Consider the following 72,089-nt stretch of genomic DNA (forward strand, 5'->3'; position numbering starts at 1 on the left):
TTACAAATCCTCAGAGAACACTTTAAGCAAAATAGCAGTTTATTAGGATGCTCATACATTACTTGCCGCACACTTGCACTATATCAGCGTTACAACAGCAATTAATGATATATTATGCGGCCCTGCTAGGAATTCCCGGTTGGCTTACTACATGGTTGAATGTTTTTCACCTTCTTTTATTAAGTGAGCATCACTTTTAGCAGAACTCCTTGCTTTTGTGGAGTTCAGTTCAGTATAAGTATTCACTCTGTGCGCTCACACCTTTTGCTCTGGCGTAGTGACAATGAACCGCTCACCCCCTCACACACATAGCATATAACTTACCCTTAACAAGGCTAAACTGGACAGTTGAAATTGAAAACACATTTCATGGACTTTTTCCGGTCTTCAGCTGTCCAGTTTGTGCCTACTGTAGCCTCAGATTCTTGTTCTTAGCTGACAGGAGTGGAATCCGATGTGGTCTTCTGCTGTTGTAGCCCATCCACCTCAAGGCTCAACGTTTTGTGCATTCCGAGATGCTTTTCTGCTCGCTGTGGATGTAAAGAGTGATTTTTTTTGAGCTCCTGTTGTCTTCTTGTCAGCTCGAATCAATTGAGCGCTTCTCCTCTGACCTCTCTCATTGGCAAGGTGTTTCCATGAGCAGAATTGCCTCTCGCTGGAGGTTTTTTGTTTTTCACGTCACTCTGTATAAATTCTAGAGACTGCTCTGTATGAAAATCCCAGTAGATCAGCAGTTTCTGAAATACTTAAACCACCTTTTCTGGCATCAATAACAATTTCTTCATTCAGTTGTTTAATGTGAATTGAATTAACTGAAGCTCTTGACCTTTTTTGCATTGCACCTCTGCCACATGATTGTTTGACTGGATAATTGCATGAATTGTTCTTCTTTCTTAGAAAGATATTTTTGAGAGTGACCTTTCCAGAAAAATTCTTACACTGTCAGCATTTATCACGTTGTCATTATATGATGAAAGTGTCTTTGCGCCTCTCCTACTGTGCGTTTTATGGCTGTTGTGCATGATAAAGTTTGCGACCATGCTAGGAATGGCAGCAGAGATGGAAATTGCACCTCCTTAACCAATGGTCCCTCTACAAATTTTCTTATTTCTCCTTTTGTCTTGTTTCTGTACAAAATAGTGACAGTCATGTGATGGGCGTTTTCATGAGAAGGCGGGGTTTGGGGATCAGTGCGCTTCAGCGAGGTTCTCTCCGCGTAAAAGATTGCGTAATATGTGTAAACCTCGTCTGAGCGATCATCCACCAAACAAAAACGTTCGCAAACAATTAAAGTTGTGTATTGTTAAAGGGGCTAGGATTCTGAGGTTTTGAAAGTAATGTAGTGTGCACTCGGCATGAGAGGCACATCAGCATCTCGACTGCCCGTCAATCTACAGCCACTGCACTGCACGACAGCAGCCTACGGCCAAATGCACAAGCATGTCAGTGAAACTTGGGGAATGAGGACAACTGAAATTGGGCAGCTCTAACAACACAGCTCTGTTAAAAATGTGCCACAAGAGTGTGGGACACTCAATAAGCAGCTTATTCATCTTTGTCCTGGTTATCAGTGAGTGTCACTATTGTACACACACTTTTCTGTGAAAATGTTGTACATGTTGTACAGTCATGAAATTTTGTAGATATTGTGATATTTAAACAAAGTTATCAGTGTGTAGAAAGTGTCCATTTGACATTGTGTTTGTTATTTTATGGAGGATTGAGCTTCATCTCGGTTTATGTTCTCAGGGTGTCAGTGCTATTCGGCTGTTTCCTGTGTCTGGCCACCTGCTGCTCTCCTGCTCTATGGACTGTAAGATTAAGGTATGTTATGTTCCTTATGATTCTGTAAGTCATGCTCTCAGACGCATTTAGGTGGAAAATGGAGTACATTTCACAATTCCAAGTGCATCCGCTGTATCTCATTGCACGATATACGTATATTGACATGCACAACCCGCTTTCCTATTGCTTAGATATTATATGAGAAATAACCTATAAGTTCAGTTTCAGTAATGTATACCACACATTCAGTATGAATAGATCACAAATTATTTCAAAAGTTATGAAGTCTGGATTCGATAAAACTGAACTAAACTTTGGTCTGTCGATTCCTTCATGCACGTTTCCTGATAGAATTCTACTAATTTTTTAGGAAAATTATATTATATTTTTGAGATGTCAAGATGTCTTAATATTTGAGACACTGTGCTTAGGACCTTTGTGTGCTTTATCTAACAGGGGAAATTGGAAATGGGGCTTATGATAAGAACTACTTCCCTGGACATACTTCACTTCATGCACAATGTTTCTACACGCAATCACAGTCCAAATATTAAGACATCTTGAAATACCTCTTGCTAAACTAAGCAAGCCACTGCTGACCAACTGATTTTATTCTTCATGGCAAATTGAGGAATATAAATTTAATCGTGTAACTTTATTTCGCTCTAGGTTACTGCTTCAGCAATATCACTAATTAAAATGGCTAAATGGCACTTAAGTAGAGTCTCTGGGAATATATACCTTTATATGTATTTTTTAATTATTCCGCTTTGTCACATGTAAAGGCCACACTGGTCTTAAAGCACTCCCCTTTTTCCCCCTTGTAGTTATGGGAGGTGTACAATGACCGGAGATGTTTACGGACATTTATTGGTAAGATCCGTCTTTTACCCATTTCTGTACTTCATTTGCTTGTTATAGTTGTTTTATTTAGTGATTTCAGTGATAAATTGCACTATATCTGAATAAAGTATATCCTAGGACACACCATTTAAAACAAAGAATGATCTTCTGTATGTATTTTCTACCTGCAGAAAAGTGCACTCCACATGAATATAATTGTTCAGTCATTACTTGTATCTTGTTATTCTTCTATTTGTCTCTGTTTAGTGCTGATACACAAAAGAGGTTTAGCACCGCCTAACATTATTAAGATAACTTTACTGATTTGTTGATCATGTTTTGGGTTTTTGTTGCACAGGATGGAAATTTGATGAATAAATATTGCTGTAGGTCAGCTAATTGTTTTTAACAAATTTTTAAACTATTCATGTCAGTTGGCATACTGAAATGAAAAAGCAAACCAAAATAATGTCCATATGATGCCGCAGAAAAGCATTCAGTCTATCGTCAGTTGATAGTAAGTTGTCTGGGTCGTTTCTGTCCCCTGTCAGTCACAGCGACACTAGCCATTCAGGGTGTCTGTGAGTCATGTGTGCAGAAAAGATACAGTTGTCTGGCTTCACGTGTCTCAGAAGAAGCACATGTTAGCTTTCACCTTCCCTGGTTGGTAGCTAGAATTGGCAGGTGACAAAATTGGGAAGAAAAGGGGAGGGGAGTCAAGTAAAACACTGTTTTTTGCTCTAAATAAATGCCTGCTCATCCATAACCTGGTATATTGGAACATTTTTGGAAAATAGAAAAATTGTGCTCACACAAAAGATCCTGTCCAGTAACTACACAGCCATATAATTGGTTTCCATGATTTTTTTCCCCCGGACATCAAAACCTACAGTTCTTGAGACAGACAGTTTTTCAGCCCAACTGATGCAAACACACGCAATTCACAATCTGTTTGTTGTGACACTAACACATTATAGTGGGTTCTAACAACAGTGGATCATATTTAGGTCAATTATACCTGGGACAAACCCAGCAGTTGTTGAAACAACATCTAAAGTTTGTGAAACAAATTAGTTCCTGATCACTTACATTATAGCAGCTACAAACATTTGTTACCTCTTAAGAAAAAAAAATATTTTTCACACCATTTTTCTGTCCTGAAGACTTTTCTGTGATGGAAAATGTAAACATGAAGCTCTACCTCTGTTACAAAACACTGAAACTGGAGACTCTTTCCATAAATGTAAAATTAACATCTCCTTACAAAAACCGCAACCATCATGCATCATTAACAGTGTTAATGGTTTAACGTTATTGTGCTGGTTAGAGTGCTGTGTGATCGGTGGGGAGTTTCGCCTCTTAAGTCATTTGTCATGTTGAAAAACAGAACAAGAGCATGGTGGTCTCTTTTGATATTTCTGGGTGGACTTAATCAATTATACTCATTACTATTTTTTTAAATCATATTTTGTTATGAGTAAAATATAGTAATTGAAATATCCTTTGCTAATGCAGATCATTAATTCCTGTCATTCCTGTCTTCTTTAGGTCACAGTAAAGCGGTGCGTGATATCTGTTTCAACAACACCGGTACTCAGTTTCTCAGTGCTGCATATGATCGCTATCTCAAACTGTGGGACACGGAGACCGGTGAGTAACAAAAAAACACCTGCTCAGACTCTCACAGCAAGAGTTTGTGATAAGCTTTTCACTGAGATCTTAGACATCAAATTTTTCAGTTTTGACAGTTTGACAGTTTTCTCAGTTTGCTCTCACTGCGCTATAGTCTGTGCTGCTCTCTGCTCCGCCAGCAGGAGGAGCCAAACCCACTCAGGGACGTTCCTGGATCAGCATTAGATACTGATCAGATCAGAGTCCCTGCGTGTCCTGCTAAAAAAAAAAAAAAAAAAAAACCCGTAGAAGCCTTAAAGTCAATTTCCTTTTTCAGGTCAATGCATCTCAAGGTTCACTAACAGAAAAGTGCCCTACTGCGTGAAGTTCAACCCAGATGAAGACAAGCAAAACCTGTTCGTAGCCGGCATGTCGGACAAGAAGATTGTGCAGGTTAGTGTGTGTGTAAGAGGCAGAAAAATTGCCTACCGGTGTCCTTAACGTCCAACTTTATATTAGATTTCATGCGCAAACACGCACACAAGCCCATGGTATTAGCTCCCGTCAGTAAATCTAAAGACGAGACCTTATTTCACACTCTGGTTGCCTCCATAAAGAGAGGGGAGTGTATTGAAGTGTAGATAGAGTCACATGGGGCTTGCAGAACCATCCATAAACCATAAGAACAGCAGGAAAAAAAAACAAAAAAAACTTAGTCCTTCATCCATAATTCTGCCAAGAACAAATAATCACGGCTGAGGCATCACTGACCTCTAAGTCTTTTCTCTAGGAGTCTTTCTGTCTCCTAGACCTCCAGCACAACAGTCTATCCATCACTGACGTGGAGAAAAAGTTATTTTTGTGATATAAAAATAAAGTTATTTTTATTTTTGTCAGCTTGTGTTTGTGGGAGAGGCCAACCTCTGTTTGTCTCACCTCTTTCCTTCTCAGTGGGACATTCGCTCAGGGGAGGTGGTTCAGGAATATGATCGTCACCTGGGAGCCGTCAACACGATCACGTTTGTGGACGAGAATCGCCGCTTCGTCAGTACGTCCGATGATAAGAGTCTGCGTGTGTGGGAATGGTAAGTGCAGGAACAGTAGATTAGAGCTTCAGTACCAAATTGCTCACCTTGCAATATTACACAGTGTTTACCAGAGCTGTAGTTAGAGTAGGCAGGTATAGGGTTAAAAAAAAAACTTGTATACTAGGGGTTGTGTAGTGGGGATTAGTCAATTAGTGATTGACTAATCACTGGGGGTGGAAAAAACAAGCAGACGGTAAAGAAAGCACTAAATGTACTGTGTTAGTCTGAAAATATTTCACACTAGATAAAGTCACTTCTACAGTCACTTCAGCTGTATCCTATACTGGGGTAAGCATCTGTTTTGCTTTGATGGAGAGTTAACACTTTGATATCACTTTGCATGAAATGGAAAGGTGTGTGCGAAAGATTTTTCCTTTAAAGGTGTAATTAAAATCCAAATAAGATGGCAATGTAACCAGCGCAGTGTGAAAGGACGCTCTCAGAGCCGCGGGTTGCGAGTCATTATCCAGTCCTTCTCGGCTGGTTTAGAGTGTGATCAGTGGGGCATGCCAGGTCAAAGACGCTAATCCAAACTCGTTTTCCGACGCTAATGAGGCTGGAGTTAAACATGGTGGGAAAAACCTGCAAGATGTTACTGTAGACATTGCATCCTCCATCCATCATTATGCTATAAGCTTCTGCAGTCCGCATTTTAAGAACTGATATGTCTTAAAATGTGTAATATGCTAGCGAATAATTATTTTGCATACTTAATGTACCAATTTATTTACTTAACAGGGTACATTTTCTTTAAAGATGTGTTCTTTGCTGCACAAATAAAACATCCTAAAAATAGGAATGTACAGAAAGTTTTAGTTTTTTTAGATTTATGATTTAATTTATGATGAAAAGATGTCAAGTCAAAAATACCTCCAGAAGCTCCAAAAGATGGCAAAAGTGATGAGTTTGTCATCCAAAGCGATGAATTCACTTACCCTCTCTGTAATCTTTTTGGCTTTTTCACTGTCAAGAGGAAATTTCTCTCTCCTTTTAAAAGTATCCTTCAGTGTGTGTTGCTTCGGTGCGGCTTTTGGCCAAGTTACCCGAGTGAACTTGCTGGATTTCGTTGAGTGTTTAGTTTTTAGCTGCCGTATCAAAGCGGTAGTATTGAACGCAGCTCTGTTGCTGCCGCCTCTCGAAGTGCTCGCATTGCAGGCATTACAAGTGGCTGTCGCACTGCTTTCGTTTTCCAATGTAAAATATTTCCACACTGCAGACATTTTAGCCATGTAGTCCTGCCACAAATTGTGCTCTCCATGACAGCTGACATAATACAAAGGATTGGGCTGAGGTTACTGCTCAATAAAGCCAATACTGATCAGTTTAAAAAAAATCTTTGAGATCGGATTGGGACATCCCTAGAAAATACACCTGCGAGCATATTTCAATTTCATGACCTTGATTTAGAGTCAGAATTTGTGTGTACATTAACTTAATAATGAAAAATCTTTTGTGTGCTTTTATTTAACAATGTTAAATATACTATAGCTAGTATCAGTGGTTAAAAGTATGATGTAATGGTTCATTAATAAATTTAAAAAAAAAAAAAGAATTGTGGTATAAGAACAATAAATAATTTCAGGAGGTGCTGTTATGGGACAATAATTTTTTGAGGTGTTATCATACCACTCTGCTGTTCCTTACGTGATGTAGACAGCTTTATGAGCAGGGCTTGTTCTTGATTTTGAATGCACTGTGGAAAGACACCTGAACTTTTCATGCTTTCTGAACTGCAACCACTTATTGACCTCAATCTGTTGTCTCTACTGGTTTGGCCTTCTGTAGACATCACAGGTCATCTACTGGTGCCTGATTTCCTCATATTACATCCTCGGTTTTCATCCTCTATTCATGCTTCATAGCCGTTTTTAATTTAAATTAGCTCCTGTCCAAAACCTCTGGCTGTCCGTGTGCCAGCAGCTTGTGAACCTAATCATGGTTTCACTTGCAGATGCAACGTGTCAGTTTAGTGATTCGACCTGATCCGAGCTTCCACTCTCCAGCTGAGGCTCAGATTACATTGTTTAGAGTTGTTGGGCTTTTGCTGAGGTCGTTTACTCAGGTTTTTTCTCCCTTGATAAGTAGTAAGAACCAGAAAAACACACACATGGTGATTATTTTAAAAAGAGCTCTGGCGTGTAGCGGGTTTTGGCAGCTCTCTCCGGTGCACAGGGACGTTTAGTGAATCTGGGCGGGTGGGAGCTGACTCACTCACGCGCCAGCACAGAGGTTGGCTCTTTTACTACACACACTGCCTTTATACTTGCTAACACGCACACACATACACACACATTGTGTGTGTGCTGATTGTGTGTGAGAAATTGTGGGTTTTTATCCCTCAGGCCTACTCAGATGGAGGGATTTAAGACATCAGCAGCCAGAGAGCTGATGAAAATATGCAATGAAGGGAACAAAGTGAGGAATCTAAAAGCGGTGAGAGAGGAGAGGGTAGATAATGAAACGAGCAAATTTGAGAAACTTGTTTTGAGGGATTGAAGAAAGTTGTGCTCACTATCTCCTGCTCAAATCTGTTCTGGTTTGTTTTAGATGTTTTGTGTCTAACGTTGCTCAGGTTTCAGGCTTCTTACCCTGAGTCTGTTTATACATTCCAGATGTGGGAGAGGGAGAGAGGCAATGAAGAGAAGTGAAATTGTTTCTGCAGTGAAATATGTTCTTATGTTTCTTTTTTTTCCCCCCACTGAAGATTGTTAACCTTAAATCACTTGTAACTACACATCAGACTTTTCCATTTCCACCTGCATAGATACAGTAGTAATTACTGTTGGAACTAGTACTTGTTAACTATTATTATTATCTATTGCAGTAATTGTTTGTAAAAGCCCAAACTGAGACTATTCATTAGGAATAGACTCACCAAAGACAAGGAGAGTGGTATTTGCTATTTTTAACTTTGAGTGTTTAGAAATCTATTATTTGACATCCAATACTACTATTCATCCACCATCACAATTAGCTAGGCTGTGGTGAACTGAATAGGTGACTTGAAGTAAGCATAGCATCGGTCACTTTCTGCCCAATTCTCACTGTTTCTACCTCAGTTAGAAATGCTAGCAGCAGGAAGAGAGCAGCATGTTTCATTCTTAGCAAGAAAACTTGTAAGAACACTTGCTTACGTTCGACTCAAAATGCCACCGCTGTCCATGTTGAGCGAAATTGGCCAAGCTCTCTGGGTAGGAGGGATGGCATTACTTTCCCAGGACACTAGCCATTTGTGAGCTCATGTATGTAGAAGAGGGCAGATATTTCATTAAGAGGGCAGTGTTAGGATACCCTGTGTTGCATTATGAGCAGCCTTTCAAAAAAAAAAAAAAAAAAAAAAAAAAAAGAGGTGGCTGGATTGACGCGTCTCAGGGGAAGAATGCGCTAGCCTTCAACTGCCTCGGTTGGTGGCTGTCATTTGATAGGGCAGAGCTGGCTAATGGGAACTGGAAAAATTTGTGGAGAAAATGGGAAGGAAGAAGAAGCTAAAAAAGCTTGTACCCAGTGGAACCTAGCAGAAGGGGTTAATCAGAGTTTTTCTGAGGCCTGCACTGTAGCAAAGCCTTGATCCTTTGTATATATAAGCAAAGGAACTTGCACCTACAGATACCCACTCACCTGCGTCTTATGTTTCCTCCTAACTGTTATGGCCTGCCCATGAACTGACCACCTCCATGATACCACTCGTGAAACCACGTGTGGTTGTTTTGCTGTACGTCTACTACACATTGTTGACTTCTTGACAAGATGCACTAATCATGAAAGATATTTTAGTTTCATGACAAAGCATGGGAAAATAGGTATGAAGGAGAACAATAAAGATCAGGAAAATGTGGGGGTGAATTCACTTTGGTTGATTTTTTTTTTTTCTTTCTTTCTTTTTTTTTTTTTTTTAATAAGATGTGTTCTTTTTTCAGGGATATTCCTGTGGATTTCAAATATATTGCAGAGCCCAGTATGCATTCAATGCCTGCAGTGACACTGTCCCCCAACGGTGAGTGTGTTTACCTGAACGTCGCTTCACCAGCACCACGTGCATCTTTTCTTTCAAGGCTGCTTTATCCCAAAATGAGCAGACAAAAATGGCAAACTGAACAAATATCCAAGTCACTGTGTGTCTCTGTCCATTTGCTTTTCTTTCTGTATGTATGTATTTATGCTAAGGCTGGTTTTCCTAATTCAGTTATCATATAGCGTTTTTCTCTTTTGGGTAAAAAAAGACACTTGGGTAATGTCTGTTTTGGGAAACTTTACAGTGTAGAGGAATTTCTGTGGGGACAGTGGTATTGTTTAATTGGGGAAAAACTATGCAAGTGCAAAGAGACACGCTACGGGCGTCTTTTTAATGGGTGACAAATTAATGAAAAGAAGAAGAAACCAGTAGCTCTGGCTGTGCTGATCATTCTGACCATTCTTTGACCATTTAATCTACATATCTACATACCAGCCATCTATCTGCTGCAATAGAAAATTTGTTAGCCCTCCTCTACTCCCTCCATTAATAGAAAAGGACGACTGCAGTGTCACTGACATGGTATCAGGTGCAGCAGTGTTGCTAGGCTGTGTGTCTCACTCTTATTTAAATAGCACAGCTATAAGACAGATGCGTTGGTGTAAATAGCGTCTGTTCTCACTCTGGTTGGTGTCTGACAGCAGCAGTGACAGACATCATGAATGCTAAAATGGGAGCTAGTAGGAAATGAGCTGCAGTTTCTCTTCGCCCCACTTTCTTTCTCGATAAGTACTGTTTTGAGTGCATGTTGAAAGCGTTCTGCCTGGATGCTGAGTGTTTCTCAGAAGGGAAAGAGAAGAGTTCCTTGAGTTCATTTTAAATAGCTATTTGATGTGTGTCAGTGTGTGATTTTGTACAAATAGGTAAATACAAGCACTCAGAGATGAACAGTGCTATTGTGCAATTCAGATGTGCACTTCTCCTATTCAAAAGGAGACTATGCTTTTTTTTTTTTTTTTTTTTCTTTTTCTTCTCTCCTCCCTTCTTCTAGAGAGACCCTAGAGACTATTTTGATGATCCAAAACGATCAGCTTTTCTAGATTTCTTTTTTTTTTTTTTTTGAATCATTTTGGATCAAGATTTGCCCATAATAAAATACCACACACTTTCAGATTATGCTAACAAATCGAAAATCTAGTATTTAATATTGGATAACACAGAACAGTATTATTGTAATATTGAAAAAAGTGATATTGTTAAGTTTTGTCACTCTAACATTTCAAACTCTTGAGCCAGCCTTGTCATTTGCGCTCTTTTTTTTTCGTAGGGAAGTGGCTGGCTTGTCAGTCCATGGATAATCAGATCCTAATCTTTGGAGCTCAGAACCGATTCAGGCTGAACAAGAAGAAGGTCTTCAAGGGTCACATGGTGGCTGGATATGCTTGTCAGGTGGACTTCTCTCCAGATATGAGGTAAAAATTTGTTTCAGATGGAGTAAATTTTAGTAAAGGACAGGGCGAATTTAAAGGGGTGGGGAAAGAACATATATTCCAAAAAGCTTGGTGAAAGCTCAGAAAACTCAGAAAAGCTCTTAGCATGTTTTACTATAGAGTTAATGAATGTGTATATACAGTACATAATCACTAGGAGTGTAAAGAAAAAATCTGTCCAAAGGTCTCAGAAGCAGGCACAAGCTGGGAACATTCAGTTTATGGAGATTTCCTTGGACATCATGACTGACATACAGTCAGGTCTATAAATATTGACACACATACACCTACCTCCTATACAAAGGAGAGTGTTCTTGATCTGGCCAACTGCCAACTATGCAATGGCCAAGTCAATCACCTGACCTGAATCCGATTGAGCATGCATTTCACTTGCTGAAGATAAAACTGAAGGGAAAATGCCCCAAGAACAAGCAGGAACTGAAGACAGTTGCAGTAGAGGCCTGGCAGAGCATCACCAGGGATGAAACCCAGCGTCTGGTGATGTCTATGCGTTCCAGACTTCGGGCTGTAATTGACTGCAAAGGATTTGCAACCAAGTATTAAAAAGTGAAAGTTTGATTTATGATTATTATTCTGTCCCATTACTTTTGGTCCCTTAACAAGTGGGAGGCACATATGCAAACTGTTGTAATTCCTACACCGTTCCCCTGATTTGGATGTAAATACTCTCAAATTAAAGCTGACAGTCTGCAGTTAAAGCACATCTTGTTTGTTTCATTTGAAATCCATTGTGGTGGTGTATAGAGCCAAAAATGTTAGAATTGTGTCAATGTCCCAATATTTATGGACCTGACTGTACACTGGACGTATTCCAACTATTTTTTTTCATCCAGAAGCAGTATATACTCTTCCCTGTTCACTCTTCCCTGTGAGCAGTAAGAAACATAACAGCACAGTAAACAGTACGCATCAGCGCATCTTTCAAGCAGAGCGCTCAAACACCTGCGCAGCTGTAATTCATTCCAGATCCACATGTTGATTCGCTCATCTGCAGTTTTTAGTAGTGGGGGGAAAACTGTTATTTTGGGATGTTTTGCTTTCTGTTATTAAAATACAGAGGTCCTGCACAAAATGTGCTAATGTTGGCAGGTCTGAAACAGTCATGTAAATATTCATTTTTTGGCATTTTCCATCTCTTCTTCACCTCGCAGTAAGAATATCTCTGCCGTGTGCATACAGGTGTGTGCCTTTTTAAATCCTGCCCAATCAGTTGAATTTGCCACAGGTCGACTCCAGGCAGGTTCTAGAGACCAAAGTAATCAAAGCAAACAGGATGGACCCGAGATCAATTTAGTGTGCTGTAGCCAAGGGTCTGATTACTTATCTAAATGAGAGATTCAGTTTTTGATGTTTTAAAATAAATTTGCAAAAAAAAATTGCTTTTGTCATTTTGGGTTATTGTGTGTAGAATGATGGCAAAAAAGTAACTGAATCCATTTCACATTAAATCTATAACACAGTAAAGCATGCAAAAATAAAGGGGTCTGAATACTTTCAGAACTCAAGGTATGTCGGTTTTAACAAAAGCTCAGCAGGAAATCTTGTCCAAAACACTGCTATGTGCAAATCTTTCAACACTGCCATGAAATACACAAGTGAAACAAGTTAGTTCCTGGTACCATTTATGTTATAGCAGCTATAAATAGTCTTTCCCTCACAAGCTTTTCTTTCTTTCCTCTCACATTCTGTCATGTTTCTGTTAAAAGAGAAAGTGCACAGTGTTCTGTCCTGAAGATTGTCCTGTGGTGAAAAACTTACATTTATATTTGAATCATATTGCATTGGGACTGAATTAAATCAGTGAAACTGTGAAACTGATACTGAATCGTATCAGTGTTGAACTGAATTATATTGGATCAGTGATGATTTGAAGTGTTTTGAATCATTGCTTGTTGAACTATAGTGGTTTTGTATTGTATCGTATCAAAACGTGTACCGTATTTTGTCTGAAAGTCCCAAAAGTAAAGATAATGAAAATGTAATACAGATTTCATTGTTCTGCATATCCTCTAGACATTTTACACCGAAAAAGTAAATAAATAAATAAATAACGTCAGTAATTTTACATTTGGAGAAACAGCAAGCCAATACCCAAAAGACTTTTTTTTTTTTCTTTATAAATATTAAAGAGGGGCAAACTGTGTGTCTTTATTTTAAAGTCCAGTAACACAGTTTCTTGTCCCAGTTATTTGATATGGCTTTATGGCTTCTTCTTTTTTTTTCTCAACTAAACTGCGCGTAGCAGATGGCATGTCATATTCTGTAATAATATACTTATTTTCTCTCTCTAGTTATGTGGTGTCTGGTGATGCGGATGGGAAGCTGAATGTCTGGGACTGGAAGACCACCAAACTGTACCACCGAATTAAAGCACATGACAAAGTGTGTATCAGCGCCATCTGGCATCCACACGAGACCTCCAAGGTCATCACCTGCGGCTGGGATGGACAGATCAAACTCTGGGACTAAGATGAAGAAGACAATGGGCGAGATGATGGAAGAAGTAGTCGGAAAACTAAATCTAAATTTTTTGCCATCTTGTCAGTTTTTTGCTCAGCTGATGTGATCTTCATTGCGTCTGTCTCGTGCTAAGGTTTATGGTAATTCCGCATTATGGTATTGGCTTTGCTCTGAGTTTTGTATAAATTTTATGGACTGGTATCCAGCCCTGATTTCTAGTTTGTTTGGTTTTTATCTTTCCCTCCCATTTCAGAGACTCTGGGCACTTGCAATGGCTGGGGAGATTTTTATTTTGTTGTTATTCATTTTAGTGTTACTGCCATGTACTGCTAAAGCCATGATTGGTAACACTTATACATAATGTCAGCTTTTCAATTCAGTCACCCAGTGTCTCTTTCTGAACATAATAAAACATTTTGTACTTTTTTCCATCAGTCACTGGACCAGAGTTTAGACTTGACAAGAGCTTCTTTTTGTAATATTTTCGCTAGATTTAAGGGCTGAGATGTTTGCACTACCAGTTAAATTCCCAGTTGCTCAGCATCTAACCAGGTGAATCAGTTTGGTAAAAGTGCTAACATTTATAAATCATACTGATTTGAAGTACTCATCCACTCCAAAACATGCTCATAAATGGCAACCTATTGGGTAGGTGATTGTTGGGGGGCAAAATTGTTACTAAAGCACAGAATTTATTTTATACTTTCATATTATGCTACATATGAGGTCAGTCTTATGAAATAGGTTTAATAGCTTGAACATACCATTTGGCTGGTATTTTGAAAATGGCTGAGAAAGTATATTTTAGAATAGACATGTCACAAAGCTGCTGTGCTGAAATCAGTATATAGATCTACACCCACTTCTGACACCAGTGTAGTGAGCAGACTCAGGTGTATTCATTGAGCTTTTTATTAAACAGAGAAACATTTATGCCTGTGTTCATAAAGATTGATGAGCTGGCATATCCCAATAAGACCACACACACACACACACACACACACACAGCCCATACAACTGACTGAAAAGCATGAACTGGGTCAACTAAGGAAACTACGAAACACTTAACAATAACTACAGACCTTAAAGCTAACACAGAGCACAAAGTCTTGGAAACACTCAACCCCGGTAACACTCAACAGGACATCAGTTTCAGGTTCCTTAGATATTAACACTGAAATAATGCAGTGACCAAAAAATGGTTAAAGAAATCAAAACTCTTTAATATTTTACATTCTTTACAGCTTTGCATGCATTTATCATCTATTCAAACAGATTCATGAGTAAGATTCACACAGGATGGAAGTTTTTAAGTATTACTTTTTAAAAATACAGAAATTAATTTATACATAGGCATAAACTTTACTATTTACATTTGGAACCAATTTCAGCCATAGGCCTTTATCAGAAAGTCTGTGATGAATGAAAAATATAATTAATATATATATCGTTTCCTTTAATTAAATTATCCTCAGAGTGTGTCTGAACACTTCTGATTCCAGTCATGTGGTTGCTGGTGATTCGTCTGTGTCATTGTTCCAATTTGTCCTCACCAGAGGACCATGGTTTCTTTTTAGTCTGCATCATGCTCAAAAGCATGCTACTAAAATCATCAGTAATGATACAGTATTTCTAAATGTAAAATATATACATTCTTTGTGCTATACATTTTCATTTAATTAATCTTTGTGTCACAATAAAATAATTTGGATCTTCAAATGTTAGATATATTGTGTAAATCAGGGTAAAAGCCCAATTAAATTCATTTCAGTTCCTTGGTACAATACTAGAAAATATGGAAAAGTTCAAAACTACTGTGGAAAACTACAACATACTAATACAGTGCCTTTTGTAAGTTCAATACTGCTTTCTACATAGAAAGGTGAATACACAATGCACTTAAAGTTCACGTAGTAATAGACAGGAGAATACTGAACAGCTTGTAAGTTGGCAGTGGCAAAACCGTAAGGAATATCAGATCCCCTCAGATATTTTGGCAAATTACTGAGACTTAAAAAGCACTACACAGTTTCAAGGCCAGGTGTGGCCTTTTTCCTTATTATTTCATGACACATTAAGGAGATAAAAGTTCTGGAGTTGATTCCAAGTGTTGAATTTACATATGGTAGCTGTTCATGAGAACTCTCAATATGCGGTAGGCCATCATTAGGCTGAAATACAAAACACATCTATTAGAGAGTTAGCAGAAATTTTAGGAGTGGCCGAATCAACAATTTGGTACATTATTAAAAAGAAGGAATGCACTGGCGAGCTCAGCAACACCAAAAGGCCTGGAAGACCACAGAAGACAACTAAAGTGGATGATCGCAAAATTCTTTCCTTGTTGAAGAAAAACCACTTCCCAACATCTAGCCAAGTCAAGAACACTCTGAAGGAAGTAGGCAAAGTCTACAGATTGTCAAAGTCTACAATCAAGAGACACCTTCATGATCGTAAATATAGACGGTTTACCTCAAGATGCAAAACACTGGTAACACTCAAGAACAGAAAAGCCAGATTAGACTTTGCTAAAAACCTCTAAAAAAATAAATAAGCCTGACCAGTTCTGATACAAGATTAACTTGTACCAGAATGATGGGGAGAGAAGAGCATGGAGAAGGAAAGGAAGGGCTCATGTTCCAAAGAATACCACATCATCTGCCAAACATGTGGAGGAGGTGTTATGGCATGGGCATGTATGGCTGCCAGCGGAACTAGGTCACTGTTTATCTATCTATCTATCTATAGTATAGTATATATTATAATGTATAATTTATAAAGGATTTTCTCTTTTTGGGTTATGCATTTGACATGTGACGTATTGCTCCAGGGTACTCAGAATATGAGAGACGTCACAGTCAGTGAAATCACCCAATAAGAAAACTTGTCCGCGATTGATCTCAGCGGCAATATAAAATATACTGATGCTTATGGTAGGTACTTTAAAATTACGCTCTGGGACACATTTGGATGAAGATAAATGGTGTACTGTCCTAAGGGTGGGCAGCTGGTTCAATGGATAAACTCACTAACTCATAGTTTGATAGTGCTTTTTCCCAGTTGCATTTCATATATGCATATCATATCATTCCCCCTCCTCATAAGATTCCCAGTTTGTTGCACATTACAGTCTACCCTATGACTGTCAAACTTATCCAAGGTGACATCACATGAGTTTTCATTTAACCATGTGTCTGTGAAGAAAATTAGATCACTGTTACTAAAGAACCGATCATTTTGAACCAATTGTAAGAGCTCCTCCATTTTTTTTGAAAGTGCAAAAAGTTGGATATTGTTATCTGTGGGAGGCTGAACTACAAACGCTCTACTTTTATATTAGACTGGAGTATTGGTTTTCATGAGGAACACGTTTCATCTGCTTGTCTAGACCAAAAGTACTGTCTTTAGTTAATTTAGTGGAATTCTGTGTGTTATTTCCATTGTCATTCAATTTGCGTTTGCCTGAGGAACCAGGTGTGGTTGCTCCCATGTCATTTGAACATATGAGAATAAACTTCTCTGACTGCTTTTGGGCCTGCTTGTGCTTTATGTACATTGGGCCTATTCCACTTTTAATATATCCCAACACCATCACCGGAAGTCCAGGCACACCTGCCAGTAAAAGCACTGAAATGCCTGCAATGACTGGGCTGGAGATAAAAAAAAACACAGTTGCTCTGCTTTTGAACTGCTTTGCCTCCCTTATCTGCTCCAGTTCAGCTGCCAGGACCTTGAGATCTTCTGCACATCGCTCCTGCTGAGCTATTCCAACTGAATAGCTCATCAGACAGTTCATCACTTCATCAGCCATGGTAGAATAGCAAAAGGGCAGTTACTGAAATTAGAAAATACAGGAATAATTTCAGTTCTAAATGTAAAATCACCTTGCATAATCCTTTTTACATTTACTACTATAAAGTGATGACATTGCTTCAAAGTAGATTGTTAAATGGCTTGACTCATGTTTTTTTCTTAGGTTTTAAATTTTGGGTTAATTATCTTAATCACAAACGAGTTGAGATTTATAATGAGATTCATTCATAATGAGATTTGAGAATACTAGGAATCTGAGACCACTCCTTAATACAGAATCAATACAGATCCTCCATGGTCCTGGTATTCTCCTCCTCAGCTCAACCCACATGTCTGTGGGGTCAGGGGAATATGATGGCCATAGCATGATATTGTGAACACTGAACCATGTTTGTGTGGATTTGGGCGTATGTTGTGGAACACTGACCTGCTAGAAGATCCAAACAGGACCCAGCTGTAGGTTCCTGGCAGAGGCAGCCAGTAATTTAAAATCACCAGCTAGTTCATGGAATCCATGATGCCATGTATCCTAACAGGGTTCCCAGGGCCTTTGAAGGAAAAGCAGCCCTACAACACAATTAACATATCCTCCAACATACTAAACCGTAGGGATGGGTTCTTTTCTGTACAACCATTCTACTTTTACTCCATCTTCAGTGTTTATTGCCAAAAATACTAGTGTAGCAAATCAAAGGTCACACTTCTCAAGAAACCAGCCAACCCAGGATTGTACCATAGCATGGTAATAAAAAAAGAAAAAAGGGGCCCATGGGAATCCAATATAAGAACAAAATTCAATACTGGGCTCTTGGGGGAGTGTATCACACCATTGCCCCTTCAGAAAGGCTGCGACATGTTTAAGAGCCCCTGGTGAGACACCATCCATTGTGCTTTAATACATTGCAATGGCCACCACATACACTTTCAACACAGATGAGAAATTTCTACTGTCTAGCAGTTCCTGTTGGAAGGCTAGTACTTTTAGGACCAAAGAATTTTTTTTTTTCATACAATGTCTGTGTACCAGGGGCTCATGCATTCAGGAGTGTCTCTTTGACTGCTGGGTCGCAGTACTCTTCTTCAGTCCAAGGGGCCAAACCACAGGGAGGAGGCTAATAAAGTATTTCATCCACTGGTGAAAGCAACAGTGGAAACCAAGGCCTCATTGATCACTATGGCCACAAACAAGATTCTGTATTCTGATTGCTGAGTTCTGTGCATTGTGGGCAGAATCAGCAGTAGAGGTGGAAACCTATAGACAGCGGCACAGGCTGTGCACTAGTGCACCCTGACCTAGCAGACTGTTTATCTCTGCCAGTGAGAACTATAGTCGACAGTGAGTCGATTTGCCATCGGTGAAGAGGTCCACATTCTGCCAGATGCTTTCCAGATCTAGGACACCACTTTTATGTACAGACATTATCCTAAGCATATGCTCTGTGTTGTTAGACCCCTGCACCATTGTGCCATTGTGGAAAGTGAGATTTCATGCAAAACAGGAAGCAGTGTCCAACCTCCTTCCATCCTGGCGATTGATGTATCTGACCATCACAATATTGTCCAAGTAGACCAGTATGTGGTGGTGTGTCAGAACAGTAAGACAGTTGATGTTGGTTCCATCTGCCTCCTGTGCATCTGTGGCACCACACTGACCCATGCCAGTGACAAAGGTGTCCATGGTGACTATTGCTCTCTGATGGGGCACTGCTTCCAAGCGGACCCACTTGCCACTTGCCTCCAGCAAGTTATGTCTCAAGCCCCTCTTGGTGAGACAAGGACACATCTCTGTCTATGATATCTGCACGCATAGTACATTGTCCTTAACCATTAGAGGACAAAAGCTTACCTAACAATCTCTCCCTCTCTCTTCATCTCTCTCTCTCTCTCCAGCTCTCTCTCTCACTCTCTGTCGAGCTACACATGCTACTTCTGAGATGCCAGTGATTCTGACCCCTTCTGCTCCCCGGACCTGCCTGACCCATCCTGATGCCCTACTTCTGGTTGGAGTTCTTATCGGTTGAGTTTGCTCGCTGCTGCTGGGGGTGGCCCCATATGGACGGCCTGAAGAACCATTTGGATTGCTGGGGATGGTGCCACCTGGGGGCTGTGGAGATGGCTTGGGGATCACATGTGGGGAGCTGTACTGTAATGGTTTGGGACTTCGATTGCTGTAGTGGCTTTGGGGCTGCAGTTACCACGAGCAGCTTCGTACTCAGGACTCCATCAGTGGACGGTGGATAGATTTTAACCAACCGGACTTTTTGTGAAAACTGTGATGAATTTACTGGTTGCATAATTGCACTATTTGTCCATATAGTACACAATAAAAGAAGGGATTTATTTATAATTGCACTATCCATTGCAACCAAATGAGGATGAGTTCCCTTTTGAGCCTGGTTCCTCTCAAGGTTTCTTCCTCATATTGTCTCAGGGAGTTTTTCCTTGCCATCGTCCCCTCTGGCTTGCTCTTTAGGGATAAATTCACATATTCACCATATATTTTTTTAATCCATTTATTTCTGTAAAGCTGCTTTGTGACAATGTCCATTGTTAAAAGTGCTATACAAATAAAATTGAATTGAATTGAATTGAATATTGGCAGTTTATTTTTCTGACTAATAACCCACTTCTGAATTGTCTTTAATTCAAGCAAGCTCAAGAGGACTACTGTTGCAGCTGTAATTAACATCCTACTATCCGTAGCAGGAGGTGATTTTGCACATAGCAGCCTGCCTGAATTTGATTATCAAGAGTGATAATGGCTGCCACATGTTGGGGTGACTGGTTGCCTAGTATTCTCAGTTAATCTAGCTTCATGCAGAGGGATCATGGGTCCTGCCATAACCTGTGTGAGGAAGTGGTCTTCTCCTTGGTGGGGGCACATATGAGCAAATTCTCCACTTAGCAGTAACCTTGTACTTGTATTCATCTCAAGAACACCAACGGTGCTAGAAATAGGCCAAAAATAGGACTTTGAATTGGAAAAGCTCAAAAGGAATTTGAGTTCCAATGTGGTGGGAACACAAAAATATACATTGAGCAGATCCACTAATGGGAACCAGTCTTGTGGGTGCATGCTGTGAATAATATCTGACAGACTTCTCAAATTTAGAATTGGATGGAACCACTATCCCTCTTCTGAACCAGGAACACTGATCCTATAACTAGTTTTATACAGTCGAGTCTACTCTTCTATTGTGCTGTGGTCCAGAAGGGAACAGAATTCTTGGAACAGACTGCTGAACTTGGGGTCTAGAATTGAAGAAGTCATGAAAAGTCTGGGGGCCAATGCTGGAACTAAATTTTGCACCCCAGCAACATTGACAGGATCCATTTGTCTGATGTATTCACAGCCCAATGAGCAATGTTTTTGGCTGTAAAACTTTACTGGACACTTTAGTGGTGGAAACCTGTGTTCTTCTTTCCAGAGTGTCTTTGGCTGCAAGGATCAGTATCCCGTCCAAGCATAAATGTCATCATTTTGAGAGTGCCTGCCAGGCCAGTTTGGAGCCTGCCAGTAGTGCATGCTTCCTGTTAGATTAGAGTCTAATTCAGTTTTAGATGCAGCTAAAGCCAGAGTTCCAGTTTAGGCTGTGGCACTAATTGCCTAATTCCTTTAAGTAGGGTGGGAGCCTTCGAAAGATTTTCTGAATAATTGATTTTTGTTGTTGTTGAGTTATAATTAACATGAATGGAGATTCCCTATTAATGCCTCTAATTCTGGACCTCCGATTGGTGGGCCTTTTTCGTTTGATGTCTATTAATCTCAGTGTAGTGAAGTAAGCCATAATTATTCATCCATTCAGCCAACTGTAGGTTGGGACTATGTGCTTGAGTTTCATTATAGCTTTGAAACATTCCTATATCCTGGGCAGTGGTAGTTCAGTAATTAAAATATTGGTCTCCTGATCAGATGGTTGTGAGTTCTAATCCCAGCACGACATTTTCGCACGTAGTCACATTTTTCTGCATACTCCTCCTGCTGTTTCTGCCTGCTGGGAGAGACAAAGCTCAAGGCCATTTCAAATCAGAGATAGGCAAAGTGGGAGTCACCCCTGCCAACACCCCTGCCAAGGCTGACACCCCTGCCAACACTTAAAGGGACTGAGCTGATTATGTTATTGCTGCTAAAAGACAATTTATTTTTTGATAACCTGTTGTCTACTGCTTCATTTCACTTTGTTGATGGCAGAAGCTTTGTGAAGGTAATACCTGATAGATAGGCTGGGCAATGATCAACTCTGAGGGGTCACCTCTGTCTTCTGGATCCCTCCAGGTGGCAGTGCTCAGCAAGCAGAATTAATAGCTCTAAAAGAAGCTCTATGAATAGCCCTTTCAAATCCCAATCCATCTAACATATTCATTTACAGTGTTTATTGTTTCCATTTAGTCCATTTATATGGCATGCTCTGGATATCTCATTACTAACAGTAACCTCCAAATTTTGTTAAATGTCAAAAATGTTGTTAAATGTTAAAAATGTTTTACAAATTTTTTTTGTATTCAGGCATACTGTTTTAGACTTTTTTTTATTCATGGACAATTCATTTACTTTTTAATATGTGTAATATTTAGACAGGATAAGTAAGAAAAAGTAAGAAAAAAAGAGAGAGCGAGAGAGAGGAAATATAAAGGAATCTGCATATGCATCTAAATAATTTATGCATGTACCCCCGGATGCTAATGCTAAGTTAGCCATGAAAGAACTTGGTACTGTTATTAGCAAGCTGCAAACAAAGCATCCAGACAGAGCTTTTGTCATTGCTGGTAATTTGAGGATGGCACTCCTCAAATTCTATCAAAACATCTCTTGCCCTACAAGAGGAGACAACATTCTTGATCATGATTACACAAACATTACTGAGGCCTACAAAGCTACTCCCCTCCCCTATGTTGGACAATCAAATGATGTATCCCTATTTCTACTCCCCAAATACACCCCCATCACCAAACGTGTGAAACCCACAGTGTGGACTGTAAAAGTGTGGCTAGAAGGAGCAGACTCTTTACTACAGCAACAGTTCCAGGACACAGACTGGAATGCATTTGCTTCTCAGGCCACACTGGATTCCCACACAGACATTAATATTTACAGCAGTTCTGTTCTGGATCACATCAACAAGTATGTTGACATACTAACCACCCATAAAATAATTAAAACATAACCAGAAGCCTTGGATGAATAAGGATGTCGGACTCCTGTTGAAGCCATGTGACATTGCTTTCAGATCTGGCAATCGGGAAGCCTACAGCTTATCTGAAGAGGGGGATTAAAGCAGCTAAATACAACTATAAACTTCAGATAGAGGACAACTTCAACAACCATGCCCCCGACACATGTGAGCAGGAATCCATGCCCCAATGGAATATAAACCAACCAACAACACTCCCTCAACCACTGATGTCACCCTTCCAGATGATCCTAACACACCTTCTATGCTTGCTTTGAGCATAGAAACTCAGAACCACCAAACAAAGCAGATGACCTGCCACTCACATTATTCACCAGTGATGTGCGCTCCACCCTGTGCAGGGTAAATGCACATAAAGCTGCTGGCCCTAAAGGCATCCCAGGCCAAGTGCTCAGGGCCTGTGCAGAGCAGTTGGCTGAGGTCTTCACCAAAATTTTCAACTTGTCCTTGGCCCAGACAGCTGTCCCCATCTGCTTCAAGACAGCCACCATTGTACCAGTACCAAAACATGCTGCTGCAATGACCCTCAATGCATCATTGCCAAGTGTTTTGAGAGCCTGGTCCTCTCTCACCTGAAAACATACCTGCCACCAACATTGGACCCATATCAGTTCATCTACAGACCCAACAGGTCAACTGAGGATGCCATCACCTCTCCACTCCGCCCTGACTCACCTGGACAATAGCAACACCTATGTCAGGATGTTATTTATTGATTTCAGTTCTGCCTTCAATACTGTCATCCCATCCAAGCTGATCTCCAAGCTCACTGATCTTGGCATCAGCACCTCCAATTGGACCTTGGACTTTCTTTCTAACAGACCACAGTCTGTTAGGCTTGACAACCACAACTCCTCCACACTCATTCTGAACACTGGCGTACCACAGGGCTGTATGCTGAGCCCAATCCCTCTTCACCCATGACTGCATACCTGTGCATGGCTCTAACTCCATAATCAAGTTTGCAGATGACATCACAGTGGTAGGCCTGATCAGTGGCGATGATGAGATGGCCTACAGGGAAGAGGTTAAGCACCTGGCAGCGTGGTGTGCCAACAACATTCTTGCACTCAACACACAGAAGACCAAAGAGCTTATTGTGGACCACCGGAGGACAAGGAGGAGCCATACACACACCCATCCATTGATTGGGTCGAGTTGGAGTGTGTGACCAGCTTCAAGTTCTTGGGTGTCCATATCTCTGAGGATCTCTGGGCACTCAACACCTCCACCCTGATCAAAAAGGCACAACAGCGCCTTAACTTCCTTAGGAAACTAAGGAAAGCTCACTTATCTCCTCAGATCCTACTGAATTTTACCACTGCACTTTTGTAAGCATCTTAACAACCTGCATTACAGTTTGGTAAGGCAAATGCACTGTCTCAGATCAGAAGGCCCTCCAGCGGGTGGGGAAAACTGCCCAATACATCACTGGCGTCCAGCTACCTTCCATCAATGATAATCATCAAAAACGCTGCCTACAGAGGGTGAGAAGTATAATCAAAGACACCTCTCACCCTAACCACAGTCAGTTTACTACAAAATGATTGGGACACACCTAAAGTATCGTTGGAGAGAACAGGGCAAAGTGAGCAGATAATTCTCGCTAGAAATAAAATCTTAAGCCAAAATAGCTTATCTGTTCACTGCACCATCCTCCCCCTCCCTTGTGTTTTCCACAGCCATGTTTTACAGTCTGACTGACACACTGGATTATTGCATCAAAAATAGTTCCTTCAGAAATCAGCCAGATGAAGGAACCTCTGAATGCAGTATTCTATACTTATGTGTGATTATTTATCATTCCTAGCTGACAGAATCAGACCTGTGGTGTTGGTGTTGGGTAATGAAAATGCAAAACAGACTTACATAAGAGACCAGAGGGGCACAGAGGCGATTATCGTTACAAGGAGGAATAACAGATTTAGTTTTGCTTTCATGACTCATTTATAACTTTGTGGGCGCGAGTTATCACGACAGAGTGGTTTTCCTGTGGGTCTCTCCCAGCAAACGTGCCCATATTGGACCTCTCACAATTGGCCGCTCAAAGGGAATGGGCCTGTCTCACCGGTAAATTTGCACATTGGCTTGTATATTTTTCTTAGATAAAAGTTGCTTCTTGCCCATTGTGGACAGCCTACATAGGGTCAATGGTGATTTCCTCATCAGTTTTCCAACCAGCGAAAAACTGTATTGAAAGCATTATTCCATGAAGACTATGTTTGGCTGTCCAATTACCTAACTATGCCTGATATATAGGCAGCTGGCTGACATTCTGCACATAAACTATCAAGAACAACAAGAAGAAAGACACTGCGAGCACACATTTCAAGCTTTCACTTTTCATTTCTCAACAAGATAAAGATAGATATAGAAAATAAAAATATAGAAAATAAACGATATACTGTTCAAAGTTAGACAAAAAGTATTTGGACACTCAATAGTGGCTTCATTAAAGATCGCAGTTACAGTGTTTTAGTATGTAGTTTGCCATCATTTTTGTTCTCAGAACTTCTGAGAGTGGAATCAACCAGTTTCTCTAACAGTTGTGGTGAAAGTTTCCTCCAAGTTACAACCAACAAACCTTCAGTTTATCCACACTAGAGCATCAACAATCTGTTAATTTCTTCTCCTTTGCATCCCATAGATGCTCTGTAGGGTTTAATTCAGGGTGCTGGGAAGTATTCTTTCAAAAGACGGCTTCGGTAAACAAGCTCAACACCACTGTAGGAAAAACAGCTCCAGCCACCTCCATGCTTTATAGTACCCTTAGTGCAGTTTGGTTGGAAAATAAAACAGTTATCCAGAAGCTGTTCTTTTTCTGTGCATGTTCTTTTGCCAGTTTTACCAATCCCTCTGTAATCATGCTCGTTGATCCTGTTTTGAATTGTTTGTGTGCTAAGTTGTATCTGGTAATTCTTACTGATGTCTGAAACAAACCTGGCTGCTTTTTCTTGTCTGTTTTTCTTGATTTTACTCACAGTTGTGCTTGTGTGTTGTCTGCACAAGTTTTAATTGTGCCTGTGTGTTCATGCACAAGTCCTTCATCTTTGAACTTTTTTTTTTCCACACATTTTGCTGACCTGGCAAGTAGAGTAGCCTTCTTTGTGCATATGATGCTAGAATACCAGCTGGTACGAAGGTAATTTATAGTGGATGCATGTAAGTCTTTGTTTATGGAGAGGACTACATGGACTTACTATGGACTGATGTCTCTAGTCCCCAGCAGCCAGCATTTCCTGTAGCTTCTGTTCAGGCGTCTGTCTTCTGCAACTTGCAGTAGAAGCATCAATGAACTCTTATGAATCTGATGAGCTGCTGGTGACTTTGTAGAAGTAGCTGACTGGCTTTAAATAGGACCTGTCTGTCTTGGGATTAGTCTTTGTCCATGTCAAGATTCTGCAACCCCCTACCACAATCTTACCTTTCTTGGGGTTATTCAGGAAACCAGTTTTTATGAAAAAGTCCAGCCATTGTCCTGGTCCCATTGTCCTGCACCATGGCAAGCAGATCTCTTTGTAGGGAAGACACTTCTTCCATTTGCCTCAGGTCAAGCAGCATTTTCTGCTTCAATGAGCTGCCAGTCCCACTTCTGACACCAGTGTAGTGAGCAGACATATATGTACTCATACTGAGCTTTTTATTAAACAAAAAGAAACATTTATGCCAGTCGTCATAAAGATTGATAAGCTGGCACATCCCGATAACACACACACACACACACACACAGTCCATACAACTAACTGAAAAGCATGAACTGGGTCAACTAAGGAAACACTGTGAAACAGTTAATAATAACCACAGACATTAAAGCCAACACAGAACAAGTCTTGGAATCACTCAACCCCCATAACACTCAACAGGACATCAGTTTCAAGTTCCTCAGACATTAACACTACGAGATAATGCAGTGACCAAAAAAATGGTTAAACAAATCAAAACTTTTTAATATTTTAAATTCTTTACAACTTTGCACACACTTGCCATCTTTTCAAACAGATTCATAAGTGAGATTCATCCAGGATGCCTTTTTTAAGTTTTTAAGCACTACTTATTAAAAAAAGAGAAATTAATTTACACATGTGCATTAACTTTACTATTTGCATTTGAAACTAATTTCAACCAAAGAGGTTTTTTTTTTATCCTCAAAGTGTATCTGAACACTTCTGTTTCCAGTTTTGTGGTTGCTGGTGATTCTTCTGTGTCATTGTTCCAATTTGCCCAAACCAGAGGGCCAACATGTCCATCTGTAATGTATTTAAGGTTCGTCCCTCAAGACTAAGCTGCTAGTTTGTCCTCTTTTCCTTGGTGTTGAGCATTTCCTAGCTGAATTAATTTCCTAGCTCTCTCTCTATCTTGCAAGCATGCTATCTATTTACCTATCACTGAGGTCTGAAAGCTAACACCAAGCTTAAAACTAAAAAGTCTTAATTTTAAAAGTGTATTAGTGTTTTGACCCATGGGAAAATACGCAAATTGGGGGGAAAATTATATATAAAAAAGAAAGGTAAAAATACACTGGCAAACTAGCTGTGTTTCTTTTTAACATATCGGTAAAAAAAAAAAAAAAACACAGATCACACCTTTGAATGTTAGACATGTTATGTAAATCAAATGGTAAAAATCACAGTAAAAAAAAAAAAAAAAAAACATTTCAGTTCCAGGTTGTAGTCCTACAAAATGTGGAAAAGTTACACACAGCATGCTAATACAGTGTCTTACATAAAGTTCAGTACTTATGCAAGACTCTGCATTATAATGTCTCGGGCAGGCCCTAACAACACATTGTGTGCTTACAGGTAACCTCTGAATGAAAGAGTGAATTTCCACTTTTAACATAGCAAAGCAAACACACTGCACTTGCTGTTCAAGTCATAATAGACATTAATTAGTAGATGCGCCACATTCTGAGCATCTACTACTAAACTTTAGCTAAAGTTTTAGCTAACTAGCTCGTAAAAGCTTGTAAAAGCATTGGCAGTGACTCAAAACCATGAGGAGTATCAGATTCCCTCAGATGTGTTGGTAAATTTCAGAGACTCCATTAGAAAACACACGAGTGGGAATTTTCTAGTAAAAATGGTGAACATGACTTTATTTGAATGTAGCAGTAATTCAATTTACATGGCATTTAGTAGACACCCTTTTCCAGAGCAACTTACATTTGTCTCATTTATACAACTGAGCAGTTGAGGGTTAAGGGCCTTGCTTAAGGGGCCAGTAGGGGCAGCTTGATGGTGCTGGGGATTGAACTCATGACCTTCCAATCAGTAACCCGACAGCTTAACCACTGAGCTACCGCATAGCTGCTGCTCTTTTTTTCTGAACTCAATTTCTTGCAATTATTGTATCAAGTAATTTGTGTTGCTCAACTCCACTCCAGTTTATTTCCTACTTGCTGCTCGTGTATGTTCTTCTGATAGTACACAAGCTTGCAGTTGGGATATTTGCAGAATTAAAACAAACATCTTACTGCCTGCAAAAAAAAAAAAAAAATCATCTAACTGGAATATTATTTGAGTGGGAAGTGCCTTGGCTCCTCTATATAGACACTTTAAACTATCTCAAAAATGAGGTTTCTATCAGGAGTTCTTGCTGTACTCCATTTCTCACAATTTAAACCGGATGAGTCTCACCATGCGAGTAGCACCTGTTGACCCACCCCAGTATGTAAGTGCTGCTTGCATTGTGTAGGTTCTTTTGAAGGAAGAGTCTTGGCTTTGCTGGGTCTCTGTAGCTGTGGTACAGGCGGAAGTGTGTATTCTCCAGCTCCTTCAGCAGACTGAACCAGTAGCGCACTACGGCGGGCTCGTCGCCGCTCACTTCGAACCCGGCCCAGTGCAGGTGAACCTCGAGGAGCAAGAGACCCACAGAGTGTAAAACATTTTCCAGAATCAGATTCTCTAAGATTTTCCATTCAGCACTCTCCATGTCCACTTTCAGCACGTCTACCTGTGAGAGACAGACAGAGAGAGAGAAAAAAAACAAACATTCATCAATCCAATGGCAAAAAAGAAGAATTGCCATCTGGGTAGTAATTACATTTTGTGTAGTTACATTTGCATTTATTCATCTGGCAACAAATGGTGTGTAATAAACTGTGCAGTGTGTCCTTCACAAATAAATCAACTAATTCAATAGTGATAGAGTTGATGCAAGATATTTCTAGGAAAGCCAGAGATAATCACAGCTACACAGCAGGGTAGGAACACCTGTATACCTGCTCATTTAGGCAGTTATCCAATCAGCCAACATGTGGCTACAGCACAATGCAGAAAATCATACACCTACACAGCAAGAGCTTCACATCAAACATCAGAATGAGGCAAAATGTGATCAGTGACTTTGACCTTGGCTTAGTTGTTGGTGCTAGATGGGCTGGTTTGAGTATTTCAGGAACTGCTGATTTTCACATGCAACACTCTAGAGTTTACACAAAATGGTGCAAAAAACAAAAAAACATCCAGTGAGCAGCAGTTCTTCAGGCAGAAAGGAAGGCAATGTTACCATTTTGTGTAAATTTTTGTGTAAACTCAAATAACCACTCTTTACAACCGTGATGAAAAGCATTTCAGAACATACAACACAGCGAACCTTGAGGTGGATGAGCTACGACAGCAGAACACCACATCAGGTTTCACTCCTATCAGCCAAGAACAGGAATTTGAGGCTACAGTGGTTGGGTGCAGGCTCACCTAAATGGGCAGGTGAAGACTGAATAAAGACTAGGCAACATTTTTACCATTTTAGTTATGTGTTCTGAGATGCTTTTCTGCTTATCACAGTGGTAAAAAGTGATTATTTGAGTTAATGTAGCCCTCTTCACAGTTCAGGATATATAATATATATCAGGATACATATACTATACTATACTATACTATACTATACTATACTATACTATACTATAATATAATATAATATAATATAATATAATATAATATAATTGTGTGGAAAAATAAATACAAACAAATCAGAAACATTCATAAAATTTCTCATAAAACTTGTGATCATCCTTGTGCTTTTCTCTGAATAAACTCTGAGTGACATTTGAGTGATAGATGTTTCTTATGTGTCTCCTATGTCCACAATAATCCATTTTACTAAGACTCTCTGGAAGATTTCATATTTCAGTAGAGCTTTGGCAAAGTGCATGTTCACCTCCTTGTGTTTCAATCTAGTTTTCCTGAAAAAAGAAAAGTCAGAAATCTGGTTCAGCAAGGTTGCTGTCCTTAGAGCTGAATGAAATATTGCTGGCTAGGAATAAGAGGCAATAAGGGGAAAGAATGCAAAGTAGGTCAGTCGCTGAAGGAGAATAAAGAAAGGGTAGAATGTAGAGTGTAGGTGGCATGAACTGGAGAGAAAGCAAAGAAAGTTGACAAAAAAGTTGATCTAATCACTGACACTTGTATTGAGGAGCAGAGGATAAAGAGGGAAGACATAATCTAAATGATGTGAAGATTAAACAGAGGTTGGATAAAATCTGACTGAGGTGGACAGATAATAAGACAGATAATATCAGGCTCTTTTCATTCAATTTTTATTCATCAGATAACATTATTAAAAATGTATCATTTTTTTTTCTGGGAGTTCCCAGAGCTCTAACCTCACCTGTTGAGTCAAACCTCCATATCCGTGATTTTATGCTCAGTACAGAGTTGCCAGATCTCCGCTTTTCACAGAGAATTGGGCTACATTTGAACTGCTGCTTAAACAATTTGAACAGTTGGGTGTTTCAAGTGTTAGACTCATTATTTAAATATTCAGTGTTGTGTCCAATGAGACTAAAATCAACAGCTAAGCATTTTATAACAGAAACTTGACCCATTTTGAGAGCATTAGATGAAACTGATAGGTCTTATGCAACTGTGCATGTGTGCCATCTGACTCTGCCATCAACCAATTGAGTCAGTGCCAGCACACGTTTGTATGATGCTGATGATGAAATATGCATTGGCCACAGTTCTGAAGTTGTGTGGTAACAAACAAACTCTGTCTGTGCAGAAAGTGCTGAAGAAACTGTTGCTGTGAGAGTAAATGTAGCGGGATTTCAATTGACTGACCTTTGGAGTCGACTGAAATCCTGCTACATTTATTTTCACATCAATGCCTAAAGTGTTAACATGTATCACATGTTTTGTGACTCCCCTTCTATCACATTTTTTTGGGGCAAAAAGTGCTTTTCTAGCATTTTTAACAAAACCTGTTCCAAAAAGTTCTATCGTTTTTTCATAATCAAATGTTATAGCTTTCTGAAGCTTTCTCTGCTTCACAGTCAAATGTTATGGCATTCTGCATCCTCTTAGCCAGGCGCCTTATTTTACTTAAGTGGAAACATGCTACTCCTCCATCTTAACATTACTGGCTAGCTGATGTGGTCTGTTTTCTCTATTTGGAGAAAATTAGACACTTGCTCAGTTCTAATACACAAGACTTTTATCAGACTCGGGAACTTTTCCTCACTTGTTTTTCCAAGATCACTGACAGTGACATTCTGAACAATCTCTAAAAAAATTTCTTTCATCCAAAAAAATAATACCATAATTTCTTTTTTTGTTAATCTCAGCACTGTTTCTAGATTAGATATTGTACAAAATTTAACTAACAGTTGGAAAACACTTGAGTAGCTACGTTCCCAGCATTAATCTGCATGCATTAATCTCATACTTCTTCCACCAGCCTAAGAAAGACAAATCAATCATCCCAGCTTACGAGGCATTGACTTGGTAATGCCACACACTGATGCATGGCCTGTAGGCTCTTCTGTTCAAGGCACTGAATTTAATTTGCCGGGATTACACTCCTGCTCATGCAGCGAGAAACAGGAGCAGAGGGAAGAGGCTGAGTGATATATGAAAGCGTCCAAAAAAACTGGCATCTTAAGATACGGTGCATAAATCACTGTAGCAGTTATCATTTTGATAAAAGGGGGCATGAAATCTTTCTTTCTGTCAGAAACGGTTTGTGAAAGATATGGATTGATGACTGTTATATTTCAGGCCTGAGGTCTTAGACATTTGATAACACAAAGTAAAGACGGCACTCACATCATCAAACACTGAAGTATAGTTTGAGCTGTTATATGCTATTCTCTGGTTCGAACATGGTTACAGGGAGATTGCATTGTTATATATAAGAGTACATTTAATATATCGTATTTCATCCATATTTCATATTTAATTTAGAAATGACTCATTTGATGAACACATTACAATACATTAAAAAATTGTTGTTGTCTGTTATCAATCAACTTTGAGTCACATATCTCTATATTACTGTGTAATTCTCTGCCTGACAGTAAGGAATAAAACACCATGGGACATGCTCTTATAAGAAAATAATCAACGATGGGATGGTACAGTTACCATTATTGACTTGAAAATGATTATTTTCTTTTAACAGCAATTCCTGAAGTGTTTTTTGTTTCTCTTATACCACAGCAATTTGCCAAAGATTACTGTTTATTACTGTTTATTTATTAAAGTAGTGACATATTGTACATTTTATTTTATTGTACACCAAATATTGACTTTCGTTGGTTTTAGTTTACTGCTGCAGTTTTTTTTATGTAGGCGAAGACTTTTACACAGTACTGTATATATTTATGTTAATATATAACATTCCATATTTAGGGTCCCTGAAGGACTAGTGGTTAGAAGGACTCTGGCTGGGAATTGAACCCAGGCCGGGGTGGTGAGAGTGCCGTGGCCTGGGTTCAATTCCCGGCCAGAGAACTGACCCCAGTCACTGGCGTCACACAAGACAATGCACTCCCAGTGCCGGTCCCAAGCCCGGATAAAAGAAAATTAGGGAGGGTTGTGTCAGGAATGGCATCCGGCATAAAAACTATGCCAAATCAAATATCCAGACCAATTATCCGCTGTGGTGACCCCAACATCATATAACATATATTTACTTATATAACATATTTATTGTACACTGACTGTAATGTAGCCACTAAATCAAGGTCATGAAATTGTGATGTGTATATGGAATATAAGCTATTTAATCATTGTTTTACTTTGCTATTTAGATTTGCTGAATTAATAAAATAATGACATTAATAAAAGGAGCTGAGGATAAATTGGCCAGGGACTCATCTGCTTTGCTTTCAGCTCACTTTATATAAGTGTAGATCATAATGCTATAAAATTCGGTCAACATTAATAATGACATATCCTCAAACAAAACTGACTTATGCTACAGGTTACTATCTAGAGATTTATTTTTAGAATAACCCCGTTATTCTTATGGTTTTTGGACATACATTTGTTCAACTGTGTTCAGGTGTGTTCCTGTCACCATTAACCGGGTTTGCTAGGTTTTAGCAATTTCCAGTCCAACTACTTCTCAAAAAGCACACAAAAGACCTGAAACTAGCCCAAAAATTATTCAGTCAATGGATCAGACAGATGCCTTTTGCTTCATGTTCTCAGACTTTGCATATGAAACAAGGTCACCGTGGTGCACGTGCATTTCTGTTGTATAGATATTGTCCATTCTGTAATCCTCCTTTCCCTCTCCCAGTCTTTCAATATATATCACAGTAGAAATGATTCTGTACATCATAGACAATCTAGAGATAGTCTGCACATACACATTGCCTTTATTTATGAAAAGTTATTAGATTTCATTCTGACTGTTTGCTATAAAACAAGATTTTGACTAGCCTTGCCACACTGTCGTTAACTGTCCTGTTCGCTGCTCCTGCTACACTGAAAATGTTCGTAGAGAGAGTATGGGGCAGCGTGATTCCTGCCCCAGTAGGCACTTGTTGCAGTTCTCATTTTGTCCACTAGGTGCAGTAATAACTTTATGACGCTAAATGGCGCAGTGAGCATGCTGCCCCATGACTGCACGAAGATGAGCAAATTAATAGAACATCTGTGTATATTTGTCAAATAGCAACATTTTTTTAAATCGTTGGTCACTCAGAAGAAGTCATTAGTATATTAATGGAATTTCAAATGTATACAGTGATGAATGAGGTCTGAAATGAATGGATGAGCCACCACTGACTGGATATCTATCTTAAATGAATTTATCATGATATACTGTCATACCCATGCAATATATATATTGTGCCCCATGTGTTCTGCACATATAACAGCATTCTGCATTACCTGTCTATGTCCATAGTGGTTGAGGACAGTGGAAAGCTTCTTGGTGCTGCTGTGCTGTCTCTGAGTCATGATAGCAGGGTTCGGGTCCCTCCAATCGATGGCGAGCCTGTGAAGCCACATGTGTGCGTCCTGCAGGTGAGCCTCTCTGATGCTGGGGTCAAAACAGTGAACCTCACAACCTGCCTTAGCTAACACTTTCTCTAACTGCTTATCCTCCCCTCCCAACCTGCAAAGAGAGAGGAAGAGAATAATGATGTCTATTAATGTTTTGTTAATGGAAATATCAAAAACGTTTTTACATAGAAATAGAAGTACACAACTATTTTTTTTTCATAATGTTGTTTACAGCTGCAATTTGCACCCTGGTGAGTGGCGCTACAGAAAAGTGTTAGCATTGTCAGGATTCACACTTCCGAATTTCCTCCAATGCCACACCCATTCCAGGACAAGACTCAGAGCAAAGTTGCTCTCTGGGTGGGAGGGATCGCATACTATCTCTCTTATGCCACCCTGTCACACAACATGAACAATGCAAAAAAAGTAGTAGTTTGTAATGTTTACGGGAGATTGTAGATCTGTAATAGTCATAGAATTATGAAGTTATGAAAACTGTCACATGCCATATTGCAATGCAGTGAATGTGGTTCCGGTTATCATTTCAAGCTTCTGTTTACATTTTTTCCTGGCAGGAATTTTTACTCCACACACAGCTGCTCAACTCTAGGCCTTCTTTGGGGTTGGAAAAGACATGGAAGAAACAGGAAGAAAAAATATATGCATATTTTGCATATTTTTTCTGGTTATTCACGTTCTCCCAAAATAGGTTGCACAATCATCTTTGAAGATTATGATTTTAATTAAAACTTACAGTGTATAGAAAGTGTGTTGTTGTGATTTCAGTAGACTTCTGTGGAGTTTACATGCAGCAATAACACATTTTAAAAAGTTCTTGTAACAAAAAAGTAAAACTTTTCTCAGCTGCACTTTAGAGTAGCAAAGAAGACAGATTGATTCACCTTGGAAGATAAGCCAAAGTAAGATAACTGCAAATTAGGCAACAGAGAAACCAAGTTCAGTCTGAAAGTGAGGATACACAGCTGTGCTTTGGCAAAAACAGAATCTAACTCCATCCAATCTGCTCTACCTTCAGGTCAAGGAGCTTGGGAGTCATTTGAAAGCAGAACAGAGCTGTAGGGTAACTCTGTTTGCCTGAGCAGATATTATCTGGATGTGTACTTGTCCTGAGTTGCTTTCAGTATGAATTAAACATTAGCCTTGATGATAAAAATGTTAAAAGACATTAATTTCTTCTTTACTGGTTTATGAGCTGTCTCAATGTGGCTTATATGGAATGTCTTCCATCTTTCCAACCCAGTCTCATGTAAAATGGATGGGAAATGTAGCAAACAGCGTAAAAAAATTGTTGATTTTCTTACAAATAAAGTAATAAAAATGTATAATTGCTATCCCCATCCCTTTGTCTAATGTTTACCTCATGAAGCAGCACTGATCACTTGGTTTCTGCAAATCAGCTCGATCAGCTGGGACCAGATTTAAGCACAACATTTAAAAAAATATTCAACATCATTGCAAGTTAGTGCATGAGAACTGAGCAATAACAGATACTTCCTTTTAATCCCTTCTAATATCTGTGAATAAATGCATGTACTGCAGAATGAGCATCTTTTGAACCTGATGCGAGTTCATTTTGTGTTCTGTGGTGCATAAAGGCAGATTTAATGTGGTGTGTGTGTGTGTGTGTGTGTGTGTCTGTTATCTGTTTTTGTTGTTGTTAATTTTTAAAAAAAAAATCTACAAAACACAGGACCCAAACAAATAATGTGTGAAGAGAAAAAAGAAAGAAAAAGAAATACCAATCAGAAAATACAAGATAGTTAGCAACATGTTCTCTTTAAACATGATAGGAGTAATGAGTATATAATAACACTGGGTTGCAGGTTTTATATAAATCAGTAATTTTATATGGAATAAAACACTTCAGGGCATGCTGTTGTAGGACGATAATAATCAATGAGAGGGTTGTGTGATGTGGCTTGACATGAAGCAGAGTTACTTTTACCACACTGAAATTGAGTCATTTCCCCAAAGTGTTTTATTTCTCTTATACCAACGATTAATGTTTTGTTTTTTTTCATTAAAGAATGGCGTGCATACTTTTGGAAGTTTATACTTACATTTAATGTTGTAGAATATCCATGAAATTAGTTTCTGTTATCTCTGTCAATATAACATCCTTTCTCTTTTTCTCTCTCTCACTCTTTTGAAGCTAATATTGTTGTAAAAAAATCTGAAGACATTCCCTGGGCCGAAAAACTTAAAGGAACTGTGTTATTTCAAAAAGTGCTGAAGTCTTCTTTCATAAACGTTAAATAATCTCCTCACCAGAGCATTATTTAAACATTTTTGTTGTTGTTGTTATAGCAACTAATAACAATCCATTTATTGTTAGTCTTAAATTATGCTCCCCTATCATACAGACCTCTGTGAATTCGCTATCAGTATAATAATGATAATATTAGAACAAGCGCATTAATATAAACCTGTGATTTGTCTTTCAGCTGACACTCTCAGAGCTGCTGCTATTGAAAATTAATCAACACCTTCTGACCAATCAGATTCAAGAATTCAGCAGCACTGTCGTATAAAGAGTATAATGTAATCTTATTCTTATTCTACACATGTTAAAGCAAACTGTTACAACCAAATCAACAGACATTCTCCTCAGAAGCCTCTGTCCTTCTGATGCTCCAGCTCATCTTTCCTCTGTCTTGCTTCTACGGTTAATTTTTAGCTACAAGAGCCTCTCTCTGACATGAGCATTTGCAGCAAGTGTAATACGTTGATATGCCTCTTTTTGTACATCTCCAATGCTTCATTAAACTCAATAGCTTTCAAAACACCCACAGATATTTTGGTCATTTCTTGTACTGTGGTGTCTCTCGCAAGGAGTGTGGTACAGGAGATCAAAGAGAAGAGGATGTGATCAAAACACACCCCTGGGGATCTCTGTAGCACAGTTGCATAGTGTCTAGCAAGTTCAAATACACTAATGGCCAAAAGTATGTGGACACCTGACCATCACATTCATATGTGGTTCTTCCCTAAATTGTTGCCACAAAGTTAGAAGCACACAATTGTATAGAATGTCTTTGTACGCTGTAGCATTACAATCTCTCTTCACTGGAACTAAAGAGCTCGAACCTGCTCCAGCATGACAGTGTCCCTGTGCACAAAGCGAGGGTCGTGAAGACATTGTCTGCCAAGGTTGTTGTTAAAGAACTTGAGTGGCCTGTACAGATCCCTGACCCCACTGAACACCTTTGGGATGAACTGGAATGCAGATCACACACCAGGCCTCCTTACCAGACATCCGTCACTAAAGGTCTTGAGGATGAATGAGCACAAATCCCCACAGCCATGCTCAAAAATCTAGTGGAAATCTTTTTTCAGACGAGTGGTGGTTATTATATCAATAGAGGGGGAATAACTCCTTATCTTTGGAATGGGATGTTTGGAACTCCATATCTTTGGAATGAGATGTTCAACAAGAACATGTGGATGTGATGGTCACGTGTCAATCATATTTTGGCCATATAGTGTATAAAAAATAGACAAACAAGGGACTCTTGAACAATTATCAGTAAACAAAAAAACACAGTTGTGGATCATTCAGGTAACAACACAGTATTAAGAATCAGGGGTATGTAAACTTTTGAACGGGGTCATTTTTATAAATTCAACTATTATTTTCTCTTGTGGACTACATGTAAACATCTTTTATGTGAAATATCTTATTCAGGTCAGCACTAAATAAACAATAACATGCATTTTGTATGATCCTCTTATTTTGGTAAGATAATAAACATTTTGCAGATTCTGAAAGGGGGATGTAAACTTTTGACCTCAACTGTATGGTTATACACAGGTGTAGGCTACATAGGCTACTTCAGTTTGGTCCAACTGTCTAGCTAGCGATCAGTCAGATCTCATATGTGAAGTTCATATGAAGTTACAGTTAGCTCTAATAGTAGCCGTCTATTGAATTTCTACAAATCAAGAATAAAACAACAGCCTGGCAAGATTATAGATCAGTGTCTTAAGAAGGTGAACTTGAAAATCCCAGTGGGAATGTGACAGAGCCAAGGGTGAGCATGAGTCTGTGAACAATTTGCCTCCTGCACATGAAAAAATAGGCGTATAACTTAGAAAGGAAGAAGAGGAACCAGATCCATGTGGAACTTGATGTAAGACTAAAGAGCTCCACTTTGGACCTAGACATTCCTTGGCTGATGTTTCAAAAAGCAGCACCATTTTTCCCATTAAGATACCAGTCACACTTATGGGTGAGTAACCAACATGATATTTGTAAATTGAGGCTTTTTTTTTTTACATGTTTACACTACTTTTAAAACAGTTGTTGGTGGTTTTCCTCTGATTTGAGAAGTTAGGTTGTCTGCAAATTTACTGGTTGAGTGAAGAAGTCTAATTACCACTGCTTTAGAGCAACGCCATTAGAGGAAGCATTTTTTGGTTCCCTAAAAATCTATTTTGGGAATAATTCTTCAGCCATTTTTGTTCTTGCACCAATAAATAGGATGAACTTTTTCCAACACATAATAATAATATGGGTGGCATCACAGCTCCAGGGTCCCTAATTCAATCCTGAGCTCGAGTTTCTGGAGTTTTTGTGAATGTTCCCCTGCATGGATTTTCTCCAGGTCTTCCGGTTTCCTCCCACTTCACAAAAACATGCCAGTAGGTGGATTAGCTAAGATAAAGTGCCCAGGATAGTCTCCAGACCCTGCCCAGGTTACTGAAAGTAAGGAAACTGCACATTGCTGCAATTTTATTATGAGTTAAATTTGGAACCTGTGTAATTTGCTGGCATTTTGAATATCAGTCCTTTTAGTGATTTAAATATACAGTCGGGTCAATACGTATTTGGACAGTGAGACAATTTTCTTAATTATACCTTTGTACACCACCACAGTGGATTTGAAATGAAGCAATCAAGATGTGATTGAAGTGTAGAGTTAAAGCTTTAATTCAAGGGACAAAAATAGTGCATTAACCGTTTAGGAAATATAGCCATTTTTTACAAAGTCCCTCCATTTTCACAGGCTCAAAAGTAATTTGGACAATTGACTGATAAGCAGTTTGATGGCCAGGTGTGACCTGTTTCCTCATTATTTCATGACAAATTAAGGAGATAAAAGAGATAAGTGGTCTGGAGTTGATTCCAAGTGTTTGATACCAGTTTGCATTTGGTAGCTGACAGTAGCTGAGTTCATGGAAACTCTCAATATGCGGCCCAAAGAGATGTTGATGCAAGTGAAGGAGGCCTCCACTAGGCTGAAAAAACAAATCAGACCTATCAGAGAGATAGCAGAAACTTTAGAAGTGGCCAAATCAGCAATTTGGTACACTCTTAAAAAGAATGCATTGGCAACACCGAAAGGCCTGGAAGACAGCTAAAGTGGATGATCTCTGAATTCTTTCCTTTGTGAAGAAAAACCTCTTCCCAACATCTAGCCAAGTCAAGAACACTCTTGAGGAGGTAAGAGTATCATTGTCAAAGTCTACAATCAAGAGGTACCGTCATGAATGTAAATACAGAGGGTTTAGATGCAAACTATTGGTAACACTCAAGAACAGAAAGTCCAGATTAGACTTTGCCAGAAAACATCTAAAAAATCCTGCCCAGTTCTGGAACACGATTGTTTAGACAGATGTAACCAAGATTATCTTGTATCAGAAGATGGGAAGAGAAGAGTGTGCAGAAGCAACGGAGGGCTCATGATTCAAAGCATACCACATCATCTGTCAAGCACATGGAGGCAGTGTTATGGCATGAACATGTATAGCTGCCAATGGAACTGGGTCACTGGTGCTTATTGATGATGTGACTGCTGATAGAAGTACCAGGATGAATTCTGAAGTGTATAGAGCTACTTTCTGCTCAGATTCAGTCAAATGCTGCAAAACTGATACGAAGGCACTTCACAGTACAGATGGACAATGACCCAAAACATACCGCGAAAGCAACCCAAGAGCTTTTTAAGGCAAAGAAATGGACGGTTCTCAAATGGAGTCAGTCACCTGATCTCAACCCAATAGAGCATGCTTTTCACTTACTGAAGAAAAAACTGAAGGCAGAAAGACCCACAAACAAGCAGCAACTGATGGTGGCTGCAGTGAAGGCCTGGCAAAGCATCTCCAGGGAGGAAACTCAGCATTTGATGATGTCCATGGGTTCCAGACTTCAGGCAGTCATTGACTGCAAAGGGTTTGCACCCAAGTGTTAAAAATAATCCTAATATTTATAATTATGTTAGTTTGTCCAATTACCTTTAAACCTGTGAAAATGGAGAGACTATGTAAAAAATGGATGTAATTCCTAAAGAGTTAATGCAATATTTCTGTTAAACTCCTGTAATTAAAGCTGAAAGTCTACACACATCTTGATTGCTTCATTTCAAATCCATTGTGGTGATGTACAGCGGCAAAATTAAGAAAATGGTGTCACTGTCCAAATACTTATGGACCTGACTGTATATGTAAACATAGGTTTGACCTTGAATGCTCTTTATGTTTAAACACATGACTTCATTTCATATTTAGTTTTATAACCTACTTCATTATACATAATATAATTTCTAACCTTCCTCTGAATGTTAAAAACCTTTGAAGAACATATCTATACCGTGATACAAACAGAGACTCATCCATACACGTATGTTACAGTTTGCTTTGATTACAGCAAGAGCCAAATATTTGGGCTTTTAGCATACAGCTGTGCACTTATTTAGCCACAGAGAGAGCAAATTCAAGACAGTCTACACACACATAAAGAAGAGGGCTAATACTTATGCTATATAAAATGTGCTGACTCAGTAGTTAGGGGATTAGATCAAGCCCAGATGACACGATATCTTGCGTATCTGTCAATGATCCAGGTACAACCTTCACCACAGAGACGACCTTGTGATAAAAGTGTGTTGGGGGTGGGGGTCTTGTTTTTATATCTTAGTGTGGACCACATATAGGAATATCTGACGGCTTTAACTTGTAGGAATAGCATTAATTACCTGTATTAAGTAAGCAAGGCAAACTTCAAAATTCCATCAACATTACTTCTTGCTTAAAAAAGCTGTGATGTTTTAATACAAAATAGATGATTTACAATTTGCATTTATTGTTGACTAATGACCAAATGTCCCTGTAATTATCACCTCACTGAGTGTATTTGATTTGTTTGAGTGTGTGTGAAAGAGAAAGAGAATGAAACTCACCCAAGTGAGTAGACTCGACAGTGTTTAGTTTTGATGCTTCGGGCCAAGTTGAATCTGTTATCTAAACATAGTGCCCATGATCCCTGAGCTGGCAGACTGTCTGCAGGATTTCTACAGGACACCTGTACATCACAGCAAGCACACACACACACACACACACACACACAGAATGTACACAATTATACTCTTCACTGATACAGTGTAATGTGGATAATATTTTCAAAATGGTCTCAATATTTCATTCCTTCATCTGCATCTGTATCTGCTTTATCCTGGTCAGAAGGGGGAACAAGGGGGAAATACACCCTAAATGGGATGCATCTCCAGTGCACCATGCACACACACTTTCATACTTAGGTGCCTTTTTTTTTGAGTACTCAGTTCTCCTATCAGCATGTTTGTAGGAGGTTGGAGGAAACCAGAAAACCCAGAGGAAACCCACATGGACACTGGGGAGAACATATGAAAATCCACAGAGACAGTAACCCAAGCTCAGGAACAATCCAGGGCTCCTGGAGCTGTGAGGCAGCAACACTACTCGCTGCAGCACCATTCCATCCAGGAAAAATGATGGTCTTTAAACAATACGTGATTTGCAGCTTCACACTGACTGCCTACTGCAGGAGAATGAGGTACAAGTGTGTTCAGCTCGCATTTGAGAATCATGATCAAGTGTCTGGCTGAGATTAAAACACAAGCAGACAATAATAAAACAGGGCAAATATTTACCGAAAAAATGAAACACTAGGCTCAAAACAAGGATAACTTGATACTCTGGGGAAAAATGAACATGGGAATCATCAAAGTTTGAGGCTAGGAAACTACAGCACAGAAATGTAGCAGGGCAATATAGATATAGATACACAGATTAAGGGGTAACAAAAAATATATGAGAGTAATAAACAGGGATCACTGACCATACGAGTGTAACAGACCGAGTATGCAGAGTAAACAAGGACAAGTTCTCTAAAAATAAGGTTGATGGAAACAATCATTCTTGGGTGGCACGGTGCGATCCTAAAACAGCTGTGCAATTCGACTCCATCACACGACATCCTGCACTGCAAGGTTTGTTTGCAGTTAAAGAATATTTCATTTTGTCACCTTACTTTTTTTAATGCTCATTTTATTGCTTAAAATGTAATCTCACCTTCGCCTGGTGCACTTTTTCTCCAGCTCCTCTCCCTAACCAACATTTTTAACAGCTTCCTTTTCTCACCTTCACATCACACATTCAGAACTTCATCTCAGTCGATGATAACACCAAATGATATTCACTGAACTGGTGGATGAGTCACCAGTCGCTCGCACGTCGCTCCATAATCTCTCTTGTGTTGAGATGTAGTGACTGCGAAGGCCATAGCATATGAACAGGTCCTGAACAGTGCTGCTCGTATAATCATCTCTATCAAACCATTCAGTGAATCCTCATGCTTTGTGGAGTCATTCAGGAAGAGACCACTCCCTTTAGGATAGAAACGTTTCATCAGACTAAAGGTGATCAGTCTGAATAACTTTCTCTGGTTCTGATTTGTGGTGATTTTTCTTTTTAAAGGGACAAGTGGAGCCAAACCAATCCAGCATATTAGATCCACTTCCTTTAATGTGACACCCATCTGTGTATTCAGTATAAAGCTGGTTCTGTCAGCAAATTTCTTTTCCATATGTCTACAGCCATTTGGGATTGATATATTTTTCATTGTACAACGGTTGGTTTTGGTTCACTAATTTGATTGGTTGAGCAGTGTTCCAAGAGTGCCCATATTTACTATAACTACATTGGGATGTTTTACCGTGTGTATCACTCCGCTCACATAAAATTCCACTTCCTAGTTCGAAACAGTTACTATAGTAGCGTAACCATCATCAGTGGACATGGCAAACAAAACCGTTGACTTAAAATATGAAAGCTCATCAGATGAAGATGAAAAGAAAGAAGGGACGCCAATTTTACAGGAAGCACCTTTAACAGGTATGTACGAATCAGTGTGATTTGATAGCCAGTTAGCCCATGTGCTATAACAAAGTGAGTGCACTTATTAGGGGAGTAATAAGTGATTTGGACGGATGCATCGATTTAAAAGGCAACAACTGAATAGATGGAAAACCGATGTGTAAAAAAGGATTGTGATGTGTAATAGGTTAGCAAAGTTTTCGACGTCATCATCATTTGCGAATTAGTGTTAGGCCTACTGCAGGTCCTGAACAGTGCTGCTCGTATAATCCATCGAAGGCCATGAAACCAAATTGTATCATATCATAATGTAGCAGATTCAGTGTTATCGTCACATATCGAATCATTCTAATAAATCAAAATTGTATTGCATTGTAGAAAATTCAGGGATATCATCAACTATTGAATTGTTGCCTTAAGAATCAGAATTGTGTCATATCGTAGAAGATTCAGTTGTATCGTTAAATATCAAATTGTTGTATTAAGAATTGTGTGGTATAATGTGGAAGCCTGAGGTTTACACCCTTTTACAACACACTAATTTCTGATCTTTATCTTATTACTACAGTTACCAGATTATTCATGTGGTTATACACACTATAACATCTTCTATTGGATTATGGCTGTTTGCATATTTCAAATAATCAGATGAAGTCACAATTTAGCACAATAATCGGGAAATTAAATGCATATATTGTTGTAACTATTAACCAATAGAGTGACTCCATGTTTGTTTTTTAATAAGCATCTCTGAAGTTTATATCCTGTTTATTTTGCAGGTAGAGAAGGATACGTTGTGTATTTTGTGAGAAAACTGATTATTGAGAGCCTCATGTAGACTTTAACTTTTCCCCACTATCAGATTATTTAAGTGCATGTAAGGATGTTAATCAAATTATTGCGATTATCTGTTTTTTTATTCATTTTATTTATTTTTTATAAGTTATCAGATTCTTCTGCACATGAAAGCAGATATATGATGTTGCTGTGGAGGAATGACAGGGTTTGATCTGATACTGGATTCTGAGGAGAGGAAAGAGATAAGAGTGTTCATTCATCACCTGCAGCTGCAGTGCACAGCACTCACTGCCAAGTTTGTTCTGTCAACAGTGAGCGCGTGCCGTTTTAGAGAGAGAGAGAGAGAGAGAGGGAGAGGGAGAGGAGGAGGTAGTTGGCAATTTATAGGCATGTCATGACTCTTTATAGGCCTGTCATGACATTGTGGTAGGTATTCAGTTCAATTCCTTATCACACGTGTGTGTGTGTGTGAGTGTGTGTGTTTTTATATCATGGTAAGTACCAAATTACCCCCCAAGGATAGGGATATCTGACAGTTTTGACCTTATGGGGGCATTTGAAATTATTTTTTTAAAAAAAAAAAATAAAAATAAACATAAAAACTGCAGCTCTTATTTATAAAAAAAAAAAAAACTTAAAAGATTTAAAAGGTTTCCACTGAATTGCCTATAGCTTGATGGGGACCAAATGTAGGAACATCTGTCTTTGTGGGCATGTTTGGGTAGTCAACATGAGGAAAACTGACTCTTTTTTAAATATAAAACATCTGCAGCTTTTGGTTACAATAATTAGCTGCATTAATAATTATGTCAATGGAAGGTCCTTACAAGGGCAGTAAGATGTTTGAGTGTTCAATCCCATTACATAAAATTATATTGGATTAAAATTATCATACTTTTAAAACCAAAATGAATAAACTAATAGACTAGCATAAGATTCGAGGCAGGGTCATGGCCAGGATGGTAGCTGACACCCTTAAAAGAGGCCATAAGCCTTTCCAATCTGTTCTGAGCTCAAATCACACATCAGAGAGGTTTATTACTCCTGCAGAATTAATGAAACATATCTCCCTTTGTTCATTTAATTTTAATGACAGTATTAAGAACTGTTATACCTCCTTCAGCACGTCCCCAGTGCACTGCCTCTTGTGATTACTAACACCTGCCGCTTGTTTCACAGCTGATTTTCAGGACTGTAGGTTTACCCACCTCTCAGTGTCTCTGTTGTCTATATTTGCCTTGTATATAGTTCTATAAAAAAGCAGCGGCTCTATAAATAAAAGCATTTCCATTGTTTGTACAGAAATATGGCAGAAATATGACTTTATTTTGGAGCTCAGTAAGGCAGTGTTTAGGTCACAGACGAAAAAACTAATAGCATATCTCCAATTCGTATAACGTTAATAAACTTGGTATTTATTCCGCGAACAGGGTTGCCAGGTTCTGTGTCATATATCCATATATTGCGTATAGATATGCAAATCAGAAATGCCATGAAAAGACTGAAAAAAAGAAGAAAATGCGTGTACCCTTTCCTATATCCGAACATTTTGATCTAGTGTCAAGTGTTTTTGTGTGGTTTCTGAGTTGCAGTTGGGAAGGGATTTTTGCTGAATTCGAATTCCCATCAAAGGTTTGGATCTCTATTTGTATTTGTTTAGGACATTATCTGTTCAGTCTGAATAATACATTTTCTTGTATTTTTTTGTATTTAGTTATGTCCCTATCATATAGGCTGCATAATTATGTTGTGCTAAACCTTAGCAGGGGTGTTCTGCACACGTCTGAGCTCTGTTCAAATGCGGTTTCTTTTCAAATGCAAACCTTTCCGTCAAGGCCCCTTGAGAGCCTTCTGCATCAGTTCCACTTCTCTCGTTGATGACACCTTTGCCACCTCAATTAAATCCTTGAGATGCCACAGTACAAAGCAAACTATTCCAATGCTCCAGTGCTCAAGTTAGGAAAGAAACCGAGTTCAAAAAAAGAATTTTTTTATGGCCAGGATTTATGTTCTTTATTCATGCATACTATGTAATAAAAGCAGGTGTGTGGGTTTACCTGTGGTGTCGTGATGTACTTGATAAATCTGAATGCCTCATCCTCCAGGCTGTGACTCTCACTAGCCCATGGCTCCAGCTCTATCTTCCACCTGAGAGACTACACACACACACACACACAGAGAGAGAGAAAGAGAGAGGAGAGCTTAAAAAGTCTCTCAAAAAATCAGCACTGAAACACTAACAAAAGCATATGAAGTCTGGCAAGATTAGGAGAGAGATCATGTGAAATATATATAGCTGAAGAATTTCACTATTTCAATATTCATCTGTCTGGCATTTCACTTATATCCCATTTATATCCCTGGGAACTTGGAAACGAGGTAATTCTCATATGTGTCCATAAGTGTGTTTGCAATTTGTATCATAAGTTTCTGAATGGACTCACACACCAACTGTGACCCCCCCTCCAGACGTAGTCAATTATCTAACAGCACTCTTGACACACATTTTCTCTCACTCTATCTTTCTCTCAGTTTGAAATTATTGCAGTAATAATCTGTGATAAAAATTTGTCCAGTGGGGATAACATTTTTGTATCCTGAACATGGTTTAGACAAGTGTATGTGTATATAGAGGCATGTGTGTGAGAGAGAGGCATCTGTGTGAAAAGTAACCTGGGAAAGGTTTTGTGCGGCACAATTAATTCGAAAACTTATGAAACACAGTGTCTTGAGTAAATGTCAGATTGGATTCACAACAAATCACACCACAGATCATATTTACATCCTATACCCCCTATTTGATTTGCATTTTGACCAGAACAAAGATAAAATATTTACATGTTACACAGGCTTTCAAAAAGCATTGGTTTCATTAGGAATGTGGAGTGAGACCAGGTCAGGCAAGTACCTATAAGCATTCTTCAGCTACACAGAGACACTATTACTGAAAATTAAGAAAAGAACCACTAAATACTGGCTCCATTTAAAGAACAGTGACTCGTACATATACAACTGCAGAGTCCTTCATTACCAAGTGTTGAGCACAGCTCATTGATCTGGTCCTGAAGCTCAGCACACTAACACACTCCAACACTGTGCATCAGAACCAGCCAAACCTCAGAACAGTCAGAGTAAACTAAATTAAAACCTACATGAAGCGGTGGAGTAACCAAATCTAAACACAGAGTAAAATCTTATTGCAATTTGTATAAGAATGTTATTTCAGTGCTTTGGGAATACTGTGACTGCTGTAGTGGTCATGCCAATAAAGGCCATTGAATTGAATTAACATGAACTGATTGGGATGAACAAAAGCCAGACAATCACAAGGAGGGAATGCACAGATAAATACAGAAAGGAAAAGAACAGAGTGGAACTAACTTTTAAGTAGAGTTATTTCCTGTGCCGTTGCCAAAAAACGCAAGCAAGTTTTTATATCACTGCCATTTCTAATGTAAAGATAGCTAATAGAGATACTTATAATCAAAGGCATTTAACATATATCATCCAAATCATAGCTAACACTTGACAGATTTTGGTGCTAGAGACTGAAAGTTATACATAAAAGGTAGCTAGATTGAGACTTTGGAATTATATGGTTTTTTTTGGCTGTTTACCTGCCACAGGTGCCCTATTGTTTACCAAGGCAAATGTTATAACCATTATAAGAAGGATTCTTAACTCCTTCTTCTTTTATGCTGCAGCTTCTTCTCTGAGCCTGATTAAAGACATCGCTGGTCACCTTCTTTCTTAGTCTTTTATGTGAACTCTATCAACACTGCAACATTCAGATACTCCAGTAAAGAAATGACTTCTCCATCCACAATGGCTTACTTTACTTTGAGCAGCTTACTTTACTCTTGCCACAAGTGTTTCCATGTATGTACTGTATGTACTGTCATACTGTGCAAATGATAAATAAACTTGACTTGACAAGTGTTATTTGTTATTAAATACTTGAATCAATTGAAAATTTAAATAAAAATGCTCTCAGTGAATGAAAAGTCCAGGAATACTGAACCAAATGAACAATCAAAATATTCTTCTAAATATTAAATATTATTATACATTCAAATAATGAGGCAAATATCTGAATAGCTGCACTGTGTTCATGAAACAAATCTCTACTGAAACAGTCTGTGGAATGTTTTTACAGTTAAAGAGGTGCCTGGCTGGAAAAGGCCTGAGACCCCCTGCTGCAGACCTGAATATACTGTCTGATACTAACCACTAAGAGCTGTCTAATACGCACCACTTCTTACTCTTATGATAATGTAGGTGTGAAGGCGTGAATTTGAGTTTGGTGAGTTATTTATACCAGTGATGTGCAATGTGTGTGTGTGCGTGTGTGTGTGTGTGTGTGAGATAGAGAATGAAGCAGGACCTGACAGCCTGTCAGCCTGCTAGAAAAGATTACCATCACTATAGAGAGAGAGAGAGGGAGAGAGAGACTTAAGAGTATTACAGCTGATATCTAGGAAATGAAATAAAGATGTTTTTTCCAGGTGTCTGATAGTTAAAGACAGCAATAAAGAAGAGTGTAATCATTCGTGAGGTTGGCAGAACAGATCACTGGGTGCAAATGAAAGATGTTAATGAATCTGGATTTGTCCTTCCATGCTCTTTACAGCGTTGTCTAATTATACACACATCAATATCACGTCAGAAAAACAGAAAGATGCTTTTACTTTTCCTTTGTCTGTGTTTTCTTTGTGTAAGTAGTGATCAGGAAAATTATTCAAGTACAACTAAATAAGTTGTCTTTAGATATTTACATAATTACTTTACAAATTGCTTTTTATATGTCTACAAGTGACACAACTCCAAAAATGCTCAGTTCACTGCTCTTCCACAGGTGAAGATCAATCTTTTTCTCCTATTCGTCTTGCTTATGCTTGCCCATGCTGCCTTTCCCACCTCTTTTTGAAGGCATGATTACAGCATTAAGCTTATGAACAGAATGATCTCTGTTGCATTTGTGCCATATCCATCATCCCTATGCTGTGTGCCAGGGAGAAAATAAAAAAAATCTTGCAGTAAAACACTGCTTTAGACATGGCCAATGGAAGAGTGTGAACTGAGATATATTACCCACTTAAATACTGCACTGTTTAGTGACTTGCAGTATATTGGATATCGAGTTATTAGAAGCAAAGAATAAATATAAAACCATATGTTGTATGAAAAAAAAAACCATTATGACCTATAAAGTAATAAGGAGAAAATGGAAATAGATTTTTTTTGTCAGAACACACCACTAAGCCTATTAAAGGCAAATCATTTTATTTCTCACGCAGTATGATTATCTGTGTAAGTCACTCACACTTTATTTAACATGAAGAGATTTTCTTCTTATATTTCTAGGCATGAAACCCACTCAGTGTCTTGCAGAGGGAATGTACAGTAACAGAATTAACATAAGGGATTAGGATGATGTTTAATAAAGAAGTTAATCTGACATAGGTTTAAGAGTACTTTATGTTATAAGTGATCCGTGAGTCATTCTCACATGAATATTTGGAGTTGATTTGGCATGCAGGACTCATGGATTCAAATGTATATTGATATAACAGCCACATTGTTTGACTGTTTAATCAGCTTTAATCTACAAAAAGTTAAGGAGTGTGCTGGTAATGATTCTGTATGAGGTTTGCTGTGTCTGTGTGTATTATGAGCTGTGTGTTTGCACAAGTGGTTTTAATTCAGGTCTGAACTGTGCAAGATCTCTACTTATTCATGGAAATAATGCTATGGTCTCGGGTGGTGTTGAAAAAAATATTTTGAGTCTTCGTAGGCCGAGACCGAGACAAGACCAAGTTAAATTTCACCTGAGTTATGACAAGACTGAGACCATGTATGTTTGGTCACAAGACTGGTCTCGAGTAACACTAGTCTGGATAGGCTTGTTGTTATTAGAGTATGCCTGTTTTATATGCAAAATCATATATGTGTAGTGGATTGGGAAGACCAAGTGGATAACGCTGAGGTGGAATTCTGGATCTACAGCCAAAAATGATGAATCTGGTTTTGATGCACCTGCACTGTCACATATTTAAAACAGAGAAGAGCACTCTGTACAGATGACAGGGGACAAAAATTTAGAAATGCTTAAAAGACCAAATAAAAAGACATAATAAATCAAACTTATCAGCTTTTATTTCCCCACCAATCAGAAATCAGTCTAGTGAAGAGGCAGCAGTGAGGCTCGTGTTTAAATGCCGCGAGTGAATTTTACCCCAGGTGATGAGACAGACTCCTCATGAGACAGACGTAGATGATGCTGATAATCAAACTGAGCACTTATTTTCCCTTATAAATAAAAGAACTGTTAATAAGGTTTGTTACATTTGATACCATACTGTACTTACAGGAAGCCTAAGGATATAAATAAAGCAAACAAAGGGCATTAAACAGAAATGTGTATTGTGTATTGTGTATTGTGAAATGTGTTTCTAGGGTTAGGGTTATTTTCAGAGCAACTTGGCAGTGTGCTTTCTTGCTTGCAGAATTATAAGGGAAATACTTTCTACACAGATTTCTGGCTATAGTATGTCTTTTGGAAAAATATTTAGGTTTAAGCAACACTTTCTTGAAATCACACCAGCACGGAAAAAATAATTATATTAACTGAAAAGTGTACTTTTCAGACCTTCCAGACATAAGAGCACCATAGGAGAGCCATGCCAATATAGGTGAAACCAGATGAACCTTCATTGTACTGCCTTCTTACTGTCTTCTCAGCTCATGATTGCTGCAGGAGGATGAAGGTCAAGGTTCAGAATCAGAAGAAGAATAGGTCTTTCTTTTCAGAAAACAGTCCATATTAGATCAGGAGTGTCTCTTTTCTCACTCCAGTTAGGCTATTGGCATCATTAAATAAATATTATACTGGCTATTTAAATAGGTGAGCTGCATTTTAATGACATTTATTGGCTTTTGTATTTGAAATTTGGTAATTTAATATGTTGAAATAAATAATTCCAGCCGTGGCACACTGGTTGTGAGACGCTGATCTAGTTTCTGTAACTGGTTGTACTCTGTGGGTGTCTGTATGTGATGTCTCATGTTTGTTTGCCTTTTAAGCTGACAGACAGCCTTTATCTCAGTGTATCTTGATGCTTTTTTATTCCTGCTTAGTGGTAAACTCTCTCTCTCTCTCTCTCTCTCTCTCTCTCTCACTGTCTCTCTGTTCAGACCCTTTCCTTGTAATACAAAGCCCTCGGACCACAGAGATGATAGACCTGCACCAAGTCAATTTACTGCATACAATATACTTTAAAATTTTAATACACTATATGGTCAAACCTATGTGGACATTTGAACATGACACCCATATGTGTTTGTTGAACATCCTATCCCAAAGGTATGGCATTAATATAATATAACAGCCTCCACTCTTCTGGGCTTTCCACTAGATGTTGGAGTGTGGCTGTAGGAATTTGTGTTCATTCAGCCACAAGAGCATTAGTGAGATCAGACACTGATGTTGGTGAGGAGGTCTGGGGTTCAGTCGGTGTTCCAGTTCATCCTAAAGGTGTTCAGTGGGGTTGAGGTCATGGCTCTGTGCAGGACACTTGAGTTCTTCCACTCCAACTTTGGCACACCATGTCTTCATGGAGCTCGCTGAAGTGCAAATCTTAATGCTATATACACTGTAATATACAAAGACATTCTATACAGTTGTGTGCTTCAAACTGTGTGGCAACATTTTGGGGAAGAACCACATACGGGTGTGATGGTCAGGTGTCCGCATAGTATTGGCCATATAGCATACTTCTATGCATCAGTTCTCATAGAAAAAAAAATTGTAAAAAAATATTTAAAAAAAAAAAAAAAAACTTATATCAATAATAATAATAATACTGTATAAGGCAATGATTATTCATCTAAAACTGAAACAAATAACACACACACACACACACACGGTCACTCAGCCTGCAGAATAAGGAACACAAAGTACTTGCCTAACCCATGTGTACATTCTAATCTTCTTCATGGTGAATTATTCAAGCCCTTTTGTTTTGTTTATAGAGTGCATATTTAATGCTGGATGTCAACTGTGTGTAGGATACACTCATTACACATTGTTTTAGTGTGTGTTCCCTCTCTGTGTGTGGTCCAGATGGTTAATCTCTGCGGTAGAAATGTCTGTAAATGTGTGTATTACTGCTTATAAATTAATCATTTGCTTTTTAAATTTAGTCTAAAAGCTCTGTCCACAGACGCTGGTTCATATAGCTCAACTAGCATTAGCATGCTAACTACAGTTAACATTAGCAAGGACTGACATAACAACAATTTGAAACACACACTTTCAACTTCTTGAAAGCCAAGTTTTAATACATTTAAAAATTCATACTGATTTATGAGAATGGTCATGAGTGCCTTCACTGTCCTTTTTCTTTATAAGGTCTCATGAGTTTTAAGTTCTGGTATTAGCTTCATTAGCATTTTAAGCTACATGATTCAGCTGCTTAAAAGCCAAGTTCTAAGTTTATAAACACATAAAAATCGGATTATGAAAATGGTCAAGCGTGCATTCACTGTCCTCTTTTTCTTTCTAATGAGGTCTTATGGCTTTAAGTTCCTGCATTAGCATGTTATCATTGTTAGCATGTTAAGCTTCATGATAGGCCATTGTGGGTTTTTTTTGTTTGTTTGTTTTTTGTTTTTTTTTTGTGAGACTTATCTGGCTGTGCTGGGCACTTGCCAGTTTCAGCCATATTTTTTCTGTCTGAACAGACTGAGGTGGGAGTGGTGAATGGGTATTGGGGAGTGTCTATAAAATGACTGACAGGAGGGCCAACGTAAACACAAAACAAGCACTCCGGGCTGTAACACAGTTTTCCAAACAGGGTTTCTCAGCCAAATTATACATTTGTGCAGAGGCCATGGCGTAAACAATTATTTTCTATCATGTTCTACATATTTTTTCAGGTTAATTGTAAAAGAAATTTTAAAAATCAGCTGTTGCACCTTTCAGCCTGTATGGAGTTCAGTGAAAAATGTATGATGTAAAGTAAAGAGAGCAGACATATGGCATGTATAATGTTGTTCTCTATGGGCCTTTTCTTGTTGCTTACGTGAGAGGCTGAAACAAAGTAAGGCTTTTTATGCAGTTCAGAACATCGCTGCATGTCTGGTGAGAATCTAACTGGAGACAGAAAACAGTGACAACAGAATATTCAGTGATAAGACAAACTAACCATTGTGTTCTGTCAAGAGCGATAGAGGGAAAGTATGTATCTGTGTCGTTCATTTGTGTGTGGTTAAGAGAGAGTGTGTGAGAGATAACAGAGAGGAACAGAGGGACGTGGTGAGTGTGTGTGTGTGTGCGTGTGTGTGTGGGGGGGTGGATGGTTTGAGAGTCTGAGTGCCTGCTGCAATGTGTCACAGTGTACACAATTCAAACATTGCAATCAGAAAAGTATGTCAAAGCCTCTTGTTTGTTTCTTCACAGACACACACAGGTTCGCTGAAAGAGCAAAATAAAAATACATGACAGAAAACTTTACTTGGGTGTGTATGTTTCATCTCTGTGGGCTGTTAATTCACACAAAGTGATTAGGTTTAGAAATGCATATACACTCTTGGACAGCATTCTCAATTCAAGCCCCATATCACTTTCATTTATGATATCTAATAATATCTGATTCAGTGAAATGTGATGCATTTGTATCTGCCCAATGCCCTACCCACTAATCGAAGTCATTTGTATCCATAGCAGACACTTTCTCTGAGGGAATGGTTATAATATCACATTGTGTTTCCCTGCATTGGATATTATGTCTGGCCTCCATTTTGTGACAGCAATTCAATTACCAGGGTTTTGTATGCCCCACAAATATCCATCCTATGCGATTTGAATGAGCCCGCAGTCTTAATCAGCTTTCCGTCACTCTACAATATAATGGAAAGTGCCACTTCTGTGGGCTGCACTCCAGTGATGTTCCATAAAAGCACCATTAAAATCAATTTTAATTTCTGCAGCCCAGAGAAAATGACAAACATGAAAGCTTGTTAAAAAAAGCCTTAACATTTAGGCAAGAGGTGTGGTTAGCTCTTTTGACTTCATTTATATGAAATCCAAAGTTACCGTGTGCTTTGAATTATTACTACAAATTTTGCAGGAACTGGCAGCAAGATCAGAAAAAAAAACAGAAAAAGGGGATAGTTTCATTGATCTTCAGTAACGCTTTATCCTAGTGAGGGCTGCTGTGGATCCGGAGCCTTTCCCAGGAAAACCGAGTGCAAGGTGTACCATACACACACACACACAAGCACACACAAGCACACACACACACACACACACACACACATAGTCATTCACACCATGGGGCGATTTAGCATAGCCAGCATGTTTTTGGTAGGTGGGAGGAAACTGGAGAACCCAGAGGAAACCCACACAGACAGGAAACCACACAAACATGCAAAACCCCACACAGACAGTAATCCAAGTTTAGGATTGAACCCTGGAGCTGTGAGGCTTCACCACAATCCACGGCACACTCAGTGTGTAGCTTTCTAACTCAAAAGAAAAGATGAAAACAAATAACCATTTGATTTCTACAGAATGCAAACTCACACTCACCTTTCTGTACTGTCTGCCTGAGGGGAAGCACGTGGGCACCGAGTCACTCAATTCTCTGGTTTCCTCAGAAATTGTCTGAGTCTTGGTGTGCTTTTGAGGTTCTTTTGTGGGGGCAAGTGTTTTCCAGCTCTTTACATAATATCCCTTAAACTCCACGTAGACATGAGCACCAAGGCACAGAACCGAGAGGAGGACACACACACGCGCGAGCACACACCTGTTCATCCTCTACTTCAGTGTTTTTCAGTTCTTCTCCAGAGCTCTCTCATGTCATTGATCAAGTTATATCATTTCTCCATATCTCTCCATTTCCAGGTGTCCACTCTCACATGCAGTGTGGTGAAGTTTTCTCTCTTTTTTTTGTCTTGTTAATCTTCGTCCTGCTTCTTCATCCCATTTCCTTTACTGCCCGTTTTGAAGTACAGCACCAAAGCTCTCTGGTTACAAAGTGCACCATGTGTAAACATCTACATCCATGTTGGCGGGTGGGAGTGAGCTTGCGTGCGTGTGTGTGTGTGTGTGTGTGTGTGTGTGTGTGTGTAGATTGCATTCAGAATTTCAGGAACTCCCTCTCTCTCAACTTTTGGTACCTCCCCCTCTCTCAGTCAGCAGTCATCTGTTCTGTGTTCTGTATCAGTCGCCTCTGCAGTGTTGGCACAATCAGATTTAGACCAGATGGCAGCAGAAATTTCCTTCATCTTCCTTCATCTCCAATGAGCCAGTTTCCAAAACCAAATAGTGCTAAAAACATAACTTTGAAAACAACTACATAGGGGAAAGCCCTCATTTCCAAAATAAATAAATAAAATAAATAAATAATTGGGAAAAAAATTGGGGGGGAAATTTAGAAATAAATAAATAAATAAATAAATAAAAATTGGGGTAAAAAAATTGGGAAAAAATTGAAAAACAAATTGAAGATGTGGATCAAAATCTCTCAACACATACAGTACGTAGTGTATATACTCAAAACTCAATGTCTAAGGGTCTTCCATCAATATGTAACACAAATTCAAGACTATAATCATTATCTTCTTACAATAAATGAGTCTTTAAATGAGACAGACATGGAAAAAAAAGGCTTTCCAAAGCTGAGCCTGATCTTATCATCTCTCCAACACTGGAGTAATACAGTAAAAAGTAATTGCAGTTTTTTTTTTGTTTTTTTTTAATAGTTTTCCCAAAGAATTCGCCATATCTGTGCTTTATCAGGAAGTATCTGAAGTGCTTCTGTCTTTACTCTGAGCATTGGTACCTCACTACAAGCTCACGTACTATTTTAATTATAGAATTCACAAAAGTGTGTTTATAAATGAATGATTTCAATGGTGCATTGCAATATGTACAGCCAAGGTGTTTAGAGAAAGCAATGAACCTGAGGTACGTCAAAGCACAAGCGCTTTATGTATTTGTTGATTTTGAATCAACAAATGAATAGAGATGAGATACACTGAGACATTTTAATGAAGAATAAGTTTATATGCAACAAGATCCTAAGATAGGAATATTATGCAGTTATTTTTTTTTTATTTTAACCAAAATGATAAATCGAGAATTTATCACCAGATTTAAAACTGACAGCTCAAGCAGACATCTTTTCATGTCTGGGTAATTTTAGGGTCTATTTACTTACAGTCCCAAAGTAAGATTTTGTGGCCAAAAAAAAAAAAAAAGACTCCAAAGCATTAAATTCTTTATGGGAAAATAATTAAAGCAAGTAAAAAATATAATTTTTGGGTGAGGTGATTATAGTTCACAACCTGACCCAAAAAAAATGCTATATTTGTTGTTTGAAATGGGTTAACAAGTTGTAACACATATTTTGTTAGATTCAGTGTTGAAAAAAATAAAAATAAAATAATAATAATAATAATGTTTAGGAGATACAATGGCACTCTAATTGTGGAATGATCCAGATGATATCAGATCAATCTAGCCTTGTCACTTCAGCCCAGATTCTGACCTTCCTTATATGGTTATTGTTTCCTGTCCCTGGTAACCTGTTGCATGTCACAACTGTTTCTTGTTACCCATTGGTAGTCTGTTTATGTATATATCCTTAGGTTATGTATATATCCTTAGGTTTTCCCCTGTGTAAGTGTTTCCTAGCTGTGGCTTGTTATGTTGCTTTCCAGTGACTAGTGACTAGTTACTCGTGAGTGTCATGTTTTAATCTTCACCTAGGATTTTGCAGTCATATTGTCTGCATTTTGCCTACGCCATGGATTCCCTGTAATAATATTTATTGTGAGCCGTGTGATAATAATAATAGTAATACTGAGCTGTTTGTCCTGCCTCTCTCCTGCACCTTCTGGTAAAAGTTACAGTTTCAGGCTTTACAGATTGAACATGTTGGAAATACTTTTGTACCATGTGGCAATGCTTTCATACGTAGCACAATACTGCCCCCTGTCGGACACCCAATACTGCTATTTTGAAAATGACTCCATGACTCTTTGACCTGTGCTCCAGTAGCTGCATCATGTCCACTGTTACTGTTCAATTAATCTTCCCACACATTTACTTAGTTTTCATAATATATTGATCTACTACCTGCAAATACTCCACTTTGTGCATTAACTCTTCCCAGGATGTGTTTTGTTTCAGACCAACTAGACAACAGAAGAAAAAAAAATATATATATATATATATATATATATATAATATATATATATATATATATATATATATATAAATATATATTTATATTATATATATATATATATATAAATATATATTATATATATATATATATATATATATATATATATATATATATATATATATATTAAATTATTAAACTCATATTTCTAGACATTTAGTTTACCAGTTTATCAGTACCAGTTTAAATAGTCTTATTCTATTGTCATATAATTTTGCTAATGTCTTTTAGAATATATTTCTAGACTTTATGGAAAGTTGTCAGTTGGTAAGTTTTCCACCATGGATGACTTTCCAGTTTCTCAGTAACAGGAAAAAAATGTGGGAGTTTTTTTTTTTTTTGGTCTTATTTATTTCAAAAGAGAGTGATAAAAATGTCAGGTGAGGGAACAGTTTCACAATAAATGGATAAAAGCTATGGTGTGCTGTTCATTAATAAATTAAATGGTATAAGAGGAATAAAACACTTCAGGACACTTCTGGAAAATAATCAATGATGGGTTGGTGTGATGAGCCTGAAACAGGGGTCACTCAGAAGTTGATTATTTTTAATAACAGCACATCCCGAAGTATTTTATGCCTTACTTAAGACAAGTCATAATGCTTAGCACATCAGTTGTGATACTTGTTATACCATCAGCTCAGGTCATGTCTTCTCCTTGCCAGCAGAGATCCCCCTCCCTGAGTTCTAACACTATCACACCCCTTCCTGTTGTCAGAGTATAGCCTCATTTCATGCTCTTTATTCCCGTGTCTATGTAGCTGTGTTTCTGCTTTACTGTTTAGTTTTTGGATTTGCCCTCTGGACTGTGTATGCGGACTTCTCTGTGTTGGATTGTGTATTTTGGATTGTGAACTTCGCTCTGTTTTAACAAACCTTTGCAAATGGAGCCTCAACTGTCTACTTAGTCCCAAGTATGCCATCAATGTTTATCTAATATGAATCTGGCCCCCAGGTGGCACAAAAGAAAAGCGTGCACCATAACATCAGTAGATCAAAATCTTGAATCCAGACACTGCCATGGCCATCCGTGGCTGTGAGAAAAATTGGCATCCTGTGAGCTCATGTATGAGGAAGAGGGAATCTAGTGCTTTCCTCAATGTGGAAAGTGAGGAGAATTACTCTCTGCTATTCACACTGAGTCCATTCAGTCCATCAGTAAATTACTCGCTGCTGTTCACACTGAATCCATTCAGTCCATCAGTAAACAGAAGAGAGCGCTGAAGTGGAGGGCACCTGTCCAACCCAATGTAGCAGCGCAGATGTCACATGACCTGAGAATAGGTCTCTGCATGACAGCATGCCATAATAAAAAAAAAATACACAGTTTATGTTATGCTATGATGATATACCTTTGCTTAAAATATGCTATAACTTTTCATCAGGTAAAAATCTAAAATATTTCAATTATTTAATATTTGCATTGCCACAGTAGTATTATACATTGTAATTTTTAAACAGATATACAGAAATGTAATAGAAACAGATATTACACTGAATCTGTATACATGCTTCACATTCCCCACAACAAACGTGATGGTGGATAGTAAACATTTCGGACTATCTGAACTACTGATAATGATTAAAAATGTTGAACACCCTCAGCCAGTTTGTAACAGCATAAACCTCATGTAGGCACTACAGTGGTATGATCCAGGGTTGATGGGCGTTGATGAGCTTGGGTGGAGTTTTCTGTATGGGTTTTCTGTATAGGTTTTCTCTGGGTTTCCAGTTTCCTCCCTCCTCATACAAAACGTACTGGTATGAGGATTGGCTACTCTGGATTGCTCCATAAGCTCTGGAACCACTGTGACACTAACTGAAGATGAATGAATGAACCTTGTATATCTTCCTTGTTGCTACGAATTTCTGCTTATTTTTCACAACAGATGGTGCTTCTGAATTTTCAGTGGCACAGTATAAACATATCTCTGTCTGAAAACCTGTTCCCCAAGTAAAGCAATATGAAATTAAGTTAATGAAGTTAGTAAAAGACAGTGAGTGCCATAGCATCAAATAACATCCTCATTGCTTGTTCAAGGCTAAATATGATTTTTGCTGTTTGAGTATCTTAATGAATTAATTGTGCTACGACAAACCATCCTATTTTGATGGTAGAGAACAGTGTTGCATACTCATATAGATTTCTTTCATTTGATTATTCAGTAATGTGTGAACCCTCATTTTACCTGCATATACTTATACTGTCTGTGGAAACAGATATCCCTAGCTCACATCACATATTAACCTCATCAGGAATGCTCTTTACTACAGCTTCACGAGAGGTAAAGATGGTGGTCTTAATGGTCACTCCAAATTCATCTGTAATCACAATCACATTTTACAGTCTTAATTGTATAATAAGCTGTTAAACTATCTACCTCTACCTCCCTTTGCACCACTGCAGTTTAAAATAGCTGTAGCTTGCTATAAGGTCTTTCTTTCTTTTCACACTATGCGGACTGCTTTACTTCCAGTATTGCAATGTGTATCGTCTTGCATCGTTTCTAATGTTACGTCCACATTGTCTAGTTTCTCGCTTTGTACTGTTGTGTTTCTAATATTTGGTTGCACCACAGCGAACAGCAAGAAAGTCTTTTCCCTATGCTGTAAGGTATAATGACAACAAAGTTGAATTGAATTATTGAACTTGTCTCACCCACAACAGTTTTTTTTTTCTGTTTCCATGTTTGCACATACACACGGTGTACTCTGAGAACCCTTATCAGGAAACCTTGATGAGTGGGAACTTGGCAGCTGGATGCAGAGATGAAGGTTTCATATGCTTGGGTGCATTGTATGAGCATTTTGAAAAAAAAAAAAGAAGTTTTTTTTAAAGTTTTGCCTTCCTCTCTAGAGGTTCAAGTTGCAGCACAGTTTCTTTTTAGAGTCATTAGCCTCAGCAGGAATGCCATGATTTAGGACTTGGACAGGGGCCCTGGAACATGAGTATTAACATGAGCAGAGCCTGCTGGAGTGTCGTTTATGTCGGGTGGGGAACCCAGCTTAAGCTTCTTTTTCATGAGGCTCACTATTTCCTATCTCAGGCTACATTTGACTGCATTTCCCTTATTCCAAACCTCCTGTTATAAGGTCTACCTACAAAATTTCACTTTTGATCTGACTGAATTAATGTAGTGCTGTTGAACACCTCCCTTATGGAAAAATCACATATATTTCAAATAGGGGTGTAGTGATCAGATGATTTGGTTCGATGCATTAATTCTTAAAGGCAATGATTGAAATGAATCGAGGCAACAATCTTAAATCAGTTATTTATTTTACAACTGAATATAAATGGACAACAGCTCTAGCAGGCTGATTTGAACTCTGACACTTAAAACAGTCCTCATCTACATCATCGATGATTAACGGCAGGCCTGCTGGAGATTCTAATCATAGCTGGTCATTTATCGATCGGAGGTTACTAAATCATATCATATTGTTTCATACTGTAGTACAACCAGTGGCACATTCAAATATCGAAATGTCGCCTTATGACTCAAAATCGCATCGTATCGTATCATGTAGAAGCCTGGGGTTTACACCCATTTCACGTGATAATACATTTTTCCACATTATTATTAAAAGAAGAAGCCTTTATTTGTCATATACTGTATGCATTACAGTACAATGAAATTCTTCTGACTGAATTAATGTTGTTGTATGAACACACCCCCCCTCACAGAAAAAAACACATACAGTAGCCCCAAAAAAACACACTAAGCCTATTCTTGTTGTCACAGTTAAGCCATAGTTAATCTGATGAACTACACCATGTGGTTAGTCTGCTAGAGGGAACATGTATGAAGTTGATGGTAATTGACTACATACATCCACTATAAATAACCTTGGGAGCAGCTGGTTAAAAGTAATTGCAAAAATGACTAAGAAAATGGAAGTAAGTTTTGAAAACAGGCAACATACAAGCATAACTGTGAGTAAAAGAAAAAGAGCAGCAAGGTTTGTTCAGTCATCGGGCAGAATTACCAGCCGTCTTTTGTCAGAATACTTGTGGTCAAATAAAAGCCAACTGGTTTGACATGTTGTTTTCTAATGTAGTGAAATTCATACATTTGTAAGTGTGACTTAAGTGTCCGAATACTTTTTGGGGCCACTGAAAATTTCACATGTGATCATAAGTTTTTCCACATTTTAATTCATAAATGAATGAATTAAAATTGAATGAATTCATAAATGAATTAAAATCCACAACATTCTTTGTCCAAACAGCTGCAAGTACATCTATTTTTTTGTGTTTGGTATTTAATATATGAAGATTTAATATTTCAGTAATAAACATTTAAATATCTAATGTTTATTTAAGCTTTAATATCAACACACTTTCTTTTTTACTGTAATTCATGGATGCTAACAATACAGATAGTCAAAAGCCTTTAACATCTCTGTTCAAATGCTGAAAAAGTTCATTCAGAAGTCCTCACAAAAGTGTTTCCATGTTGTCTTGCCCTATACTGTGTGTACAAATCTCCCTCACACACTTCTGCACTTTTAAGGTAACACTACACTGAAAACAATAATTCATAGATCAACATAAATTAAGGGCAGAATTTTCAGTTATGTAAAATATGTAAGATCAATAAAAAGTAAATAGTTATATAACGGTAGGTTTATGTTAAATTCATGAACATGGAATACATACATTTATGTACTTAATTTATTGCAGTAACATGGACATTATATCAATATGTAAAAACTACATAATCACGTTTTAGAGAGTAAGTCATTTGTCCTGTACATTTAAGCTACATTATGAAATTTTGTTTTGCTTTCTCATTTTTAAACTTCAGCTTCACTTCTGAGAGAGAAAATGAAGTAAGCAGTCAAACTCATTCATGAAGGGTTAGGAGCCCTCTGGGTAGCGACCCTTCTCACACTGACACAGTGACACACTTAATACAGCAAATTCAGCAAGTGCCAGTTGCTCTCAGCTCTTAGCCTTCTATCAACTTTCATGAAAATAAATCATTATGGCTTGTGCCTTATGCATATGGAGAATTTTATTTTTATTTGTCTTAAATGAAATGAAACTTCTCAGTCTATAAATAGAGCATTCATTTCTCTTAAATGTCTTTAGTGTTGTGCTTGATGGAAATGTTACTGTGCATATTGATGGAATTTCATGAATACAGCTTTAAAAATCCCACAGCTAATACAGCTAGTCAGTGATTTGATCAAGGGAAAGCTAGTGCGATTGCTCTTATGATTAATTATGTGGATTATATTTATAAATGAGTTTTGTCAGGCGATGTTCTCACATTACTATACTGTCCTTGGCATGAAAAAGACAAGAAATTACAAAGTAAAGTTATACCATTTAAAGTCTCCTTGGCAACTGCTAATTTTTCCAGTAGACCTATTAAAAACTTTGTGCACCCCTAGCCAAATTATATATTTTTTATGTATGTAAGCTACCTGTGTAATTTTTGGGCCCCTATACTTGTCACCACCTTTCACCCCACTAGTGACGGCCCTGAGTGCAAATTTCAAGCAGAATAAATCAGTGGAGATGAGAGCATTGGGCAAAATATTACTGGCGTGAGATTTGAGGAAGGGCGGGACTGTCAGTCATCCCAGACTCATACTTTGATTGGCTCATCTGTCATTCTTCTTATGCAAAAATGAACCTGCTCTTTTGGTGTAATATTGACTGATTATTGAGTGTATTAACTTGGCTTTGGTGTTAAAATGCAGAGCTCCTACACAAAACAACGTTGGCAGGTCTGATAAGGTGATTTAAATGTTTATTAATTTTGGTATTTTTCCATCTCACCCCTCACTCACGCTCATATGCAATTCTTTTGCACCCCACTAGGGCAACCCCCACAGTTTGTATACCTCTGCATTGGATTCACTTTCTTCTGTGTGAGGCACACACATGCGCGCACACACACACACCCACACACACACACAAACACACACACACAAACCACAAACACCTTCCAGATCTGGCCCCATTGGTTCTTTGATTAAGCTGTATTTGGTATTGAATTTGAAATTAAAGCACTCATCATTATATATTTTAAATAACGTTAGTTAAATAACGTTAGTATGTGTTGAAAAATCCAGTGTGATGGGGAAAACTGACACTGAACTTTCTAGAACTCTGTACCGAAATTATATATATAGTGAATACAAAATATATGCCTGAGGTTTCTTTCTTTATTTGATATGAAATTTATTCCAGTGTAAGGTATCAGACCCAAGCTAATGGACCTTCCATAATATTAAATACAGTGTTTAAAAAGCATGATGTGTCATTTATTAATAATAACAAAAAATTGTAATTATTAGCAAATCACTGTGGTATAAGAGGAATACTATCTCTAACATACAAAAAAAACTACTCAAAATAAACAACTCAATTTTAAAGTTCGTTAAGCCAAGGGGTTCTTGAACGAGGTGTCCAACCCCACGTAAGGTCTCTTGATTTACAGATGGGATCGTGAGAGAAACGCCCTATCTCCTCTTTTGTTTCATTCAATTATTTGCCACAGTGATACTAGAAATATTGATTATTGATTATTGATTGATATTATGCATTTTGTGTGCTAATATTTGAAATGTTACTGGGAGTCATATTCAGACAAGCCACTGTTAAATGAATACGCACTTGCATAATTCAGCAAAAGAATTTACAAATTTCCCCATCCATCTACCTCCAGTAAACAAACTAGTGTCTCAAATCGCATACTCATGTACTATTCTAGATTGTTAATGAGTAGTAACACTCAACAGGTTTCCTATTACAGTTAGTGTTTGATTTTTAAAACTTCTGTGCTCCCTTCAAACTTACTGAAAGCTCTGTTTTGTGTACCAGCCTTCTGGATTTTCTAGATTAGTAAATACTTTTGAATGGAAGGTCAGAGTTTTTGATTTGTGACACAGCCCATGACAACAATCATAACGACAGTGGAAAGTTTTAAGAGAGACAGAGCTCATCAGTAACCTCGCTGTGTGTGAAATTGCTAAACATTTTACAGTTTGACTTGGAAAACTAATGGACAGGGGTGTTTTGGCTTAATGGATGTTACTTTTAAATCTCCCAGATGTAGGTAAGATTCATGTGTTCATGGTTCATGTGTGTGAATAATAGTGCTGCTGATGTTACTGCTGCATTTGCATACTCACACAAAATCATGCATCAAGTATAAACCAGGCTCCTCTGCTTCACGTCTGGCTGTATCCCACCACCCTGACGTGGATTTATTTCCTCCTCTGCTGCACGTCTGGCTGTATCACACCACCCTGGTGCGGATTTATTTCCTCCTCTGCTGCACGTCTGGCTGTATCACACCACCCTGACGTGGATTATTTTCCTGTAACAACACACCACTTCCCAATAGACTGCTAAGTTAGTGCAAGGAATATTCCTACATGATAAAATGTTGAAATGTTACAGTAGTCCTTTATTATAGGTCAAGACTTGGGATTGCAGAAAATTCATAATGTCCATTTGGGGTGGTTTGGCCAAAAAGTTAGTTGATATTTCTACTATTAATTTGTTAGATAAATGAATGAAACAAAAGAGGAGATAGTGAGTGTCACTCGAGACCACTTTTGTAAATCAAGCGACACCACATGGGTCACAACCCTGAGTTAAAGGAACCCTGAAACCCTCAGCACCCCCTCCTCCTGCATCCCTGCACTCAAGAAAAAGTGTGACAACAGTCCCCGCTCTTCCCTAATCACATCACTCTGGATGAGATTATACTAAAGAAGTTGATCATTAATAATTACACCCGTGTATGCCACTGTGAAGTGTTGTCCTCTCTAATTTCACTCGGTGATCAGAGTGGAAATTTCCCTTCAGTAACCTCCCCCTCTGAGCTGGGCTGGACTCTGGTAGGCAACATTTACCAGCAGTGACAGCATGAGCAACGAGCTCCAAGAAGCTCACACGACCTCAGCATGAAATCCGGCGTGGAGCACCTGTTCGACGAACTCGGCCACTTCAAAAGGTAGGCTCTTTTTTCCCCCAGACACTGATAAGTGTAACCACATGTTGATAAACACGCATAGACAGTGACAGGTGATGAATTCTTAAAGTAGTGGTATTCACTGTTATTCATGTTATGTTATATTATGGAGACACAGTTTGCGTCACTATTAAATTGGAGTAAAGGAAGCGAAAGATGTGTTCAGCTAACAGTGTAAACACACTCATCATGCCTTGGGTTAGTAAACAGATAGTCTCAGTTTTGTAACTCCTTTGTGTGATGACGCACAGGTAGACTGTGAGTGTGCGCGTTACTGTGCGCGTTATAGCGCGCGTTATTGTGCCATTTCAAGCGCACTCAAAGGAGTCCTTCATCCATCATGAAAAACAGTGCTGGTGTTCCTGTCGCCCATTCACAGACTCACAACAGATGTAGACACATTTTTAGCACATTCAACTGTTATGTTTCAAATGCAGTGTTTCACCTAGACATCAAGATATCAGTTCAGAGTGAATGTCGTGAAGGCTGTTTTTTATATTTTCATACTTTCATACTAAAATGAAGTATGCAGTGATAGATGGTCATTTCAAGAAAGGCTAAATCCAAAAAGTAATCAGACTGAAAACATATAAACAAACATGAAGATATTTTTATTAGCAATGCCATCTGATACATTTTGACCACATTTTGGACATGTTTATATCCAAGGTGTGCACTATATGGCCAAAGTTATATGGACACCTGATCATTACACCCATATGTGGTTCTTCCCCAAACTGTTGCAACAAAGTTGGAAGCAGGCAATTGTATAGAATGTCTTTGAACACTGTAGCATTAGGATTTCCTTTCACTGGAATTAAAGGGCTCAAACCTGTTCCATCATGACAATGCTCTTGTGCACAAAGTGAGCTCCATGAAGACATGATTTGCCAAGGTTAGTGTTGAAGAATTCAAGTGTCCTGCACAGAGCCCTAGCCTCAACCCCACTGAACACCTTTGTGATGAACTGGAACACTGACTGCTTCACAGCTCCAGGGTCCACAGTTCAGTCCTAAGCTCGGATTATTCCCATGTTCACGTGGGTTTCCACCAACTTCTCTGGTTTTCTCCTGCCAACCAAATCCATGCCAGTTGGTGGACTGACTAAGATTAATTGCTCCTAGGTGTGTGTGTGTGCATGGTGCCCTAGCCCACCTCATGCCCAGTGTTCCTGGAATAAGATCCATATCCACCATGACCCTGACCATGATAATGCGCTTACTGAAAGTGAGTAAGCAAGTGATATCAGTAACACATATGGAAGCATATAGAATGTCAAATAAAATATGATTGTCTTGAATAAAACAAATATGTGCCACATCAGGAAAACAGTCATATTTGGGCCACTTATCCTGCAGTGTAAATGCAGCCTTAGAGTTTATTTTCCTTATAGTTGCCCAGTGAGGCCTTGAGTGCTACACTGCTGTTGTGCAATTAGCAGGGCTGGAGAACCTTGCTCTGAGGCCATGGCCATTGGTGTATCAGGAATTTCAGAAGCCACATCTGTAGCGTTGTCTAACCTTGGCACTTCTCTATCCATCTCTCCATGGTCTATATTTGACTGGCCATGCTAGTTTTTGGGTTAATTAATCTGTTGACATTCCCTGCTAATTACTTACTAGTCCTACAGTAATTTTCAGAACATTATTGTGTGAAGAACTCTGACTATCTTTTTTTTAAAATAACCATTTAATAGTTACGTAAACTTGACTAATGGAATTTCATTGACAGATCTAATGAGTTTATCTTAAAAAATACATTTAAAATTTAGCCTTTTAGCAAAAATAAGATACATGTTCTATATTGTTTCTTCTATGCACTAATTATGTGAGATAATCATTATATACTGTCTTGAATACAGCTGTGGAAGTATCTGTCATCAAACAGATTGTTCCTTAAAACCTTTTCTTCTCATCTTGATGCATCAGGGTAAATTATACAGGGTAAAGTTTTCATACCAATTTTACCAAGTCTGAAGGACTTGTCTTTGAACATTACAACACAGCACATTTTTATGCCCAACTTCTTTTTGCTTAAGGTTAATCACAGTGAGATACAACATACTAACATTATTCCTCATTCACTAGGTTTCAGGCCTGCCTCTACTTCGCCGCTGTTTTCCAGGCCACATCATGCGGGATTCACTACCTGGCCTCTGTTTTCTTGGTGGAGACACCAAAGTTTCTTTGCAATGCTCCTTGGAACATCACTGATATCCTGTACAGAAACCACTCAGCAAGCTCGCTAGAGGAGATCTGGCCATTTTATACTCCTGGAAATGGGCCAGTGGTGGTGCGGACAGTTAACGGAGAGCAGTGGGAACTTGGACCCTGTCGCAAAATGCTGCGTCACTACACCCAAGGCTTTCAGTATGAGTTTATTGGCAATAAATCTGTGGAGTCATGCAGTGGCTATGTGTTTGATCATAGCCAGGTGGAACAGAGCATTGTCACAGAATGGGACCTGGTGTGTGAGAAGGAATGGCTTGCCAAGCTTACACAGCCTACCTTTATGCTGGGAGTCTTGATCGGGGCACTGCTGTTTGGAGACGTCGCTGATAGGTATGCTTGATCTCACAGGTTTGTCTGTTTCTCTCCCAAAAAAAGGGTCGGAGACTGGATGTAAACTGTGTAAGGATGTGTATAGATTTTTAAATGTATACATTTAAACAAGTACTGTGTACAGTTTTGCGCTAAGGTAATACAACGAGCAGCATTGCTGCCTGGCAGCTCCAGGACCCTTTTTTCGATTCTATGCTCAGATTACTCTCTGGTACAGAGTTTTACATGTCCATGTTCTCTGGGAGGAGGTGAATTGGCTACTCTAAGTTGCCCCTAGGCGTGAGTGTGTCTCATCCAGGGTATATTCCCGCCTTATGACCAGTGTTCCCAGGATAGACTCCAGATCCACTGTGACGCTGACCAGGATAAAGCTGTTACTAAAGATGAGTAAATAATTGTAGAATTTTGTTAGCAGGTTTTAGTTGCCTCAAACTATGTCTTGTCAGCAGGGTGAGAGCAGTGGGAACTTAATTACTGGATATAATAACATAATTATTTAATTACTGGATATAATAACATAATATTACATAATATTACAGTATTTTATAGTATATTATTTTCTTCATCTTTCTCCAGAGTTGGCAGACGTCCCATTCTGATGGCCACCAGTGTGTGTCAGTTTGCATTCGGCATCACTGTGGCATTTACAGGAAACTATTACATTTTCATGATCATGCGGTTCCTGCTCGCCATGGTAAGATTCCTATAATAAGCCTGTTCTCCCTTGAAGAGAACATATTAAAAAAATTGCACAAATATCTCCAGCAGAAGAAAAGCAGTACTCCTTCTCCTGTTTAAAGATACCTTTCCCCTTCTTCATCTTTCCCACTCTTATATCTCTTTATGCTGGCAGGTGTCAAGCGGCTATCTAGTCGTGGTTTTTGTGTACGTTACGGAGTTCACAGGCAGTAAAGTGCGGACGTGGACGTCCATGCACGTGCACGCAGCATTTGCGGTAGGCGTCATGGTAGTAGCACTGGTGGGTTACCTGGTCCGAGTCTGGTGGCTCTACCAGGTCATCCTCACCCTCAGCACCTCTCCCTTCCTCCTGTACTGCTGGAAGTTCCCTGAGACGCCCTTCTATCTGCTGGCCAAAGGACGGCACCAGGAAGCCCAGGAGCTCTTGGATACCATGGCCCGCTGGAATGGACTGGAGCCCAGACTGAAGGTACTGACACAGCTGCATAATGGAATTTCTAATGGAAATAAAGCCAAGTAATGTAATGCTTTTCACCAGTTCTTTTATTTTGAATATTACAGAGAACAGTTTTGTATTAATGGCAATTGTACAGTATGAACATACTATATGATTGAGCATATCACTCTGAAATTACTTTTAAAATATGAAAATACTTCCAAAATACTATTGATAATTGATGCAATATAAACATACAAAATCCCTTTCCCTGATGGCACAGCCGGTATAATAGGAAATACTAGATGAATGTGACTATATTCAAGATATTTCACTTGCTAAAATGTCTTTTTTTTGCACTGTGATTGCAGTGTTTTCAAAAAGGAATGTTTTTTCCCCTGGTTTTAAAATGTTTTTTCACAACAGCCTTGTTTTCAGTGACCCAAAACTATGTTTTCAAAAAAAATAAATTTCAAAAATATTTGTATACATGTAGACGGGCCTAAACTGTCTTTAGGTTTGAATGATATATGTGTGTTTGTGTGTGTGTGTGATGCCAAGTGATGGACCGGCATCTCAGGGTGTATTCCCGCCTCATGCCCAGTGTTCCCAGGATAGGCTGTGGATCCACCATGACCCTGAACAGTTACCAAAGATATATTAATTAATGCTTTATATTTATAAAAACTAGTAATTTTGTAACGCTTTTATTTGTCCATGTTTACCTCTCAGTTTAAAATGACTTCAACATAACCTAAGTAATATTGGGGGTTTTTTTTCCAATAGAGTTAAAATATTTAGCAAAATGAAAATTATCAGTTTCACTAAAGAAACTAAGTCAAGCTTCACGTTTAGTAGTTGGGTCCTTTTGACCCCAACAGAATGTAAAGGATAAAATGATAAGAAGATGAGGGTGTTGCCTAATACACTGGGTCAAAGACAGATAACAGTGAGGAAACCATCTTGGCGTAGAGCCAACACTATCACTTTACCCCAGAGCAGTACCAGAATTCAATGTCCTCTGAGCCTGACAGCTGCTTTTCTTGGTTACAGCACTACTGCAACTACATAGCACATGTCTACGAATGTTCTTTTTCAGTCTTCCAGGTTATCTGAAATATCGAATAGCCATGAGTAAAAGCATGTTTATGGATTTGCGTCCTCTCTGTTAAGTGACAAAAGGCAAAACAAATCCAGTCACATTTATTAATGAGATATCAGTATTTATAAAATGCTTATTTACATTATTTTTTAAAAAAGTAGGTTTAGTGTGTCCTGAACATGCGGACATAATCGACTTCTAGCACTGCCATTACATTTTCAGAGGATCATAAATGAGAATTTTACACACACACACACACACACACACAGTGGGGCCCAAACTGAGAGTGCTAGTAAAAATGCTTTTATTTTTATTTTAATTTATTAAATTAAAATATATTATTGACATATTATATTATTGAGTGTTATTATCACTATTATTGAGTGAAAAGTAGAATCTTTGAAATATTTATATGAATTTCAGAGTTTCTTAGTATTTGGTACGTCCCCGTTTTGCATTAATGACAGCGTGTACTCGAGCACACATGGACTCCACCAGTTTGTGCAAAACTTTATGATCCATTTTAGATGAAATCCATGAGACTGTCGTCTGAACACGTGCTTCATAAGAAGAGATTAGGCATGAGGAAATTCTGACCTTTTGTACAAAACAGTTTACATGCTCAGTATCACACATTTGTTTACATTTAAATAGGGACTCTTGAATATTTAATATTCAAGATATTGAACATTTGCTTTCTTTGTTTTAAATATTTCAAATTTCTAAAACTTTCTGCTGATTTCCAGGTTTATATGGAGAAAAAAAAATCCCAGAGCTAGTTTTTGTACCTCACTGTATATATATATACAAGTTGTCTATAACACAAGTACTACATTATTTTTAGGGAAATTGTTAGAAGTTTTTTAAATGATTTTTGAATTGTTAAGAGGATTGTTCTAGAGTGTAATGTCTCAAAATGTTTTTTTCTTACATATTTTGTCCTGTACTTGCTTAAAAAATTTCATTGGAATTACTCCATGTTATGATATAAAATTACAGTAACTTTATATCTATTTGAGGTTTCCTATTTATGATAGATTCACCAAGCCAGATTTCTGTTCTCTCTGCTGTAGGTGTCGGAGCTGATAGAGGAAAGTGGGAACACACTTCTGAAGGACAGGCAGCGAGATGACAGGAGGCTGGAGGAACGAGAGAAGAAGCTGAGCATCCTGAACATGTTCGGCAACTGGAAGATGGCTGGACGCAGCGCCACATGTTGGGCGATCTGGTTCGTCGGCTCACTGGGTTACTATGTGTTCAGTCTGGGCTCTGTCAACCTGGGTGGAAATCAGTACATCAACCTCTTCTTGGCTGGTAATGTGTGTGTGTGTGTGTTTATGTATCTATGTGTGTTTAAGATAATATTAACATTACAGTACTTTTGGTTTAGGCCCACTTCAGTAATAAGCTAGTAAATAATTTGATGCATGTAGTGATGATTTTGGTAATACAGAATTTCTTATTGTTGGCATATAGGGAGCCTGCTTACATTTATGAAAATGAAATGTTTCATTATAATTGACATTTTAACTGACATTTTATTTGAATATTTATTTTATTTTAAGGGAATACGATTGGTATATTTCTCAATTTGCTAATTGCGTGTAAGTTAGAGAAACATACAGTGGGAGTGAGATTCACATTTCAGTTTATAAGCTACTAGAATTAATATTTGATCATTACGCAAGATATCATAGGCAAAATATTAATATTGAAATTACACATTCATTAATTTTATCAAGGCTTACTGTCAAATGAGCCAGATCAACATGTTTAAGATGGCTCAGAATATCTACTGTCTAGAAAGTGTTTTATGTTGTTTCTGAGTTTGTCGTCTTATTTTGTGCTTAGAGTTGATGTTGTATTTGCCACATCAGGTTATAAACTACCAGGTTACACTGCATTCTCAGAGTGAATTGGACTTTTTAAGAGATTATGGAGTGGAAAGTTTACAAACTCTGTGTTTTGTTGAAAGATTACTACAGTGTGATTAACCTCAGAAGCTACCAGGAGCTATATACTGTATAGCTGATCCTAACTAAAGTGCAAAACTAAAACTTCTAACAGAATACAATACAGAATACAGAGATATATCTAATAAATTAACAATACACTCATATAAACAGCATACTCTGATATCTTAATTAGACTAAGGCTGGTATCAGATTTGAAGAAATCACTCGTTCCTGTCAAGACTTTTACGCTCCAACCCATTAAAAAAGTATAGCATGATGGATTAAAAACTATCCACAGCACTGTTCAGGTCTCAGTTCTAATTGTTGTTGATTCATTTCCTATAACCGCAGTAGCCCCAACTCACAGTTATATTAATGCACTCATTCTAAAATGTTATAGTTTCTATAGTGACGTCTAATTCACAGGGATTTGTTTGCCAGATGCTCCATGTAACCTAGGACAAATAAAACGGACAAAGAATGTGCTTTTATTTACCAAGTCTTCAGCACAGAGCACTCTGCACATTCTGGTTTCTCGGTAACGTGACATGCTGTGTTTTTCTGTTGTCTTATTAACTTCAAGATAGAAAAAAGAGAGAAGCTGGTGAGGGAACGATTGTAAGTAAGAGATGTAAGAAGTAAG

General features: G+C 38.4%; 3 protein-coding genes across 4 annotated transcripts in view; 2 read left to right on the forward strand and 1 right to left on the reverse strand.

Annotated features, from left to right (window-relative positions):
* Nucleotides 1–13,684, forward strand: part of cdc40 (cell division cycle 40 homolog (S. cerevisiae)) — a 21,262-nt gene extending 7,578 nt beyond the window's left edge. The window contains exons 8-15 of the mRNA XM_026918575.3: nt 1,750–1,824; nt 2,613–2,658; nt 4,177–4,278; nt 4,577–4,692; nt 5,191–5,324; nt 9,245–9,321; nt 10,607–10,751; nt 13,082–13,684. Of these exons, the coding sequence (XP_026774376.2) occupies nt 1,750–1,824; nt 2,613–2,658; nt 4,177–4,278; nt 4,577–4,692; nt 5,191–5,324; nt 9,245–9,321; nt 10,607–10,751; nt 13,082–13,259 (873 nt within the window). The 3' untranslated portion in view covers nt 13,260–13,684. The remainder of the gene's footprint in view (nt 1–1,749; nt 1,825–2,612; nt 2,659–4,176; nt 4,279–4,576; nt 4,693–5,190; nt 5,325–9,244; nt 9,322–10,606; nt 10,752–13,081) is intronic.
* Nucleotides 13,685–26,181: 12,497 nt separating this feature from the next.
* mettl24 (methyltransferase like 24) lies at nt 26,182–54,556 on the reverse strand. 2 transcript variants are annotated; one of them, XM_026918221.3, is made up of 5 exons: nt 54,032–54,556; nt 45,498–45,596; nt 40,689–40,810; nt 33,376–33,601; nt 26,182–28,207 (listed from the first exon to the last, which is right to left on the reverse strand). In XM_026918221.3, exons 1-5 carry the CDS (start codon nt 54,254–54,256, stop codon nt 27,872–27,874), a joined length of 1,008 nt encoding a protein of 335 aa, XP_026774022.3. In that variant the 5' UTR covers nt 54,257–54,556; the 3' UTR covers nt 26,182–27,871. The 2 variants fall into 2 exon arrangements, with proteins under 2 accessions (XP_026774022.3, XP_053087876.1); XM_053231901.1 differs by lacking the exon at nt 40,689–40,810 and having other exon boundaries at nt 54,032–54,171.
* A 9,972-nt stretch (nt 54,557–64,528) lies between these two features.
* The window catches only part of slc22a16 (solute carrier family 22 member 16), a 13,083-nt gene continuing 5,522 nt past the window's right edge, over nt 64,529–72,089 (forward strand). Inside the window, exons 1-5 of the mRNA XM_026917797.3 lie at nt 64,529–64,675; nt 66,781–67,254; nt 67,831–67,948; nt 68,108–68,422; nt 70,565–70,805. Of these exons, the coding sequence (XP_026773598.3) occupies nt 64,626–64,675; nt 66,781–67,254; nt 67,831–67,948; nt 68,108–68,422; nt 70,565–70,805 (1,198 nt within the window). The 5' untranslated portion in view covers nt 64,529–64,625. The remainder of the gene's footprint in view (nt 64,676–66,780; nt 67,255–67,830; nt 67,949–68,107; nt 68,423–70,564; nt 70,806–72,089) is intronic.

The sequence above is a fragment of the Pangasianodon hypophthalmus genome, chromosome 30 (genome assembly GCF_027358585.1).
Source record: "Pangasianodon hypophthalmus isolate fPanHyp1 chromosome 30, fPanHyp1.pri, whole genome shotgun sequence".
Classification (NCBI taxonomy): domain Eukaryota; kingdom Metazoa; phylum Chordata; class Actinopteri; order Siluriformes; family Pangasiidae; genus Pangasianodon; species Pangasianodon hypophthalmus.

Coding starts and splice junctions, on each gene's coding strand:
- mettl24 (XM_026918221.3), bottom strand. CDS start 54,256: ATGAACAGGTGTGTGCTCGCGCGTGTGTGTGTCCTCCTCTCGGTTCTG. Junction 45,597..54,031: donor CAGGCAGACAGTACAGAAAG/GTGAGTGTGAGT, acceptor GTGTGTGTGTAG/TCTCTCAGGTGGAAGATAGA. Junction 33,602..40,688: donor TGTCGAGTCTACTCACTTGG/GTGAGTTTCATT, acceptor CTCTCTTTGCAG/GTTGGGAGGGGAGGATAAGC.